This window comes from Bubalus kerabau, chromosome 16, assembly GCF_029407905.1.
Source record: "Bubalus kerabau isolate K-KA32 ecotype Philippines breed swamp buffalo chromosome 16, PCC_UOA_SB_1v2, whole genome shotgun sequence".
Lineage (NCBI taxonomy): Eukaryota > Metazoa > Chordata > Mammalia > Artiodactyla > Bovidae > Bubalus > Bubalus kerabau.
In genome coordinates this window covers 28,544,054-28,616,142 of record NC_073639.1, presented here as the reverse complement: position 1 = coordinate 28,616,142, position 72,089 = coordinate 28,544,054, and the positions used below count along the sequence as shown (strand labels likewise).

The window sequence follows — 72,089 nt, the reverse complement described above, 5'->3', positions numbered from 1 at the left end:
TACCAATCATATATTTAAATGAAAATATCTTTGTCTAATGTCATGCATCTAGTTTGCATAAATGAATTATGCATAAAACTAGAAAATATTGAATTTAGTGAAATTAATAATGTCCCCTTCAAAACATATGTCCTCTCTATAATTATTAATTTATTAAAGTTAATTATGCTAATTTCATCATATTCTAAAGTTTAAATTAAATTTTGTTCTTGTCTACTTCAAATACAAGACCACTAAAAGACTACCCAACAATTTAGTGTATTTATTTTATTTTGCTAATTAATAAAATAACAAAATAATGTTTCAAATGATGAACTTCCTACTCTTAGGTTATATAAAATATATATATTTATATATCTACATTATATCTATCTAAACAAGTTCTTAATTTAAAATGTGATTTGTTAGAATCCTTTAAATTCATTACTTATAATTTTTTCAACCTGAATTAATTCCATTAAAAGGATTATAAAATTTAAAACCTATACTCATATGTGGATTAAGAAGGAATTGCAGAAATATTGCAATCAGCAATGTTTTCCCTTTAAATTTCAGCAGTTTAAAAATAATCTTGGCATCTTACTATTTGTCTTCTGAATCATCAGATAAATTGGTTAAAATAGTTATTCATTAAGTAGAATGCAAATAATTCTCATATACATCATCCTATTTTCTCCTTTCACCTTATATCTGAGATAAGCAGAAAATTTTATTACCACTGTTTATGAGAGGAAGAACTAAATAAGATCAGATCAGATTAGTCGCTTAGTCATGTCCGACTCTTTGCGACCCCATGAATCGCAGCACACCAGGCCTCCCTGTCCATCGCCAACAACCAGAGTTCACTGGGACTCACGTCCATCGAGTCAGTGATGCCATCGAGCCATCTCATCCTCTGTTGTCTCCTTCTCCTCTTGCCCCCAATCCCTCCCAGCATCAGAGTCTTTTCCAATGAGTCAACTCTTCCCATGAGGTGGCCAAAGTACTGGAGTTTCAGCTTTAGCATCAGTCCTTCCAAAGAAATCCCAGGGCTGATCTCCTTCAGAATGGACTGGCTGGATCTCCTTGCAGTCCAAGGGACTCTCAAGAGTCTTCTCCAACACCACAGTTTAAAAGCATCAATTCTTCGGCGCTCAGCCTTCTTCACAGTCCAACTCTCACATCCATAGATGACCACAGGAAAAACCATAGCCTTGACTAGACGAACCTTTGTTGGCAAAGTAATGTCTCTGCTTTTGAATATGCTATCTAGGTTGGTCATAACTTTCCTTCCAAGGAGTAAGCGTCTTTTAATTTCATGGCTGCAGTCACCATCTGTAGTGATTTTGGAGCCCAGAAAAATAAAGTCTGACACTGTTTCTATTGTTTCCCCATCTATTTCCCATGAAGTGATGGGACTGGATGCCAAGATCTTTGTTTTCTGAATGTTGAGCTTTAAGCCAACTTTCTACACTCTCCTCTTTCACTTTCATCAAGAGGCTTATGAGTTCCTCTTCACTTTCTGCCATAAGGGTGGTGTCATCTGCATATCTGAGGTTATTGATATTTCTCCTGGCAATCTTGATTCCAGCTTGTGCTTCTTCCAGTCCAGCATTTTTCATAATGTACTGTGGATATAAGTTAAATGAGCAGGGTGACAATATGCAGCCTTGACGTACTCCTTTTCCTATTTGGAACCAGTCTGTTGTTCCCTGTCCAGTTCTAACTGTTGCTTCCTGACCTGCATACAGATTTCTCAAGAGACAGATCAGCTGGTGTGGTATTCCCATCTCTTTCAGAATTTTCCACAGTTTATTGTGATCCACACAGTCAAAGGCTTTGGCATAGTCAAAAAATAGATGTTTTTCTGGAACTCTCTTGCTTTTTCCATGATCCAGCAGATGTTGGCAATTTGATCTCTGGTTCCTCTGCCTTTTCTAAAACCAGCTTGCACATAAGAAGTTCACGGTTCACATATTGCTGAAGCCTGGCTTGGAGACTTTTGAGCATTATTTTACTAGCATGTGAGATGAGTACAATTGTGCGGTAGTTGAGCATTCTTTGGCATTGTCTTTCTTTGGGATTGGAATGAAAGCAGACCTTTTCCAGTCCTGTGGCCACTGCTGAGTTTTCCAAATTTGCTGGCATATTGAGTGCAGCACTTTCACAGCATCATCTTTCAGGATTTGAAAGAGCTCAACTGGAATTCCATCACCTCCACTAGCTTTGTTCGTAGTGATGCTTTCTAAGGCCCACTTGACTTCACATTCCAGGATGTCTGGCTCTAGGTCAGTGATCACACCATCATGATTATCTAGGTCATGAAGATCTTTTTTGTACAGTTCTTCTGTGTATTCTTGCCATCTCTTCTTAATATCTTCTGCTTCTGTAAGGTCCATACCATTTCTGTCCTTTATCGAGCCCATCTTTGCATGAAATGTTCCTTTGGTATCTCTGTTTTTCTTGAAGAGATCTCTAGTCTTTCCCATTCTTTTGTTTTCCTCTCTTTCTTTGCATTGATCGCTGAAGAAGGCTTTCTTATCTCTTCTTGCTATTCTTTAGAACGCTGCTTTCAGATGCTTATATCTTTCCTTTTCTCCTTTGCTTTTCGCTTCTCTTCTTTTCACAGCTATTTGTAAGGCCTCCCCAGACAGCCATTTTGCTTTTTTGCATTTTTTTCCATGGGGATGGTCTTGATCCCTGTCTCCTGTACAATGTCACGAACCTCATTCCATAGTTTATCAGGCAATCTATCTATCAGATATAGGCCCTTAAATCTATTTCTCACTTCCACTGTATAATCATAAGGGATTTGATTTAGGTCATACCTGAATGGTCTAGTAGTTTTCCCTACTTTCTTCAATTTCAGTCTGAATTTGGCAATAAGGAGCTCATGGTCTGAGCCACAGTCAGCTCCTGGTCTTGTTTTTGCTGACTGTATAGAGCTTCTCCATCTTTGGCTGCAAAGAATATAATCAATCTGATTTCGGTGTTGACCATCTGGTGATGTCCATGTATAAAGTCTTCTCTTGTGTTGTTGGAAGAGGGTGTTTGCTATGACCAGTGCATTTTCTTGGCAAAACTCTATTAGTCTTTGCCCTGCTTCATTCCGTATTCCAAGGCCAAATTTGCCTGTTACTCCAGGTGTTTCTTGACTTCCTATATTTGCATTCGAGTCCCCTATAATGAAAAGGACATCTTTTTCGGGTGTTAGTTCTAAAGAACTAACATGGTGAGATATAATTTGCCAGATTTAATATTCAAACCTATAGGTGACTAACACTAGTAACTAATTCCTTTCTTGTCTTTTAAGTGCTTGAAATACTATTAAAATAGTTGCTGAAATATCATAAAGTTGCTCACAGTTAACACCTGTTCTTACATACCATTTCACTACCTACCAAAGTTTATCATAATATGATCTTTTTTGAAACTTTTCACAATAATATTGAATATCCACAAAGAAGTCTTGTCTTGAATGAAAGAAAAGGACAAATTTGAAATTATTGAGAATGAATAGTTTTTGTGAGCTTTTCTTTGTTGCTTATTTTATTTTATTATTTAATGAGACAGCTTTCATAATTCAAAATATGTTGGATACCAAAAATGTGACAATGCCCACTTCTTACTAAGCATCTTTCAGTATCAGGCTCTATAGCACTTTTCAAAGTTAATCTTTTAAACATTTTTCTTCAAATTTTGTTTTGTATATTACTGTCCTCAGGATTTAGATAAAGAAAATGAGATTCAGGGTTTGAGTAGATTGCTAAGATCATATAGTCAGTGGTGGGACCAACTGAACCAGTGTTTGTTGATCATAATTTTTCTTGCTAAGGACTATGGCTAACACTTAACACTTGATACTTATTTTCTTTGCTTTAAAACTTTGCTATGAGCTTTTGTTTATTTGCATTTTTTAGTGGATCCATGATATATAAAAAAGTTACAAAGTATACAATTTTGTGTAAAATGAAATTTACATAAGGATTTAAAGCAGGATAGGCTTCCCTGATGGACTTCCCTGGTGGCTCAGATGGTAAAGCATCTGCCTACAGTGCGGGAGACCCAGGTTCAATCCCTGGGTTGGGAAGATGTCCTGGAGAAGGAAATGGAAACCCATTCTAGTATTCTTGCCTGGAAAGAATACTGTCCATTCTTCCCATGGACAGAGGAGCCTGGTAGATTACAGTTCATGGGATCACAAAGAGTCGGACACGACTGAGCAACTTATGACTATGAGGCTTCCCTGATGGCTCAGCTGATAAAGAATCTGGCTGCAATACAGGAGACCCGTTTTGATTCCTGGGTTGGGAAGATCCACTGGAGGAGGGCTACCTACTCCAGTATTTTTGTGCTTTGCTAGTTGCTCAGCTAGTAAATAATCCACCAGCTATGTGGGAGACCTGGGTTCGATCCTTGGGTTGGGAAGATCCCCTGGAGAAAGGAACAGCTACCCACTCCAATATTCTGGCTTGGAGAATTCCATGGACTGTATAGTCCATGGTGTCACAACGAATGGAACACTACTGAGCATCTTCCACTTTCACTTTTCAGATGATAATGCTGGTATGTCTTCTACCAGTTCCTTAGCTCTGTTATTCAGAGGCAAATATTATTCACTTAGCCTTTTGCTGAGTACTTTCAGAGAACACTTTGGGAAAGCAATCACACAACTGGTAATACACAATGCTCTGATAAAATGATCTTTATACCTTTCACTGAATAATATATTTTAGAAAGATGGAAGTACTTATTTCAGTTTCTTGAGTCAATGGTGGAACAATAGGTCACAATGTTTCTAGGTTTTGTCAAATGCTGAACTTTCACTACAACCCAATGTCAGTACACTGGATTTGCTGAGTGCTGGTGAGAGAACTTGTTTGATTCGATAATGTTTTTTCCTTTTCTGTTATTTATGTAAATTAAAAAATTTGGTTTTGTTTGTTAAACGCTTTGATGGAGAATTCAGTCTCAGTGGCTCCCAATAAACCTTTCTCTCCTGCTAATACGGTAGGGACTCATTCTCCGGGGCCCATGGTCCAAAAAAAAAAAAAAAAGACAGTGATTCTTCACGCTTGTTTGCATGTTTATCTCAGAATTTTTCAAAAAGAAAGTGATGGAAAATTCTAAGATTTAGGTAAATAATGTAAGAGAATCTCCTCCTTTTTGACTACAAGGAATATTCAAGCTGCTGTTCATCAGTCCTACCCAATTACTGATAATCTAGAAGTTGCCTTTTCTGCTATAACCCTAAGAATCAGGACCCCACATTCCACTTATTTGTAGTAGAAAGACCAGGTTAACAAGTGTCCTCATTTGAAGACAGTGTCCACAGAGACTGGTAGGTATTGAACTGAGCAATGTCTTAAAGCAGGGATGGATAACTGTAATTGGGAGACCCACTAACAATGCCAATAAAAGGGCATGCCAATATCATTCCATTAGCTGGCTCCCACTTGTTTTTCTGCTGCAATTTGGGAGGCTGTGCAGGCAGCTGGGTAACTGCCTTGTGGTAATTTTTTTTTTTTTTCTATACAGTCTTTGCTGGTCAGGTTTCCCCATCCTGTGTTCCACACATGTCATCTCAAGTTCCAATGACTCAGCTTCATACACAGCCTTGGAAAATTGCTGCCTCTTTATTCTTGCTCTTTCCAATGTATTGCATAATTTAAAAGCTATACATTACTTCCTTCATTATTTAACACCTGGGTCTCAACATCCTTTTATTCTCTCAAAAAACCTCTTGGGAAAAGATGTTTTGGTTTCCACTGTCTCCTCCTGCCACACTGAAACTACTCTTTGAGTTGCATGCTTTTAATCAACCTAATTCCCTGGGGTACTTGATTTAATAAAGGGCAAATAAAGGGTATAATGAAAGAAAAACTTCCTTACACCCTTTAGGTTTTGTAACTGGGCCTGAGCATTAAAATGACAAAAGACAGATTAATAGAAGAAAATCATACAGATTTTATTTGATAATTTCACATGCACACAGGAATCTTGAGAAGAAAAATGGACCTAAAGAAGCAGTGAGAACTGACAGTTTGTAAGCTTTTTAAACAGAGAAATGTATATTTTTGGGAAAAGTTACAAGACAAAAGAATTTAGGCTGGAATAATAAGTTGTGGGAAAGAGAGTAGAAAATGTAAGTGAGGAAGTAGTGGATGATCAGGGTTATTTTCATGGGGTTATCCATACAGATCCATTTCAGAATCAGCTTAGTCTCCAGTGATAAGAATGGCATTCTCTTGGTACAAAAAGGACACTTTTCTCACAGAAAATTTGGTGATTTATGTTGAGATAGAAATGGGAAGCCAGGGAAGCCAGAGAACCCTTTTGTACCTGCTGTTTCTCAAGTACCGTTAGCTCAAAATAACCAACATGTCAAAACTGCATATTTGGAGTCTGCATGCTCTAATACCCTTCATGGTACTAGAAAAAAACTTTAGTGCTTATCTGTAAATTCTCTTCAATGGAAAGAAGTTTGGGGTGGATTGATCGTGTGATAATTAGATTATTTCCTATATTCTTTATACCCATTTTACAAGACTATTCCTGCCTTTCTTTATCTCATAATTAGACATATTTTTTTGTACAACCTTAAGGAAACTAGCTAACTGGAAAAAATTCAAAACTCAAGTCTTATTCTAGAACATCTTTCCTTGGCATTAAAGAGAATGTACTTGCTCAAATAAAGTTTCTCTGTACAACAATAAGAATAGTAACAATCATTAATTCAATAATTGAACTCCTACCATATCTAATTCACAAAACTAACATTAACACATTAAGAAAATTATATATATATATATATATATATACACACACACACACACACACACACACACCCCCTCATGTATGTATGTATTAATGAGATAGGTATTATTAAATACAAAAACCGGGAGATGGTGAAGCACAGGGAAGCCTGAAGTGCTGCAGTCTGTTGGGTCACAATGAGTCAAACATGACTTAGTGCCAGGATAACATAACTAACAAGTAGTATAATTAGCCTTTAAGCTCAGATATTTTTTCAAACTCTTTACACTTTTTTTCTTATTATTCCTCATCTGCTCATAACAACTTAACTTGTACTGTAAGCAACACAAAGTATGGAAAGGTTAACTATATTCAAAATTTGAGAAGAAAATATTCCATAACTGAACTCCATAACCATAACTGAATCTTGGAGTGAAATGGGGATTTTCTATTGAAAAACTCTTCTTTCAACATATTAAATGTATATATCTTTTCTTTCTCGCCTGTTCAATGAGAAAGTCTATATTTTAAACATAGTTGTTACCCATAAGTCCAGATTACCCTCTTAATTTTAAGATCATGTTTTATAGGATTTTGAACAGGTTGGAATTAACTAGAATGTCTTAGTATTTGCCAAAATCTTTTCCAAAGTTATTTTTCTGGAGAAGGCATAACACACAAGAGTTACAGGCCAGTTCACAGACTCTTTTTATTTTTAAAATCATCTAATCTCCATATGGAGATATTGCAAAACATAAATTTACATGAGGTCTTTAGATAATTCAAGTAGTAGAATGCGAGAGTTGGCAGTGAGGTGAATATTTTTTTTTTATATAACACTTCTCAAGTAATAATTCTCCCCAAAACTAATTTTAATTTTAAATCAGATGAACTTGAATGATTATGTGAGCATATTGAGGTAAAGTCCAACATGGGCTTATTTTCTAAGATAGAAGAAGGTCATTTCAAGTACCTTATTTCTAGGATAGCTATAAACTATTTGATTTTTATCCATAAAGAGTTTCCTTTGAAATTTAGTCTTAAATAATTGTGTACTGACTAAAAAAAGTCATGAAGACAACTCATTTTCTGATTCTTTATGGGCTACAACATAAGATGACAATTCTATTCCATTTTGCATTATTTCTTCTAACTCTGGAAGTCAAACATGAACCAAATAATAACGATACTACAGAGCTATTACTATGGTTACTAGTAACAATAATAATGAATTACCAATTAGTTTAATCCAAGTAAACATTGGATCAGAAATACAGTTAACCAAGATATATTATAAAGTTGAACTTTGGCTTTTGTAAAGATATATTTTGAGTACTGGAAAGTTTTTTAAAAAACCCTAAAATTTTTTATAATTAAAATATTAGAATATTTTTAAAATATTGAAAAATATTTAACATTGTATTAAACATACTTTCTACCTAATATCACTAAAGTTCTACTGTTTTATGACATTTATCATGTCAGATATCAGCCTGCATTTAGATACCCTTATAGATAGATGATTTTTAGATTTAATTAACATTTATTTATTTTTATATTGGAGAATAATTGCTTTACAACGTTGTGCTAGTTTGTTCTATGCAACAACATGAATCAGCTATATGTATACCTATATCTCCTCCCTCTTGAGCCTTGCTCATACCCACCCCTACGGCCCTCCTCTAGATTACCACAGAGCACCAAGCTGAGCTCCCTGTGCTATAGAGGAGCTTCCCACTAGCTTAGACAAACTTTTAATTCCTTTATTTAATGGTGTTAAAGATGTGAACTCCAAGTGTGAAGATTGTTTATATAGGGAACCAGTAACTTAAATTGTCAACAATTCATCAAAGTAATACTATATGGAACAAGGTAGTAAAGCAATTAATGTGCAATTTGAATCTTCTAGGAAAAAGAAAAGCCACTTTAAGGAAGAAGAGTGTCTACCTTGAGACTTCTTCCATATGTCCAGATTTGAAAGATATCAGAAAAATAATTTAAAGTTTGGAAATAATTCAAGAAGACAGATGGAACATCTTTTAAATGTTATATAGTGATGACTTTTCATCTAAGGATTGTTTGAGGAAATGTACTTAACTCACTATTTTTCATTGATTAAAGTATGCAGACCAATTAGTTATTAATAGGTGGCAACATACATTTTGTGTAGTAACGGTGCACATAATTTCTTTTCATTGGAACAGATAATCCCAAAATTCAAGACCCTATTAGATAGTCAAAACACAGCTAGCCTTGAAATCCCAATTTATAAAATACTCTGTTAATCAGTCATAAAATCTTACTGCTTTCTTCATTAAACCACATAACAACTATGAATTTACCCTTTTATATTATGCTTCAATAAGGGACATGCATATACAACAGAATAGATGCAAAGCAAATTGTGATATAAGATCAGAGAGTATCAAAGCTCTAGGAATAATAGAATTATGTCTATAGGCCAACATGAGTGATGTTTTTGAAAAATACTTTGTAAAACAAAAAGATTTTTGGAAGAATAAAATGTATTTAGATAAAAGTGGCTAAGGAATGAATAAATCAGTGGTTTATTCAGTATAAATCATTGGCTCATGGAGTAAAGTAGCTTACTGAAAAAGAGGCTAACTCAACTCCTAATATTACTTGACTTTGTCCTGACTCTAAAAAGAATGGTATCTCAATTATATCAGATCCATTACTCCCTTTAAAACTTGGCAAAATACTTTATTGATAGAAACATTGAATAAAAAGTACAGACAGTTTCCATATCCCTCACACACACACACACACATACACAATTTCCCTTATTATTATTGGCTTATGTGAGTGTGAGACAATGGCTATAAGTGATAAATTAATATTGACACATTAATATTAACCATGGCTTGCATTAGAGTTCATGCTTTGTGTTATACAGTTCTACGGGTCTAGCCATATGCATAATGTTATGTATCCACATTATAGTATCATACAAAATAGTTTCACTGCCCTAAAAATCCTCTGTGCTCTAACGACTTATCTCTGAAAATTTGGCAACTACTGACCTTTTTACTATATAGTTTACCTTTTCCAGAATGTCATGTGGGTGGAATCATACAGCATGTAGTCTTTTCAGATCTTCTCTCATTTATTAATATACATTTAAGTTCCCTCCCTGCATTTTTACAGCTGGATAGATCATCTTTTAAAATTACTGAATCATATTCCACTGTATGTTGTACCATGGTATGTTTACTTATTCATCCATTAAAGGACATCTTGGTTACTTCCAATTTGGGGCAATTATTGATAAAGCTGCTATAAATATTTGTGTGAGGATTTTTATATGGACATATGTTTTCAACTCATTTTAGTAAACATCAAAGGGTGTGATTGCTGGATCATATGGTAAGATTAGGTTCAGCTTCATGGCTTGTAAAATAACAGTTTGTATTCCTACTAGCAATGAACGAGAGTTATCATTGCTGTAGATCCTTGCCATCATTCAGTGTTATTACATTCAGTTCAGTTCAGTTCAGTTGCTCAGTTGTGTCTGACTCTTTGCAACCCCATGTGGACTGTAGCACAACAGGCTTCTCTACTCTCTTTTTACAACAAATATTTCACAAGGTTTCCATTAATATCCTGAAAAAAGTCATGAATGAAATAACTCAGAATGCACATAACTTACAACAAAGAAAGTAAGTGTTCTTTCACATAAAAAAAATAAAAGTAATTCATTATACAGTAATTTATATTTTAATATAAAAGTTCTTGGACTTGAGTAAGCCTGATAGCATATTGTAATACTCAGAAACTTGGACAGACAGATACTATTGATAATTTCAGAGCTATAAACACAGACTAATCCTACAAGATTTTAGTGACTGACTCAAATATCACAAATGGTGATATTTAAATGATCAGGATGATGACTTTTTCTGAGATATGAACAAATATTGGTAAAATTCCAAAGAAACAAAGTCTTTCCTCTCTTTATAGAGTTTCTTCCTGAAACTGTTAAAGCATATTTAAAAATAAATATACAAATTTTATATATGTTAATATTTAAATATATTTAGTTTCAAGGCTTGAATAATTAATTATAAACAGGCCTTTAAGCTACAAAACTATTTCCTGGAATATTTGAATGCCACAATATGTGAGTCTCACCCATACAGGAGGCAGGAAGGCCAGCATCCTCACCCCAGCCTATAAATTTCAATAACACAGCCCGTTTCAGTATAGCAAATAAAATTTCCCCTTAAAGTGATGAAACATTCCATATTGGGCTTCAGTATTTCAATAAGAAGCACTGATCTATATTATGTTTGGCAGGCCAAACATTTAGTTACAAAATAAACATAAATTGACAAAACAATGTGTTCTAAATCTGATCATTGAGATTCCAGTGGAAATACAATTACATTTGGGTTCAATTATCTTCCAGTTCACAATTTTATGTACGTCCTAAAGAGGAATCTTTCATCATTTGACCAGGTTGAGGAGCTCAGATTTCCTTATTATATTTATTATCATTATCCTTCTTTCAATTTTTTTTTCCATTTTTTTACTCTGGATGTCTTCTCCATACTTTTATTAACAACACCCCAATCTCAGCCCTGGGATTTCTTTAGAGGGAATGATGCTGAAGCTGAAACTCTTTTGGCCACCTCATGCGAAGAGTTGACTCATTGGAAAAGACTCTGATGCTGGGAGGGATTGGGGGCAAAAGGAGAAGGGGACGACAGAGGATGAGATGGCTGGATGGCATCACTGACTCGATGGACATGAGTCTGAATGAACTCTGGGAGTTGGTGATGGACAGGGAGGCCTGGCGTGCTGTGATTCATGGCGTCGCAAAGAATTGGACATGACTGAATGACTGAACTGAACTGAACTGAATCTCTACTAAATATTATTTCTGGTATTTTAGAAGATAACCTTTTCTATGTATTTCTTGAAACCTTTTAAATTTTATATTTTGGTCTTCAGACAATGACTCAGCGGTAACGAATCTTGCCTGCAATGCAGGAGACCACCTGCAATGCAGGAGACTCATGTTTGATTCCTGGGTTGGGAAGATTCCTTGGAGAAGGAAATGGCAACCCAATCCATTATTCTTGCCTGGAGAATCCCATGGACAGAGGAGCCTGGCAGGTAGCCCATGGGGTTGCAAAAAGAGTCAGACACAACTTAGCAACTAAACCACCTTCAAGCAATACTATTAGTAATAGAAAAAGTATCACATGGTTTTGAGAAAGAAAATAATATGACCCAAGCAAAATTTCAGGAACTTTTATCATTTTGAATTTTGTAGAGTCAGTTAGAACATGTATATAGTACACCTTAAAATAAATAGGGAAGAAGCTATTAGAGATTCCTAGTTGGGAGTTTAAAAAAATTTCACTTAATACACACAGTCATAAAAGAAGAGGAAGAAATGGGAAAATGCAGCAAATAAGTTTTAGAAAGCTAGGAATTACAGAATTTATTTATAAGGCATGAGGGTACAGTAGATCACTAGTGATTATGATGTACCTTGACTGATTTTTGAAGAAATGACAGGAGTAAGAGGCATAGGGAAATCAAGAGTAGGAGCAAGTTTAGAGGATAACAAACTTAGTTATTTAATCTTTAGGTTGTCAATGAGACTGGGGGTTTACATTATCCAAGTAACATTCTGAGAATAAGAACTAATGAGATTATAGTGTCCACTCTAAATATCCTTCAATCCACTGGTTTGCATTTTCACATAACCACACCCTGCCATCACTTAGAATGCATGACTAGAGTTCTGAGGAGATATGAGAATTGTATTTATGAAACATTTATAATTGAACTCATGGAATGTGTAATGTTTCCAAAGGGGAGAAGAAAATAAAGAGAAGAGAATTACATTTGAAACTTGGCAAAAGCCTCAATTCAAGACAGGAAGAGAATGAGAACTTATCTTTATCATTCTTTGAGTCACTTTTAATTGAGCATAAATTTGCACCAACACATCTTCTAGATGTAAGATGTTGTTGTTTATTGCTGAGTCATATCTGACTCTTTTGGACCCCATGGCCTGTAGCCCACCACAACCCTCTGTCCATGGATTTCCCAGGTTTAAGAATACTGGAGTGGGCTTCCATTTCCTTCTCCAAGGAATCTTTCAAACCCAGAGTTGGAACCGGTGTCTTCTGTGTGGGAAGGGGGATTCTTTACCACTGAGTCACAAGGGAAGCCCTTGATGCAGGATATTGTTGGGCAATTTGAGATGTAAACAGAGGATCTGAAAAGGGCTCAAAGTCTAATTTGGGGTAGAATAGGTACAGAAGACAATATTCTAAGGTGTTGGATAGCCAAATAGAATCTTAAAATGGATGGTAGATGTTGAGTAGAGAAAAAAGGAACAAAAAAGGCTGAGGTGAAGAAATACAACAGATTCAAAAATGCTAATATTTTCATTTGAATGGACCATATATTTTTTTTTTTAATTTTATTTTATTTTTAAACTTAACATAACTGTATTAGATTTGCCAAATATCAAAATGAATCCGCCACAGGTACACATGTGTTGGACCATATTTAAAAAAGAAAATTAGTGGATTGTCAGACACAGGTATATTGCAAGTTTAAAGTGCTTATCTTAATTAAAACACTGCCTGTGTATTTGCTTAAAATAGTAGCTAGAGTTGGTTGTTGGTTGTATAGGTTTTTATGGAATAGTATACCACAAGAAGTCAATGGCACAATAGCTCAGTTTTCCTAATTGCATCTGTATCTTATTTATATTACTCTTGAAAATAATGCAGTGGTTATGCAAAGAGTCGGACACGACTGAGTGACTAAACTGAACTGCACTGAAATGTTAATATTTGGAAATTTTCTTAAAGCATACATATGAAAACATTCCATGCATACATTTTAAAATGCTTTCTGGTGTGACATTCTAAAGAGGAAAACATAGACATTTAAAACAAAGATCCATTACAAGCCGGCAGATATTCCAGTTGAAAACTAAAAAAGACAGGAGTGTAGTTATTGAACACAACAGGTTTTTGTTTTTGAATGTTACAGTGCTTTTTGGTAAAATAGCATTAAAATCTTATGAACTAATTGCAATTTCCATGTAAATTTACTCCCATAAGTACAATCCTATTTAATCCTTGACACTAATGACATCAACCTACATAAAAATATCCCATGACTATCTAACTCCAGGTGGCAATGACATTTTATGAACTAGTTCTAACATATTAACCTTAAAGAAAATGCATTTAGTTCAATAAATCTGTATAAATATTTCACTATTTTGTTGGTTAATTCATTTCTACAGCAGTATATCACTTTTAAGATTAAATAGAACTTAAAAGAAAAACTAAACTATCATTCTCTTTGAGACTCTTGTCATACACGTATCGAGTAATTTATTTTCATGGCATATCCTTGAATGCAGGTTTAAAACAATTATTGACTCTCATCTCCTGGGAAGATGCATAGAGGGGTTTCTGTCTCCTGAGACAGGTGTCCTTGCCCTGTTTGAGAATCTTGGAGGCTGTACTGAGGATCCAGTGGTGACATATACTGTTTGTTTTATTTTCTTTAAAATTATTACATTTTGCCTTGCATATGAGTTCTATTGAAATTGGCAAAATAATGTGAGTAAAAAATTACCTAAAATTTAAAAAATTGTTGAGAGATGTACATTCAACTACTAACATTTTTGCTTATGAAAAATGTTGACATACATTTGAATTCTTGATCTAAAAGTCAGAGTAGGTATTGAGAGGATAACAGGTAAGAAGGCCAGAGGTCTGCAAGCAGCAGGAGAAAATAAACTGCAAGTGGTAGATGTTTATTTCTTTCACTACACAAAGTTAAAAGAGGCTTCTTTTAATTCTGTGTTGAGGACACCTTGTTCTGCCTTGAGCTAATCAATGCATTTTCCTTATGGAAATGTTTTTCTTAAGCTAAGTTAATCAAACTATGTATTTGCTTTGGAATTTGCCTTTCTTCAGAATGGTTCTGCTTAAGACTAGCTTTTTTCTTTTCTCAAACCCTGGGGTGATAATGACTCAACAAACCAGTATTCCTGTCATTGTTATATGGCCTGGGGTGGTGGGGAGATGAAACGCCTCATGCCATCCTATCTTAAAAATGCATATTGTGGGAGAGGGGCCTGGTGAAATTCCCTGAGCCTTGAGATGTCTCTCTTACCTAATTAGTAGATTTCTAAGAGACATAAAACATCTTGCTAAAAACTAGCAAGGGGGCACTCTTTCTGTCCCCTTCTGATGTCTATGCCATAAGCTTTCCCTATTTCTACTATACTTGAATAAAACTTTGCTACACAAAAAGCCCCAAGTAGTCAAGCCTCGTCTCTGACCCCAGATCAAAACCCTTTCCTCGGGAGATAATGAATCCCGGCATAACACATGGCTCACAGCAGCAAACTTTCAGTATATAAGGGAGGAAAATTTTATTTTTCCTTTTGAGGGCCTGGAAATTAAGCTGATAAAAGACAGATTACCGAAAGAAAAACAAGCAAAATCTTATTAACGTGTGCACTGAGGATAGAAATGGGGAAATCCAGTGATGAGCAACTCAGAGTGGTGGTTAGAACTTGGGTTTTAACAGCATTTTAATAACAACAACAACAACAACAACAACAAATACACTTTGTACAGAAGTCAGAGGACAGAAGAGAAAGACTTTCTTAAGACAGCAAAAACAAGACCAGGGGCTGACTGTGGCTCAGATCATGAACTCCTTATTGCCAAATTCAGACTGGAATTGAAGAAAGTAGGGAAAACCACTAGACCATTCAGGTATGACCTAAATCTAATCCCTTATGATTATACAGTGGAAGTGAGAAATAGATTTAAGGGCCTACATCTGATAGATAGAGTGCCTGATGAACTATGGAATACAGTTTGTGACATTGTACAGGAGACAGGGATCAAGACCATCCCCATGGAAAAGAAATGCAAAAAAGCAAAATGGCTGTCTGGGGAGGCCTTACAAATAGCTGTGAAAAGAAGAGAAGCGAAAAGCAAAGGAGAAAAGGAAAGATATAAGCATCTGAATGCAGAGTTCCAAGAATAGCAAGAAGAGATAAGAAAGCCTTCCTCAGCAGTCAATGCAAAGAAATAGAGGAAAACAACAGAATGGGAAAGACGAGATCTTTTCCAGAAAATTAGAGATACCAAGGGAATATTTCATGCAAAGATGGGCTCGATAAAGGACAGAAATGGTATGGACCTAACAGAAGCAGAAGATATTAAGAAGAGATGGCAAGAATACACAGAAGAACTGTACAAAAAACATCTTCACGAACCAGATAATCATGATGGTGTGATCACTCACTTAGAGCCAGACATCCTGGAATGTGAAGTCAAGTGGGCTTTAGAAAGCATCACTACGAACAAAGCTAGTGGAGATGATGGAATTCCAGTTGAGCTATTTCAAATCCTGAAAGATGATGCTGTGAAAGGGCTGCACTCAATATGCCAGCAAATTTGGAAAACTCAACAGTGGCCACAGGACTGGAAAAGGTCAGTTTTCATTCCAATCCCAAAGAAAGGCAATGCCAAAGAATGCTCAAACTACCACACAATTGCACTCATCTCACATGCTAGTAAGATCAGATCAGATCAGTCACTCAGTCGAGTCCGACTCTTTGTGACCCCATGAATCGCAGCACACCAGGCCTCCCTGTCCCTCACAAACTTCCGGAGTTCACTCAGACTCACGTCAATCGAGTCAGTGATGCCATCCAGCCATCTCATCCTCTGTCGTCCCCTTCTCCTCCTGCCCCCAATTCCTCCCAGCATCAGAGTCTTTTCCAATGAGTCAACTCTTCACATGAGGTGGCCAAAGTACTGGAATTTCAGCTTTAGCATCATTCCTTCCAAAGAAATCCCAGGGCTGATCTCCTTCAGAATGGACTGGTTGGATCTCCTTGCAGTCCAAGGGACTCTCACGAGTCTTCTCCAACACCACAGTTCAAAAGCATCAATTCTTTGGTGCTCAGCCTTCTTCACAGTCCAATTCTCACATCCATACATGACCACAGGAAAAACCATAGCCTTGACTAGACGAACCCTTGTTGGCAAAGTAATGTCTCTGCTTTTCAATATGCTATCTAGGTTGGTCATAACTTTCCTTCCAAGGAGTAAGCGTCTTTTAATTTCATGGCTGCAGTCACCATCTGTAGTGATTTTGGAGCCCAGAAAAATAAAGTCTGACACTGTTTCCACTGTTTCCCCATCTATTTCCCATGAAGTGGTGGGACCAGATGCCATGATCTTCCTTTTCTGAATGTTGAGCTTGAAGCCAACTTTTTCATTCTCCTCTTTCACTTTCATCAAGAGGCTTTTGAGTTCCTCTTCACTTTCTGCCATAAGGATGGTGTCATCTGCATATCTGAGGTTATTGATATTTCTCCCGGCAATCTTGATTCCAGCTTGTGTTTCTTCCAGTCCAGCGTTTCTCATGATGTACTCTGGATATAAGTTAAATAAGCAGGGTGACAATATACAGCCTTGACGTACTCCTTTTCCTATTTGGAACCAGTCTGTTGTTCCATGTCCAGTTCTAACTGTTGCTTCCTGACATACTAATAAAATAATGCTCAAAATTCTCCAAACCAGGCTTCAGCAATATGTGAACCATGAACTTCCTGATGTTCAAGCTGGTTTCAGAAAAGGCAGAGGAACCAGAGATCAAGTTGCCAACATCGGCTGGATCATCAAAAAAGCAAGAGAGTTCCAGAAACACATCTATTTCTGCTTTATTGACTATGCCAAAGCCTTTGACTGTGTGGATCACAATAAACTGTGGAAAATTCTGAAAGAGATGGGAATACCAGACCACCTGACCTGCCTCTTGAGAAATTTGTATGCAGGTCAAGAAGCAACAGTTAGAACTGGACACGGAACAACAGACTGGCTCCAAATAGGAAAAGGAGTATGTCAAGGCTGTATATTGTCACCCTGTTTATTTAACTTATATCCAGCATACATCATGAGAAACGCTGGGCTGGAGGAAGCACAAGCTGGAATCAAGATTGCCGGGAGAAATATCAATAACCTCAGATATGCAGATGACACCACCCTTATGGCAGAAAGTGAAGAGGAACTCAAAAGCCTCTTGATGAAAGTGAAAGAGGAGAGTGAAAAAGTTGGCTTAAAGCTCAGCATTCAGAAAATGAATATCATGGCATCCAGTCTCACCACTTCATGGGAAATAGATGGGAAACAGTGTCAGACTTTATTTTTGGGGGCACCAGAATCACTGCAGATGGTGACTGCAGCCATTAAATTAAAAGATGCTTACTCCTTGGAAGGAAAGTTATGACCAATATTTTGAATATATCATATTCAAAAGCAGAGACATTACTTTGCCAACAAAGGTTCGTCTAGTCAAGGCTATGGTTTTTCCTGTGGTCATGTATGGATGTGAGAGTTGGACTGTGAAGAAGGCTGAGCACCAAAGAATTGATGCTTTTGAACTGTGGTGTTGGAGAAGACTCTTGAGAGTCCCTTGGACTGCAAGGAGATCCAACCAATCCATTCTGAAGGAGATCAGCCCTGGGATCTTTGGAAGGAATGATGCTAAAGCTGAAACTCTAGTACTTTGGCCACCTCATGCGAAGAGTTGACTCATTGTAAAAGACTCTGATGCTGGGAGGGATTGGGGGCAGGAGGAGAAGGGGATGACAGAGGATGAGATGGCCGGATGGCATCACTGACTCGATGGACATGAGTCTGAGTGAACTCCGGGAGTTGGTGATGGACAGGGAGGCCTGGCATGCTGCTATTCATGGGGTCGCAAAGAGTCGGACACGACTGAGCGACTGAACTGAACTAAAATATAATGGAAAATTAGCGAAAGATAAAGGCTAGGTAGGTAAGGTTTGTTAGGTAAATTTCGTCAGTTCCCCTCTCTGGGCTGATAAAGACATAGAGCTATCTCCAATAATTAAGTTCTGTCTTTCCTAAAAAGAAATGGTTCATCTTTACAAAATTTTGACTTGATTTTAGTTAGGTAAATAGAGGTAAAGCAAAGAGATTTTCTTGTATCTGCTTCTTCTCAATTGTTTTTAGTTCAAAATAATATGTCAGAGAGGCATATTTGGGGGTGGTAGATTTTTATATCTTTCAGAAGTTTTTTTCAATGTCATTGGTAAGAAAAGTGATATCCTTGTTTACAAAGATAGAGGAAATATTATAAAGCTAGTAAGTGAAAAAATGGTTTAAATTAGTTTTATGATATTTGGTACTTTGGCTATAAGATATACATGGCTACGATGCAAGCTATTTGTGACATTACTAATACATGTTTCAAAGTATCGTGTTCAGTAGTTCAGGGAAGTTAAAAAATTAACTTTCTTTTTTCTTAAAGAATATATAAGGAAATTATTTTTCTGTACACTTCGCATTTTTTTTCACAAATTGTATACAAAATATAACAACATTTCACAATATGTATACAAACGTGAGACCATCACCACCTTCAAGATAGTGAAAGCAGAATAGCTATGCATTCCATCAATTAAGAAAAAAAAAAAATCACTGCTATAAAAATGTCCCAGAATAGAATTACTATAATGATTATTTATTCCAGGAATACATGCAAGCATATAACCTTATATATTCACAATCTTAAATACCTTTTCTACTGTTATTAACTATTTCTGATATCAATTTTATTAATATATATTTTTTAATTTTAACTTTTTCCCATGATACAGAGACAATCTTAGAACTTGAATTTTCCTGTATACTTGATTAGTAAGATGAGACTGCTTTCACAATAAATTCTGGGCAAATCTCTGCAAAAAATAGCATTGCCAGCTACTTTAGTTATGGCAAAAAGTAGTAATACTTTCAACCCTTTAAACATTTTGGAAAACTAATTTTGAAACATGAACAAAAAGGCTAGGGCACAACTTTTAAAAGAATCACAAGTGGGTGCAAGATGGCAGACAAGTCAACTTCGACTAGACCTTGATCCTCAGTATGCACTCACTGTAACACACCAGCATGCTAAGTGACACTCCCCGAGGCAACATGACAGTTCCAAGGTGGGTCATCAAAGACCAAAGTGAGCAATGGCCCAATTCCTGGAAATCTCGGCCCCTTCTCCAGAATACTTGGAATGATCCTCCTACTCATTAGCTTATGAAATTCAGTTCTGTTCAGCTCAGTCACTCAGTCGTGTCTGACTCTTCGCGACCCATGGACTGCAGGATGCCAGGTTTCCCTGCTCATCACCAACTCCCAGAACTTGCTCAAACTCATCTCCATTGAGCTAGTGATGCCATCCAACCAACTCATTCTCTGTCATCCCCTTCTCCTTCTGCCTTCAATCTTTCCCAGCATCAGGGTCTTTTCTAAGGAGTGAGTCAGTTCTTCATATCAGGTGGCCACAGTATTGGAACTTCAGCTTCAGCATCAGTCCTTCCAATGAATATTCAGGATTGATTTTTGTTGCAGGAAGGGGGACACCTTCCAGGGCCTGAACTGAAGTGGGCTCTTGTCTAACACTCAGAAATGACTTGTCCGAGGAGATACATGTGCTGACAAAGCAAGAGATTTTGTCAGGGAAGGGCACCCAGGTAGAGAGCAGTAGGGTAAGGGAACCCAGGAGAATTGCTCTGACACGTGGCTTGCAATCTTGGGTTTTACGGTGATGGGATTAGTTTCCAGGTTGTCTTTGGCCAATCATTCTGACTCAGAGTCCTTCCTGGTGGTGCATGCATTGCTCAGCTAAGATGGTGTTAGCGAGAGGGATTCTGGTAGGTAGACAGACATGTGGTGTCTCCTTTTGATCTTTCCAAAACTATTCTGGTAGCTGGTGGCTTATTAGTTCCGTTTTCCTTACCAGGACCTCCTGTCATAAAACAACTTAAGCAAAAGGTTACTAGGGAGCTGGCCAGGGTGGGCTGTTTCAGTTTGTGTGCTCCCCCTAACAACTCCTCCTGAGAGACTTCATACTCAAGATACTCTTTGGGAATTGGGGCAGAGGTCTCTTTCTTCTGTAACTTCTTCCTGCTGTGCATGGGCATAGTCCTGCCTAACAGAGAAGAAATCTCTCTCTACCTGATCTAATTCAAGGTATTCTTTGCCTGAAACCAGCATTCACCCTTGTAATAACAGCAATTCAGCTTGAAACTGTTGGCTCCTCTCAGAAATGAAATAGACAGGGGCCAAAAAGGATGCCTAATATAATGGTCATCACTGCTCCCCAGAAACAGAAGACAACATTTGGGGAGAGGGCTGTAGGTTTGTGTGACTCTTTCTGATTGGTTGGTGGTGAGGCAACAGAGCGGTGCTCCAGAAATCTTGTGCTCAGCCTGAAGTTACCATCGTCCAACTGGGTGGGGGCCCCAGTTCTGCAGAACTCAAAGACATTATTATGTGTATTGTTTTGAGTAGGAGCTAGGACCCTGTCTCAAGGCTGTACCACCATTTGATTCTTCCTCCTCTGTTTCTGTATCCCCTCCTTTCCCTGATTAACAACTGCTTGAATCTGCTCTTCAGGATGCAGGGAAGGTTAAGGAGGCTGAATAAATGTTTTTATCCTATGAACAAGACATAGAGAACACAGAAGGGATCTGTACTGCAGAGTCCCTCGGAATCCTGCTCAGCTTTAATTCAAGGAACTGGGCAACCATGACTCTGATAACTTCCTGTCAAAATGGGGCATAGGACTGCCTCGGTTTGGAGAATAGACACTGAACTGGAAGTATTCTTGTGTTCCAAGTCCTAGATCTGAGTCTTATATAATTAAAATCTCAATACCTCGGTCTGCCATTTTAGTGTAACAGATTCAATTAGAAATAGTTGGAGTGACAAATAGAATTTTAATAGACAAATTAAAACTCACTTTTTTTTTTTTTTCTGGGAGAATGGTCCTGAAACCCAGTCTGGACGTGGCACTTAGTGGAGATTTGTAGCCAGGTAGCCAGTTGCCTACAAGTCTCCAGCTAGTTTTATAAAAAGTAAGGTTGCAGTTACTAGATGCCAGCATACATTGTTTTGAGAATGTCTGGTGGCATCCAAGCCTGACATGACTCAGAAAACTCATGTGTTTGGCAATACAAGGTCTAGTCTGAAATCACACCTATAGTATCGCCTAGTTATTTCCCTGGATGTCTGAATCATAGCTACTCTATTTTGACTTTTAATTGTAAAAATATTTTCTAATAGTCAAAGCCAATGTCACCATTAATGATGTCAGTGTTTCTCTAGGTATGAGAAGATGAAAGAGTTGGGACTCATAAAATCTTCTCCTGAAGATCTAACTCTCTGAAGGCTTGTACTGCCAGTTTTTCCCAGAGCATAGAGTGCCTCATTCCTGATTTTCACCCTGAACTCCTTTCAGAGGAGTTGAAGGTCAGCAGCTGCAGTGGGTGTGCTTTAATCTTTGTAGACGTAGATGACAAGTGTCAGGTTCCAGTTGGCAGAGCCCCTTCTTGGTCATAAACTTGACCATGATTTTGAGGCGGGTATTTCATGAGCATTTCATCCCATGGTGCTGAGAATGTCTATTCTCAGGTTCGGGCAAATATTTTGTTGACAGGCCACTCAATGTGCTGTTACTGGACTAGCCATAAAACAGTATCCAAAATTCTCTGGACCACCTGTCTTATTACCCTGTTGGTCCAGGAAAACATTCCCTCTTGTTGCTTATTCCTATAACTAAGAGTTACACTGTTACCATCATCGATTTCATATTGGAACTCTATTATTAGAGGCCTCAGGCACACATATGGCAGTGTAAGAAACAGCAATTTTGTATAACAGGTGAAATACAAATAACATAGCCAGCAGTATTAGTAAAGTCATAAGTAAGACTTGAGCTAAGAGCTTCCATTAGCTGTAGCCCAGTATATCCCAGGTCATCTGACTTAGTCTACTCTGTACGAATCTTTATTTTCCAGGGAAATTATATATTGGCACTCTCTATAAGGCACAAAGCCCAGTTTTCTAGTGTTACAAGGCTGATTATCCTTAGTATGATTTAACTGTTTCCGACATAGAGCAGACCTTAAACCTAAATTACCATAGCCTGCTGTTATCTACGTAAATCCATCCCATAATTGTGGGAAATTTTTTCCTTTGCTGAAACTTTGCTTGTTGCTCTGATTGAGCTTGACTAATAGAAGAAAACTCAAATTTATGGCCAAAGTCAGAGTCAGTTCAGTTCAGTTCAGCCTCTCAGTTGTGTAAGACTCTTTGCAACCCCATGAATCGCAGCACGCCAGGCCTCCCTGTCCATCACCAACTCCTGGAGTTCACTCAAACTCATGTCACTCGAGTTGGTGATGCCATCCAGCCATCTCATCCTCTGTCCTCCCCTTCTCCTCCTGCCCTCAATCCATCCCAGCATCAGAGTCTTTTCCAATGAGTCAACTCTTCACATGAGGTGGCCAAAGTATTGGAGTTTCAGCCTCAGCGTTAGTCCTTCCAATGAACACCCAGGACTGATCTCCTTCAGAATGGACTAGTTGGATCTCCTTGCAGTCCAAGGGACTCGCAAGAGTCTTCTCCAACACCACAGTTCAAAAGCATCAATTCTTTGGTGCTCAGCTTTCTTCACAGTCCAACTCTCACATCCATACATGACCACTGGAAAAACCATAGCCTTGACTAGACAGACCTTTGTTGGCAAAGTAATGTCTCTGCTTTTCAATATGCTATCCAGGTTGGTCATAACTTTCCTTCCAAGGAGTAAATGTCTTTTAATTTCATGGCTGCAATCACCATCTACAGTGATTTTTGAGCCCCCCCCAAAATAAAGTCTGACATTGTTTCCACTGTTGCCACATTTATTTCTCATGAAGTCATGGGACTGGATTCTATGATCTTAGTTTTCTGAATGTCGAGCTTTAAGCCAACTTTTTCACTCTCATCTTTCACTTTCATCAAGAGGCTTTTTAGTTCCTCTTCACTTTCTGCCATAAAAGTGGTATCATCTGCATATCTGAGTTTATTGCTATTTCTCCAGCAATCTTGATTTCAGCTTGTGCTTTCCAGCCCAGTGTTTCTCATGATGTACTCTGCATATAAGTTAAATAAGCAGGGTGACAATATACAGCCTTTTCCTTTTTGGAACCAGTCTGTTGTTTCATGTCCAGTTCTAACTGTTATTTCCTGACCTGCATATAGGTTTCTCAAGAGGCAGGTCAGGTGGTCTGGTATTCCCATCTCTTTCAGAATTTTCCAGTTTATTGTGATCCACATAGTCAAAGGCTTTGACATAGTCAATAAAGCAGAAATAGAGTCAGAGTAGGTATTATTAATTGGCCAGGTCAGGGGGTTCCATCTAATAATATCAATAGTGACCTGAATATAACTATAATTTTTTTAAAGTAAATTTTCTCTGGGCCAACCAGTTAAATCCTGGGAGTAGAGAAATTCACTAAGGTAACCCAGAACTAGACACAAGTAATTGGCCACAAACCCAACAATTAGATTGATTTCTAAAACTAGCATAGGATCAGGCCTGTGATACGAAAGCATTTGATTTATATGCAAGGGTCTAAGAAGTCAAGAAAACATAAATGGTCATACAAATCAGGTAGGTCCAGCATCTTGGGCCAGCTGTCTACCTCTGATGTCATCTTCTTGTCCTGGTGTAGTGTAGTTTCTCCTCTGTTCGAGTATGATTTTATGGTGAAATCAGGTTAGCTCTCCTCTCTATAGACCACTCCAGTATAGGGGCCTTTGGAAGTAGGAATAAATGTAAGAGTCAATTTCTCTTCAGTTTGTATATGAGTTAGTTAAAAGTAGCTGATAAAAAAGGTCCTTCCATCCAGGCTGGAGACAGTCCCTTAAATCATGCATTTTTTCAGACCTGGTTTCAGGTCATGAGACATTTGATCTTCTTCCAAAGACAGAGTACTGAATTAAGCTTCAGAAACAAACTTAGGGTGTTCTTTAAGAATTCAATTAAATTTTACATCAATATCACATAAGAGCAAAGAACTATCCAGGAAATGAGCCTTACTAGATGCAGATGTCCATTAACAACCTGGGATTTAACATTTATTGAAACATCCTTTTCTCCCTAAAATTACCCTCATTTTTATCAAACATAACCAAATTAAGGCTAGTTTGTTTGCAAAATAGGGCTGCTCTCAGTAATTTTGTCCTGATGATTTATATAACCATTACTGGTCATAGACTTTTTGCTCTGCTGAAACATTTATAGAGTCTCAGACTAAACTTTTAAAATAAAACAGGGCTAGGAAACACACAACAAAGGCTTATTATAGATTTTATCTAACAAATCTAGGTGAATTCTTCCCTTTTCAAGGTCTCAAAAATTCATTGAGATTTTTGTACCTGTTAGATAACCTTCCTAACTCATCTGATAAACTTACTGGAAACCTAAGAATTTCCAATCTCTGGAGGACCCAGAGAGAAAATATAAATTTTTTGTTTATAACATATAATTTTACCAGATTACTGTCATAATTCATTTGAAAGAAAGGTTTTCCCTACTCCCAGAAAACACAAGATTCAAACCCGTAATTTTTTAGATAGAAACCATAAAAGTTAGAAGCATATTTGCTGGTTCATTCAGTACTTTTGTTAACATTTGTGAAGTCATCAGGTTTTACATTAGAATACCAGGATATATCAGGGGTTTGGTTTCCCTTATAGCTCAGTTGGTAAAGAATCTGCCTACAATGCAGGAGACCCGGGTGTGATTCTCAGGTTGGGAAGATCCCCTGGAGAAGGAAATGGTAACCCACTCCAGTATTCTCGCTTTGAGAATCCCATGGATAGAGGAGTCTGACAGGTTATAGTCCATGGGGTCGCAAGAGTCAGACAGGACTTAGTGATTAAACCACCACCACCAGGACATATCAGAATGTTAAGAACTCCATATAATTTCTAGGATATCTATATTAGTAATATTTACCATACATTATAACATGAAAGGATTTATTACTCATTTGATAATATTTTTCATGTAATTTAACCAACCAAATAAACCTTAGTTTAATCTCTCTCTGTGAGATGTTTCAGGGGCCCTCTGAAGCACCCCAAATTTAGCTATAGGTCAAAGGAACTTCAAAAGGATTTGATTTAGGCAGTTTTGTCAAAAAAATTAATTAAAAGGGTTTAGAATATTTGGCGGAGAAGGCAATGGCAACCTACTCCAGTACTTTTGCCTGGAGAATCCCATGGACAGAGGAGCCTGGTAGGCTATAGTCCATGGGGTTGCTAAGAGTCGGACACGACCGAGCGACTTCACTTTCACTTTTCACTTTCATGCATTGGCGAAGGCAATGGCAACCCACTCCAGTGTTCTTGCCTGGAAAATCCCAGGGATGGAGGAGCCTAGTGGGCTGCCGCATAGAGTCGGACACGACTGACACGACTTAGCAGCAGCAGTAGCAGCAGAACATTTGGTCAGATTTAGTCAATGCTGATGGGTGTATCATTTAGCTTGCTGGTATGTCACAATGGATGTATATACCGAGGCTCAAGGTCTAGTGAAAATCTTGGACCTAGTTGGCTCTAACCAGTTTTCCTATGGCTATGTCATTCCCAACAAAATCCACTTATTAAACTAACTATAATCCAATTTTAGAAAATCCTGATCATGCATAACTCTTTTTAGTATTTTTTATACCTTCTTTTACTGAAAACACACTTTCTATTTTCCTTAAGCAACCAAGAACTGGCTTTTATATTAGCATTTTATAGATTGGTAAGCATAAATACCAGTAATAATTTCTAAAAGTTTTGCTTTCTTAGAACATTTTAGGATGGCACCAAATATTATTCATTTATAGTCCCAAGTCTCTTCAGTTTTTCTGTAAAAGGAAATTAGTGTTTAGTAGTCAGTGTTTCAAAATCATATTTTATTTGGAAATGATCTAGCTATTCAATAGACTTCCAACACTTAGTTTAGCACAACCCTTAGAAATTCAAGTTACCCCAATCTGGAGAGACTATTTTAGACAGACATTCCTAATGCATAATTATTCTTAATAGAGTTTATCTAAAAGCTTATATCTCTCATTTACATTTTTAATAAGTTTCTTCATTCAAGGTAATTTCCTTGTTGACAAACTTGTAACAGATATAATAATATTTAACATATTAAACCTAGGTACAATGAAAATATTCTATTTAATGTTAATTACTCTAAGACATGTCTATATTAGTTAGATCAACAAACAAACATTAGTATCAGGTACTGATATTAATACTGAATATTTAATACTTAATACTGAATATTTCTCAGTTCACATGAACCTGGAATTCATTGTTTAATTTAGAATTATTTGATTTGTAAGTGCTTACTTTTCCTCAAGCTAATTAAATAGAGCTCATTTACAAATTAATCTCAAAAATATTATCCAGAGACAAAGACATACTGAGACATATTCAGACAGACACAAAGCAAGATATAACTTCATTTTCTGAGCTTAGTCATGAATTAGATATTACAATATAAAATTTACTAGTTTATAAGAAACACTTGGAATAAATAAATTTTTTAAAGACTTTTTTCCCATTTTTCCTCAGTCCTCAGGAGTTAGAAATGGTCTAGATAAGTGTTCCTGAGAGCCATGGTCTCAAGGCACAGGAAAAGAAAATCAAGCTCTAACAAAATGGCAGCATGTCAAAACCAAATGGTGCCCAGACAAAGCAAAATGGCCATCACAAATCACAACACAGAACACAGACTATAAAACACACACATAGACCTGGCAGTCCTCATCAAACACTCCCTTAAATACAAGATTACAGTCTTTCAGAAAACCTCCTATAGAGATACATAACTTCAGATCCAAGCACTAACAGAGTAAATGAAAATATATCAGGTTTTCAAAGATTTCAAAGGGAGGAAAGGAAGCCAAGTTGAAAGAAGAGAGGGTAGGAGGCAGGAGAGGGGGAAAAATGGGTGGCCTTACACACGTCTCCTGCAACCTGCAGATACCCAGGCATTACGAGACTTTACCTGGCCCTCCAGAGAAGGGAGGACTGGAACTCAGTCCCACCAGAAACCAGACCAGACCAGATCAGAACCAAAATTTGAGTTCACTGCCAAGAGGAGTTGATCAGTCTCCAATCCTCAGCTCAGGCTGAGGCCCTTTGACCAGATTCCTGTGTCCAGGACCAGGGGACTAGAAAAAAGGGGTAGGATGGGAAGGGTTAAAGAGAGGAAAGAGAGAAGGATGGGGAGAGAGGTCAATAAAGTCTCTTGTTCCTAACCTGGCTGGGGCACTCTGGCCAGTTTTCCATGTCAGAAGGAGACCAGGGATAAAAGGTCCCATTTGCAGCCACTGGGTCTGGTCCATTGGTGGTTAAGCTGGTCCCCGAGTACCCCGAGTGGTCAGGATGTCAGTCACAGTGAAGAAGAGTATGTCAGAGTCTCCATTTGTTGCAAGAAGAGGGACACTTTCCAGGGCCCGAAACTAGGCTCTTGTTTAACACTCAGAAATGAATTGTCTGAGGAAATACACGTGCTGACAAAACTAGAGATTTTATTTGGAAAGGGTGCTCGGGTGGAGAGAAGTAGGGTAAGTGAACCCAGGAGAACTGCTCTGACTTGTGGCTTGCAATCTCAAGTTTTATGGTGATGGGATTAGTTTCCAAGTTGTCTTTGGCCAAACATTCTTACTCAGAGTCCTTCCTAGTGGTGCATGCATCACTCAGCCAAGATGGATGCTAGAGAGAGGGATTCTGGTAGGTAGACAGACACATAATGTCTCCTTTTGACCTTTCCCAAACTCTTATGGTTGGTGGTGGCTTAATAGTTCCATTTTCCTTACCAGGACCTCCTGTCATAAAACAACTCATGCAAATGGTTACTAGGGAGCCCGGCCAGGGTGGGCGGTTTCAGTCTTGTGCTTCCCCTAATAATTTCATTTAGGATTGACTGGTTTGATCTCCTTGCAGTCCAAGGGACTCTCAAGGGTCTTCTCCAACACCACAGTTCAAAAGCATCAATTCTTCAGTACTCAGTTTTCCTTATGGTCCAACTTTCATATCCATACATGACTACTGGAAAAACCATAGCTTTGACTAGACGGATCTTTGTAGGTAAAGTAATGTCTCTGCTTTTTCATATGCTATCTAGGTTGGTCATAACTTTTCTTCCAAGGAGCAAGCGTCTTTTAATTTCATAGCTGCAGTCACCATCTGCAGTGATTTTGGAACCCAAGAAAATAAAGTCTGTCACTGTTTCTGTTGTTTCTCCAACTATTTGCAATGAACTGATGGGACCAGATGCCATGATCTTAATTTTCTGAATGTTGAGTTTTAAGCCAGTTTTTTCATTCTCCTCTTTCACTTTCATCAATAGACTCTGTAGTTCTTCTTCACTTTCTGCCAAAAGGGTGGTGTTATCTGCCTGTCTGAGATTATTGATATTTCTCCTGCAATCCTGATTCAGCTTGTTTTTCATCCAGCCCAGCTTTTTGCATGAGGTACTCTGCATATAAGTTAAATAAGCAGGATGACAAGATATAGCCTTGACAGACTCCTTTCCCAATTTGGAAAAAGTCCGTTGTTCCATGTGTGGTTTTAACTGTTGCTTCTTGGCCTGCGTACAGATTTCTCAGGAGGCAGGTAAGGTGCTCTGGTATCCCCATCTATTCAAGTATTTTCCACAGTTTGTTGTGATCCACACAGTCAAAGACTTTAGTGTAGTCAATGATGCAGAAGTAGATGCTTTTCTGGAACTCTCTTGCTTTTTAGATGATTCAACGGATGTTGGCAATTTGATTTCTGCTTCCGCTGCCTTTTCTAAACCTAGCTTGAACATCTGAAAGTTCTTGGTTCATGTACTGTTGAAGCCTAGCTTGGAGAATTTTCAGCATTACTTTGCTAGCCTATGAGATGAGTGCAATTGTGCAGTAGTTTGAACATTTATTTGGCATTGCTTTTCTTTAGGGGTTGGAATGAAAACTGACCTTTTCCAGTCCTGTGGTCACTGTTGAGTTTCCCAAATTTGTTGGCATATTGAGTGCAGCACATTAAGGGTATCATCTTTTAGGAATTGAAATAGCTCGCTGAAACTCCATCACCTCCACTAGCTTTGTTCTTAGTGATGCTTCCTAAGGCCCACTGGACTTCACATACCAGGATGTCTGGCTCTAGGTGAGTGATCACACCATAGTGGTTATCTGGGTCTTTAAGATCTTTCCTGGATAGTTTTTCTGTGTATTCTTGCCACCTCCTCTTAATATCTTCATACAGTTTCTGTTCTTTATTGTGCTCATCTTTGCATGAAATGTTCCCTTATTATCTCTAGTTTTCTTGAAAAAATCTCTAGTCTTTCTAATTCTATTGTTTTCCTTTATTTCTTTGCATTGATCACCTAGGAAGGCTTTCTTATCTCTCTTTGTTGTCTTTGGAACTCTGCATTCAGATGAATATATATTTCCTTTAATATTTTGCCTTTCACTTCTCTTCTTTCTTCAGCTATTTGTAAGGCCTCCTCAGACAATCATTTTGCCTTTTTGCATTCCTATTTCTTGGGGATGATTTCGTTCACCGCCTCCTGTACAATGTTATAAACTTCTGTCCATAGTTCTTCGGGTCCTCTATCAGATCTAATCCCTTTAATCTGTTTGCCACTTCCACTGTATAATCATAAGGGATTTGATTTAGTTCGTGCTTGAGAGTCCCATGGACTGCAAGGAGATCCAACCAGTTCATTCTAAAGGAGATCAGTCCCGGGTGTTCTCTGGAAGGAATGACGCTAAAGCTGAAACTCCAGTACTTTGGCTACCTCATGTGAAGAGTTGACTCATTGGAAAAAACTCTGATGCTGGGAGGGATTGCGGGAAGGAGGAGAAGGGGACGACAGAGGATGAGATGGGTGGATGGCATCACCGACTCGATGGACGTGAGTTTGAGTGAACTCCGGTAGTTGGTGATGGACAGGGAGGCCTGGCATGCTGCAATTCATGGGGTCACAAAGTGTCAGACACGACTGAGCGACTGAACTGAATGGTTGTTTCCCAACTTTCTTTAAGTCTGAATTTTGCTATAATGAGTTCATGATCTGAGCCACAGTCATCTGGTCTTATTTTGGCTGACTGTATAGAACTTCTCCAACTTCAACTGCAAAGAATATAATCTGATTTTGGTATTAACCATCTGGTGATATCCATGTGGAGACTCTGGAATGTCATCTCTTGTGTTTTTGGAAGAGGGTTTTGCTATGACCAGTGCATACTCTTGGCAAAACTCTGTTCCCCTTCGCCCTGCTTCACTTTGTACTCCAAGGCCAAATTTGCCTGTTACTCAAGGTATCTATTGACTTCCTACTTTTGTATTCCAGTCCCCTATTATGAAACAGACATTTATTTTTTGGTGTTAGTTCTAGAAGGTCTTTTAGGTCTTCATAGAACCGTTCAATTTCCACTTCCGTGGCATTAGTGATTGGGGCATAGACTTGGATTACTACATTATTGAATGGTTTGCCTTGGAAATGAACAGGGATCATCCTCTTGTTTTTGAGATTGCACCCAAGTACTGCATTTCAGACTCTTTTGTTGACTAGGAGTGTATGAAATTATCCAGCCCTAACAGCTAATCACACCACATTTCAAGGTTGTACTCACTCTCTACAATGGCCTACACTGTCTGTGGAATGTTTTTCTCTGAGTAAATTCACTTCTCACTTACCACTTTGACTATCATTGAATTTTTTCTGTGATGAGACATCAAGAGCCTGCACTTCATTAGGTCCTGAAACCAGGTGAGATCTCATTTGGAAGACCATGGGTTTTGGTGAGGTTTGATCTTCTGGAGTCAGTGATGGACAGGGAAGCCTGGCATGCTGTAGCCCATGGGGTCACAAAGAGTCGGACATCACTGAGCGACTGAACGGAACTGAGTCCTCGCCCTGTGGATTCCAGTCTGAAACTAGGTTTTGGCTGAGTTTAAGTACTAGAATATGGATTCAACTCCCAATCTGAGGTAAATGGTTTCAATTTTACTGTATCATTCAGTTTTAAAATACTCATAGCTAACATTTAGAGCTACTATGTGCTGGGCTTTGAGGAAAGTACATACTAGGTTTTATATAATTTATTTTAAATATTATAATAATGTTATGAGAAAGCAATTACACTTCTTTAAATTTATTAGTTTTCTTTACTTTTGACTACTTAATTTTATTTAAATAGATTAGGCTCTTTTAAAATACTGGCTATATTTCTTGTGCTATAAAATATTTCCTTATAGCTTATTTATTTTATACATAGTAATTTGTACCTCTTAATCCTTGACCCTTATCTTGCCCTTCCCCACTTCCCTCTTCCCACTTGTAACCACTAGTTTGGTCTCTATATATGAGTCTGTTTCTGTTTTGTTTTATTCATTTATTTTACTTTTTAGATTTCACATATAGATGATAAATACAGTATTTGTATTTATCTTTCTGACTTATTTCACTATTAAAGTTATTAATCTTATTGAGTGCACTTATTAATCAGATTGATTAATCAAGCTATCAAAATTAATGGATAGGTCTATAACCCACTTCCTCCATGCCTGTGAAACTTATTCTCTCCTTCTTAATACACTAATGACATACCTCAGAATTCCTTGTAAATTTATTAGCTTTAAAATAGCAAAGTCCCATGTGTATATACCTGTAAATCAAGCTGGGATTTATAGACTTATGGGGCAAGGCTGGCTGGAAAATGGTTTTAGTCACGTAAGCATTTTTCCTGTCTGAGTACTTAGGGAGTAAAAACGGAGACGTTAAACAGCTTAAAAAGCTCTTTGTGATCAATGTTTCCACACATATTACTCCACAAAACCAAGGGCAGTGTAATATGGAAAATAAGAGACATGTTTTGAGAGCAGTATTCCCTGAGTTTCTAATGCCTCAAAGAAAATAAAGGCTTCTGTGGTATCATTTCAATCAATGGCAAAGTTTGGTGGTAGGTAAGATCACATGGGTCTGCAGCGAATATCAGCCTTATATATTCATGTTAACACAACGGAACACTTTATTCTTTTATAGTGCTCATGAATAAAGAGAAATATAACCAACTATATGCTTAAACATGGATCAGAAGGTGTTAACTTATCTCAGCAATTTATATTCAATAATCGTTTACTTGTATATACACTAATGGTTAAATGCATGTGGGTTTATTTGCTGTTTATCAGAGAATTATGGATGGAGGTTCATGACATTGTACAGGAGGCAGGGATCAAGACCATCCTCCAAAAGAGAAATGCAAAAAGGCAAAATGTTTGTCTGAGGAGGCCTTACAAGTAGCTTTGAAAAGAAGAGAAGCAAAAGGCAAAGGAGAAAAGGAAATATATACCCATTTGAATGAAGAATCCCAAAGAATAACAAGGACATATAAGAAAGTCTTCCTTAGTGATCAATGCAAAGAAATAGATGAAAACAGATAGATGAAATAGATAGAACAGGAAAGACTAGAGATCTCTTCAAGAAAGTTAGATATACCAAAGGAATATTTCATGCAAAAATGGGCTCAATAAAGGACAGAAATGGTATGGACATAACAGAAGCAGAAGATATTAAGAAGAGGTGGCAAGAATACACAGAAGAACTATACAAAAAATGATCTTCATGACCCAGATAATCACGAAGGTGTGATCACTCACCTAGAGTCAGATATCCTGGAAAGTGAAGTCAAGTGGGCCGTAGGAAGCATCACTCTGAACAAAGCTAGTGGAGGTGATGGAATTCCAGTTGAGCTATTTCAAATCTTAAAAGATGATGCTGTGAAAGTGCTACACTCAATATGCCAGTAAATTTGGAAAGCTCAGCAGTGGCCACAGGACTGGAAAAGGTCCGTTTTCATTCCAATCCCAAAGAAAGGCAATGCCAAAGAATGCTCAAACTACAGCAAATTGCACTCATGTCACACGCTAGCAAAGTAATGCTGAAAACCCTCCAAGCCAGGCTTCAACAGTTAACTTCCAGATATTCAAGCTGGATTTAGAAAAGGCAGAGGAACCAGAGATCAAATTGCCAACATCTGCTGGATCATCAAAAAGCGAGAGAATTCCAGAAGATCATCTACTTCTGCTTTATTGACTATGCCAAAGCCTTTGACTCTGTGGATCACAGCAAAATTCTTGAAATTTCTTCAAGATATGAAAATTCTTCAAGAAATGGGAATACCAGACCACCTGACCTGCCTCCTGAGAAATCTGTATGCAGGTCAAGAAGCAACAGTTAGAACTGGACATGGAACAACAGATTGGTTCCAAATTGGGAAAGAAGTCCATCAAGGCTATATCTTGTCACCCTGCTTATTTAACTTATATGCAGAGTACATCCTGAGAAATGCTGGACTGGATGAAGCACAAGCTGGAATCAAGATTGTGGGGAGAAGTATCAATAATCTCAAATAGGAAGATGATACCACACTTATGGCAGAAAGTGAAGAAGAACTAAAGAGACTGTTGATGAAAGTGAAAGATGAGAGTGAAAAAGTTGGCTTAAAACTCAACATTCAGAAAACTAAGATCATGGCATCTGGTCCCATCACTTCATGGCAAATAGATGGGGAAACAATGGAAACAGTGATAGACTTTATTTTTTGGGCTCCAAAATCACTGCAGATGGTGACTGCAGCCATGAAACCAAAAGACATTTGCTCCTTGGAAGAAAACCTATGACCAACCTAGACAGCATACTAAAAAGCAGAGACATTAATTTGCCAACAAGGTCCATCTAGTCAAAGCTATAGTTTTTGCAGTGGTCATGTATGGATGTGAGAGTTGGACTATAAAGAAAGCTGAGCACTGAAGAATTGATGCTTTTGAACTGTGGTGTTGGAGAAGACTCTTGAGAGTCCCTTGGACTGCAAGTAGACCCAAATAGTCCATCCTAAAGGAAATCAGTCCTGAATAGTCATTGGAAGCACTGATGCTGAAGCTGAAGCTCCAATACTTTGGCCACCTCATGCAAAGATTTGACTCATTGGAAAAGACCCTGATGCTGGGAAAGACTGAAGGCAGGAGGAGAAGGGGATGACAGAGGATGAGATGGTTGGATGGCATCACCGACTCAATGGACGTGAATTTGAGTAAACTCCTGGAGTTGGTGATGGACAGGGAAGCCTGGCGTGCTGCAGTCCTTGGGGTCACAAAGAGTCAGACACGACTGAGCGACTGAACTGAACTGAACTGAACTGATCAGAGAAGTCAAATTCATCAATTTATATAGTTACCAAAAGAGCTGAATCTTGCCTCTTTTTTCACCTTTTTATCCCCAGAATTTAATACAGGTGTTTACTAAATCCACATTCAACAAATATTTATTAACTGAAATACTGCAAATTTTAAAAATTATTTATATTTGAAATTAGACAATTTAGTACAAAATCATGCTATGCATTGTTTACTTTTCAAAACTATTTCCAAAATAGCAAGAATAAAGTTAATATCATACATATTACTTATGAAAGCAGCTCTTTTGCCCTTTTCTTGTTTGCTCTTTTCTGTTCCCAATTTACCTTGAAATAATCTGATTATAGAAATGAGATCTCTAGGCAGTTTAGCCTAATTCCTTACTTATGCTGTTCTGAATGCACACTTTGCCTTGCCTAACCCACTGGCTGTTTTCCCAGATAAAAAGAAATAAGAATTAAGTAGTTAAAGAATGACTAGTTCATTACCCCCAAAAGCCCATGTAGCAATCCTGCAGACAGAACACACGAGCAAGATAACATCTGAAGACAGAGTCAGCCAGTCTGCAGGCAGTGGAGAATGATGCAGACCCCAACCTCCAGGCTTAATGATTCACTGAGATTCTTCCGCCAGCCCTTTTCCCTTTAAAAGCTGTCGTGATTGAGCAGAAACTTTGGAGTTGGTTTTAGGACATGAGTCCATCTTCTCCCCAGAGGTCCAGCATTTCTGATTACAGCGTCCTTCCTTTCTACTGACACTTGACTCTCAATTATTGGCTTTTGAGCAGTGGGCAGCCAAATGTGAGTTTGATAACGTTATATCTAGGATACAATGATCCCTCCATATAAGGGCTTTAAAAAATTATAGAAAAATACATACTAAAGGGTGAACATTTGATTATAAATATTAACTTTATTAAATATATTAGAATAAAAAAATCCTAAAGCGTCAAATTACATACTTGTAGTTTAATATTAAGTATGTTAAAAATGGTAAAATTTTAGTGATCTGAGTAAGAAGATATTGCAACTGAAACTGCTTCTTAGAATGAATGAAACACAGTGTTATTTTGTGAGAAAAATATTAGCACTAGCAAAATTTTAATAAGTAGGTAATGAATATTTATTAGAATTAATGATTAAGAAGAAAGAAAATAATAATTCACAATTTTCCATTTTAAATGTCACAATTTGTTTCTCACGTTTTTTCCCTTCTTAAATTCTCACTATGCGTCTTATTTCAACTCTGTGAACTTTAGAGACCATCACTCCTCTGTGAGAAAAACGTTGTCTAACAATTATAACTATTTATCTTCTTTTGCATAAACCTTTAAATGTTAATTTTGAATTTTAATTAAAACTCATACATGGCCTCAATGGAAGAACAAAACATCTATCTAAAATCATTTAAGTGAAAGTTGTTCTTTTATTTGTATCTTACTTGTCTCTTTGCTGCCATTCCCTATTCATTACAGAATAGCTGATACTGGCCACATTCCAATATGTGAATAGCAGGAAGAAAATTTCTTTTCCTAAATTTGTTTTTATCTTTCTTCTCTACAAATTTGTTCCCAACAAATGAAGTGCCACAGATAAATTTATAGTAGTTATGTTCTATCTGGCTAGGACATAATTTGTTGACATTTATTATTTTTCTCCTCACATGGGCAAGTATCTCTTCTAGATAGAGAGCAGTCATTGATTTTTCATGTTATCTCTACTAATGTAGATCTATTCTGGGCAACAGTTTTCTAACGGGCAGATTCTTTCAAATGTAATAAGAGAGGTCACTGTTTTTTGCCACATCCAATCACCTTTTTTACATTAGGAAACATTCATTCTTCCTTGAATCTGAAACTTGCTCTGTTCTTTTTTGTGCTACTCACATCAATCATTCAACCTAAATTCAGATGACTACTTCATGAAATGCATGTCTTTTAAACAGAATTGATCTTAACTTTTGATATTATATATGTGCCTGTAGGCTAAGTTGCTTCAGTCGTGTCTGACTCTTTGCAACACTATGGACTATAGCCCGCCAGGCTCCTCTGTCGATGGGATTCTCCAGGCAAGAATACTGGAGTGGGTTGCCGTGCCCTCCTCCAGGGGATTTTCCTGACCCAGGGATCCACCCATGTCTCTTATGTCTCTTGCATTGGGGTCTTACAGGCTTCCCAGATGGTGCTAGTGGTAAAGAACCTGCCTGCCAATGGAGGAGGACATGGCAATCCACTCCAGTATTCTTGCCTTGAGAATCACATGGATAGAGAAAACTGGCATCAATATATGTATGTATGTATGTGTAAAAAAAAATATATATATATATATATATCTCAAAGTTCTTTGCTCAAAGTAAAATTTAAGATGTGTTCACTCTAATTATCTAATGTGGAACAAGGAGGGCCTGGAGACAACCAAATATATTTGACATGTGTAAATTACAACTGGGAAATAGCCACACAAAGAAGTATTTCTACTCTACTTTTGCTTCATTTTGTAACTGTGTGGGGGTCTTTAGAACAATGAAAGAGTGACATAGACTTCAAATAACAAAAAAGATTTATACTGTAAGGCAAGTACAACAAGAAAATGTGCTCCCCCCTCCCAGTAGTGTTCACTCTGAGGGACCTGCAAGCATGCAAAGCCCTTCTACCACAATGCATAGGGTCTAATGGCCAGCCCAGACTTTTGGAGAGGGGAGAGATTCTGGGGAGAGATCATAAGGAAAAAAAAGGAATTCTTGATGACCTTGCGAGGTGATATTATAACCAATGGGTGACGAAAAACTTGATGAAAAATAAAATAATTATTTATAACAATTGCTGGACTCAGTTTGTATATATTTTTTGAAAGTGAATTATGAATTTTGATAATTAACTGTATCTTATGTGGGAGCCCACTAATTCAGCAGTAAGAAATAGCTCCTAAACCTGGCTATCCATCAGGATTATCTAAAAAGCTTTTCAAAATGTAGATTAAAATTTGGCCCCAAATTATGTTGAATCAAAACCAGATAGGGTCCAAGAATATGAATTGTTAAACAGTTCCACAGATTATTCTCATACAATAGCTTAACTGTAGTCCAAAATTTAGCCCAAAAGGTTATTAAAAAACAATGTCAATGTTGTTGACATTCTTGAAAAGTAAATACCCAAAATATATTATAAAATATCAATATAAATAAAAGAATTTTAGTAAACACAAACACAACTAAAACACACCAACTGATATTAACACTATAAAGGAAGGAAATAAGAAGAGGTTAAATATAGTTTCTATTTGAACTAATAAGATGCTAGTGCTTAGTCACTTAGTTGTATTCGAATCTTTCTGACCCGATGGACTATAGCCCGCCAAGCTCCTCTGCTCATGGAATTTTCCAGACGAGAATACTGGAGTGTGTGCCATTGCCAGCAGACATTCATTTTTAGTTCTTACAATAATTTGATAAATCCACATTTAAAAAAAGACATTTGATTTGCTAATGTAAACTTGCTGGTCTAGCATAAGACATGGGGCCAAACTGATTTGGGATCAGATTTTCTTTTTTTTTCCTCACAAAAATTTTTTCAGTACAAATATTCCTTGAACACACTTAGAAAAGCTGTACCTTGGTCTGATATCCAATAACTATTGTAATATATGCAGTCAGACTTCTAACCAAGTGCCTTTTCCCTACCTATTCTGCTTTCTTTTAGTTTTAGTTGAAGAATAGAATATTTCACGCCAAAATATGCCACGTTGGTATATTGATTATTTTGAAATATAAGCACTTGAAAAACAGCAAGAGCAGGATGAAGCTTTCTCTTGTTAAAGTGATTGAACAAGGCGACCATTAGTCTCTAATGACCTGGCAGCCTGTGGGAGCAAATGGAAACCTTAGCCAGAGTAAATTCCTATAAATGCCTCAAGGTTAAGAATGGTCCTGTACACACTGTGTTTAAAATGGATCACCAACAAGGACCTATTGTGTAGCACGTGGAACTCTGCTCAATGTTACGTGGCAGCCTGATGGGAGCAGTGTTGGGAGAGAATGGATACACATATATGCATGGCTGTGTTCCTTCTCTGTATACCCGAAACTATCACAACACTGTTAATTGGTTATACCCTAATACAAAATTAAAAAGTTCAAAAGAAAAAAAAAGTCGTACCTAAAAACAATCAATCATAGAGACAGCTAGGCATCCCCAAATAAGGCAACCACTTAAGCTATAGCCAATCAAATCATCTTTGTGCTTTTCTTCCACATCTTCTCTATAAAAGCCTTTTTTGAGCCCCTTATAGCATTCAGTTTGGTGATCCCCTAGAGTAGCAGATGTTTACTGAAATAAGGTCTTGGAAAATTTTACTGTGCCTCAGTTTATCCTTTAACATCAACCTCCCTTAATCTGCCTAAATACAGACAGCTCTTTTAAAAAGAACTCAACTGTCAAAGACCTCCTCTCCAGCAGTTTCATCAACCAGGGAAGGATTGACTTATCACAGGAAGAGATGAGAACTGGACCCACATCCAGACAGACTGTCACAATAATGCCTTCTATTCTTTTAAGGATCCATTCATTTTTCCTAAAGATAATTTACTCTCCTCTAAGAGGACTGCATCCCCTCTCTCCTTTCACTATTAAGATGGTACTTGATCACCAAGCTACATGTAACATTTCAGAGAGTTGCTCATTTTTCCCTGAGTATATCCCATGTATTTGTGAGATATACATGCTAATCTTCTGTGTCTTTCTCTTGTTAATTTATCTTACAGAGGTCTCAGTTAAGAATTCAGAAAGATAGAGGGGAATTTACTTTTCCTTCCCTGTATACCTGTATAGGATTTACAACGTGGTTTATAATGAGACTTCCCTGGTAGCTCAGAGGGTAAAGCATCTACCTGCAATGTGTGAGACCCAGGTTCAATTCCTAGGTTGAGAAGATCCCCTGGAGAAGGAAATGGCAACTCACTCCAGTATCCTTGCCTGGAGAATCCCAGGACAGAGGAGCCTGGTGGGCTACAGCCCACAGGGTCTCATAGAGTCGGACATGACTGAGCAACTTCACTTTTCACTTTTATAATGAGACTCGCTCATATCACATTACAAGAATTTCATTTTTCTGATTTTTTTGTACATTGCTCAATGGCTCTAGTACCACCCCCACTTAATATTATACACATTTGAAGGCAGTTTTTAAGTGTTAGACTATTTGGACCTCCTTTATATTGGATAAGATGTATAACATTCCATTCTCTATTGAAATGCTATCAACTGTTTTCTATCAACCTTCATCATTGTGTATCATTCACACATCTAAACAACTCATCTTTGTCTTATTTAATACAAAATATCTTATCAACAGAATCAGTAAAGGAAGTACTTTTGGTTTAAGAAAAAATTCACAATATTCATTTATATGTTTGAGCAGGATATAAATTTAAACACATTTTTCTCCAGCTATCTAATATTTTATACATTTCAAGTTTTAAAATGAACTAGTTTAATTTCCAATGTAACTTTTATGTCATGGTTTTATCTGATATATTTTGGCCACAAAGGACTTAGAAATCATTTTCAGAACATTTTTAGTGGTTCAACTGTTTCATTCCCCAAACTATTTATTTTCCTTATGTTGCATAATAATATTTTATTATGTTCTTTTGTGGCTTTTTATGACATATTCTGAAACAAAATCATTTTATTGTCATTCATTTTGCTGATATCAATATTGAACAATAAGAAGAATGTAATGACCTGTTTTAATAAGTCTATTTTAAACATTCATGTATCATAATCTCTATTATGATTTGATATTTGTAAGTGGAACTAGATGGTTTATGAAGAGTAAATAACTGAGTAGGATGATATTTGAAACCTCAGGGATAAAATAAATGAATGTGTATGAAACTAAGAAAGTGAACATGAAACACACGGGTGATCGCAGCTTATTAGTTGCTGAGAAATGACTGCAAGTCCATTAGATTCTTTAAGGCACTGGATTTCATGAGCAGTTAATGCTAATGGCTTTGTGCTATAAGAAATCTCTGGATACTTACAGTCATGGCAATAAAGTTTAGATAATAATAAGGCTACACTTGATAAATCTGACTGATGTCTGTGAAGAATATGGTGAAAGAATAATTGTAAGGTAATCATGGATAATTCTATATAAGAAGTTATAATTCCTGGTATGAACCACCAAATGTGTTTAGAGTGAATGGGCAGATGACAAATATTAATGATCATTATATAGCTTTGAAAGAGGTGGTCAGAAGGAATTGAATGACACAGGCTATGTAACATATGCATATGCAAGGCAGTCAAAATCAAGCTAAAAAATTCTTGAAATGCCAAATGTATTATTTTAAATATATGATGTATCATCAGTAAGGATTCCTACTTGTAGTAAAGTTCAAAAATTAGTAAAATAGCCCCAGAAAGTAATTTTGTCCTCCTTTTGCATCCTTCTCTTTCAAATAGAAAATGACACTAAGGGAATGTATGATAGAACTAAAATGAAGTTTTACTATCAAGTAAGTGTTAGAATATATAATTGTATATCATCCTTCCAACAGAGAAGGGAATATTATACAGCTACCTTCATGTGCAGAATATTTTGTTATTATCTCTCTTCATTGGAACCTCATCTCTTTATGAGAGGATCACAAAGGTTCTGAACCTGAGTTACATTAACAGAACATAGAGAGTATTCAAACTCATAAAACTCCTTACAGCAATGTGTGTGTTGTATGTATAAAGATAGATGACTTTATTTATTTGTTTATTTTTGAAGAAGAGGCCAGCTTTTATTACTAAAGATTCTAAATCCAGGGCCTAAAGGTGGACCTCAGAGGGTAACTGGGCTACAGAAATTCATTTCAAAGAGACTATGTGTGTGTGTATGTGTGTGTAGAGGAATTAATTTTTCTAAAGAAGAGACACATCTTTCATTAAAGCCCCAGAGTGGATTTATGACATGACCACACAAGTGGAGAAAAATTTAATTATTAAGTGAGCACTTCTAATTTTAATTGTATAGTCATGACCTCTAACTCCTAAAACATTTCATCACCCTCAATTAAAACTCTATACCTATTAAACAGTAACTTCCCATTGTCCTCTCCTTGCAGTCCATTGTAACCTCTACTACACTTTGTCTCTATAAATTTGGCTATCATAGGTACCTCATAAATGAAATCATTTAATGTTTATCTTCTATATATGACATTTCATAGAGCACATTTTTCAATACCAATCTACTATATATAGCATATGTCAAAATTTCATTTCTTTTTGTGACTGAAAAACATTTCATTTTATGTGCATACTCCATTTTATTTCTAACTTTTTGCTATTATGAATAATGCTCCTATGAACACTGGCTTACAAATGCCTATCTGAGTCCATGTTTTTAGCTATTTTGGCTATATATCTAGGAGCAGAATAGCTGCATCTTATGGTGATTCTTTTTAACTTTTTGAGAAACCATCAAACTGTTTACCACATCTGCTGCACTATTTTAATTCCTACCAGCAATGCACTAGGGTTTCAGTGACTCTACATCTTCACCAACACTGTTATCTTCCTTTTTTCCCTTATTATATGAGGCTTAGTATGAAGTAGTATCTCACTGCAGTTTTGATTTGCATTTCTCTAATGACAATATTAAGCATCTCTTCATGTACTTGGTGGCCATTTTTATATCTTTTTGGTGAAATGTCTATTAGAGTTCTTTAACCATTTTTTTCATTGTTAAGTTGTAGGAATTTATATATATATATATATGTAGATATTAATCCATTATCAGTAATATGACTGAAAATATTTCCTCCTATTAAGTGAGTTGTCTTTCATTTCCTTGATCATATACTTTGATGTCAAGACATTCTTAATTTTAATGAAATCTATCTTACTTATTGTTTTTTTTAGTGACTATGCTTTTGGTGCCATGTTCATGAAATTATCAACAAATTCAGTGTCATGAGGATATTCCATAATGTTTTCTTCTAAGAGTATTAACATTTTAACTCTTAAATTTACACCTTTTTTTGTATTTAAAGTTAATATTTACACATGATTTAAGGTGAAGATTTAATTTAATGTATGTGGATATCTAGTTATTGAAAGCAAAGTTTTGAAGTTTTCTACTATTATTGTAAAGCTCTTTCTCTCTTCCATTCTGTCAAACTTTCTATCATAAATTTTGAGGATCCATGACTAGAAGCATTAATATTCATGACTGTTATGTCTTTTTGCTGTATAGAATACTTATTAATGTATAATGTCTTTGTCTCATTACTTTCTTGAAATAAAATTTAATTTTTTTTCAGATATTAGCATGGCTAACCTGGTCACTACTTATCTTTTTCCAATCTTTCACCATTAGTCTTTTTTTTTAATGTTAGATTATTTTTTGTTCCTTGTAATATACCATTCATTTTTAAAACTCATATATTTTTCTGTTTACACATATATGCATTGTATTTAAAATCACCACAGTTTCTAATTCAGAAGACTGGAATTAAGAATAATATCATTTCTTAACATAGAAATGTTTACATGTTTAGATTTAAAATTCAAGTGATTCCAATTATAAAATACATTATTTGAAAAGTTTTATTCAAATTGAAGCCAGCTGTAGATGAATTATGAGACTCTTAGAAATAATTGTTAGAAGAGATTGAGAGTAACAATATACTAACAGGTTGAAAGCACTGAAAAATAATAGGTATTAATATATGATTTGTTTCTGTGCTTACATTTTACATCTTGAAAACGATTAAATCATCTTGAAAATGATTATTTTAACATTTCAGGACTAAATACTGTAACTACCTAGTTTCTCAAAAGTTTTGTGTTAAGATAGCATTTTGTTATATTGTCTATTAAAACTAAAAAATGGAGACAATTTTCCTTTGAGTGTGTTACTCAAACTCTATTCTATTAGTGACTTTTGGTTTGGCCTTACTTGTCATCACCGAGGATGCCTGTGAAAACTAGTTTTATTCATTTTTCTTTTCATCAGTGGCCGATTTACATCCATTATTGACTTTGAATTACTGAGAAACATGAAAAAATGGGAAATAAGCTAATGTGATTCAGATATTATGGTGAATATACCTCTTGTACTAGACATTTCAAACATACATACATGGGAAATACTGAACTGTTATTACACTACAACAAGGTATCATAATTTTCTCATTAACATTTTCTTCCTTTTTTATCACACTTATCACCAAATACATTATAGGAAATCTTCCTAAAGTTACATACACTGAAAAACAATCATAGGTCATTGGACTATTGCTCTTTCTGAAGGCTGCTAAAAAGGTCTTCCTTTAATGGCAAACAGCTTTTACTAACTTCCTGGGATTCCAGAAATGCTAATCAGCAGTTCTAGTCTGCAGCACATTTATTACACCCTGACATGCTGAAGACAGCCAGTTACAAATAGAACTGCCTCTTGAAAAATGCTGCTCCAGTGTTTTATAATAAAGTGCACCAATTACATGCATTCATTAGGACAAACTGCTTGTCTTTTCCCATATTAGAGCTTTTTAAAAAGCACAATGTATTTCATAGTTCACCCTGCTCTGTATTATTATTAATTGAACATAGCAGATTACAGAGCTTTAATCCAATAACTGTAAATACATAATGAATAATATTTCCTTGGAGACTGTCAGGTCTGAAAAAGCCTACTTGGTTTCATACCATAAGATAAATAAGACAGAAGTCTTATTATCTTCCAAATGTTGCCCAGATATTTGAGAGACACCATTGCAATAAATAACAACATTGCCTTACAATTTAAAGTTGTCATTTCATTAAAAAAATTTAGACACCTCTCCTAAAATAGACTCAAATTTATTAGGAATAAAGATTCATAATTTTACACATAATATTCTTAAAGTTATATTTATCTTATCTACTTTACTTCCACATATAAGCTAATATTCTTTTCAATAACGTTCTGAGGTTCTAAGTTTCCAAAATGAAAAACAGAATCAAATGTTGATTGTGGACAAGAATTGCTCTCAGGGTGCAGAGGTTATAAGATTATCATACAACACAGTGAATAGAATAGAGCAAGATTGATTGGGCTGCTTTTTCTGCTGGCAAGAACATTATTTCTCAGTTTCCTGCTTATACATAAACACATGCACTAAATGGCAATACTCAATTCCCTTCTACAATGGATACAATTTGCATGAGGACCCTGACCTGTATTATAACCATTTAGACATCTCTTTGAATGCAAAAGCACTAGAGACGAAAATATTTTTGGCCACTCACTTTTATCTATTCATAATTTATACTGTTTGTTTTCTTATTCATTACTGGAAAATGGAAACATTTAACTCCCATAACGTTTTTGGGTTGACTTCAAACTGAATGGAGAAAGAGTAGAGAAAGCATGATAGTTAATAGAAAGAGTAATCTTACATAATTTTATATATTCTACAGAACACACCATTTAGGTGTTCTAAGTGAAAGTCTGATTTTTTTAAGTACTATAATTATTTTAATTTATTTTGCAGAAAGATAACTTTCTGAGTTGCTATCATTTATTAAAGCAGTACTTTTCACAAATCCCAGTGGCACCATCCATTATTATAAAAATGTATTCACTGTCACAAGTCTGCTCTAACATTTTTATTATAAATAACAGTAAGAAATATATCTGGAATAAAAATGTAAAAATTATATAAATAATATCCCAGGTTGGTGTTAAAGACATTTTACTGTTGCCTATGTCATAGAAACCAGTATAAGAATGGATGCATTGATTAACTCATATCAGTGCCAAAATTAACAATTTTTATGGGCATACTGGCTATGTTGACTAGATAATAACAAATGCATATATAAAACAAGTAGAGATTTCACAAACTATGAAATGCAAAATATTAGTAGCTCAGTCATGTCCGACCCTTTGCTACCACATTGACTATAGCCCGCCAGGCTCCTCTGTCCATGGAATTCTTCAGGCAAGAATACAGGAGTGGGTAGCCATTCCCTTCTTCAGGGGATCTTCTGTACCCAGGGATTGAATCTACGTCTCCTGCATTGCAGGCAGATTCTTTACCATCTGAGCCACCAGGGAAGCCCCTCATGAATTATACTTACGTTTAATATTGGAAATACACCATTCTTCATTCTATCCACTTTCTCCTGAGTTTAACTTGTTTCATGTTGAAAGGTTAGGCACAAACCACTACATTAATTTCACAATCCACTGAGTCTAGATCTTCAATACAGCAAACACTGCATTAGACAATACCATCAGTAACATTTAGAAAAACCGCTTTTCCAAGGAGAAGTGTTCCTTTTGTTCTCTTATTTTCATCTACACACAAAATAGTTAAAAAAATAGTCCACTAGTATTTATTGGGTCTGATCTAAATACTATGTAAGTGATTTGCTATTGTTGTCAGTAAGATTAAAAATTTGTTTTTCTGCATCTGTTTTGCATTATGGTGTATACATTATTACAGTGTTTAGCTGTATGTATCAATGAAATATTCAAAATCATAATTTAGGCTCCAGAGTCTTTTTTTAAAAAGTGATTTGGCATTTTCTTAAGTGATTAAGCATATTTCTAAAAGCGAATTTTCAAGATCTTTTCACTCTTTAAATATATAAGATATTACATGTATTTTATATTTCTTTAGACAAGTCTACAAATGGAAAGATTGTTTCTGTTGTTGAGTCACTCACTCATGTCTGACTCTTTGCAATCCCATGGAAAGATAGAAGCAGAATTAACTGAGTAATGATTTTCTTAAAAATTGTTTTCTTGTGTGCTATCTATGCTCAGTTGGTAAGCCATGTCCGACTCTTTGACAGGCTATGGACTGCCAGGTTTCCCTGTCAATGGAATTTTCCAGGCAAGGATGACTTTCTTAATAATTGTTTTCTTACTACAGAATAAAATTTAATGTGATATCCTAAATTTAAAAGGCTAGAGATTTTATTTTTAACATCTCTGCTGAAGTTTATAGCATAAAATTATGCTGATTTTTAAAACTTTATTGATTTGGAAGATAAATATTTCCTTTTATTTATGGTGTCTAGTAGAATTAGCATATGCACCTAATTATGATGAAAAAATAATATAATAGTGACTGATGAGGCATTGCATATCTTTATATTTGAACATATTGGAGAGCAACATTGAAAGTAAAACTAAGACATAATTGCTGTCATTTTGAATAATGGTGCCCCAAACAGAGAGCCAAGCAGCATCTCAATGTCCTTTTATTTTCAGTTATCCTTAACTTTGCTGTTGAGTTCAATTTTATGTCATTCTTCCATGGTTTCTTGACAGAATTTGTTACCACTATTAATTAAACTTGCTTTGTCATTACTCTTCAGATGTATGGTTTATTTACCATCGATGTGCAAATATCCTACAAAAGACTGTACATGAAATGCTAAAAATGTAAAGCCACTAGAGGTACTGTAGATCAGGATAATTATTTTAGTCTTTAAGAGGTTTACAATGTATTTCATGTGTTGAAGTTAAAAGGAAATCATTTTCACCCAATACCCAGACAGAAGCCAGAAGATATGTTAACTAGCCCCCATTTACCTAAAGGAAGCCTTCACTTGACCACATCTAACAGAATGGCAGCCCAACAGTAGCCGTAAACAGAATCACTCCCATGAAGTAGGGAGGGTGGAGGGGGTTCTAAGTGAAAGCAGTTCTTAAATAAGAAGAAAACACATGACAGAAAATAAAAGAGCAAAACCTTCTGATAAAGATCAGACTCTTACACATTTTGCAAGGACAGAAGCAGAACTTGAATATTTCCTATTAACATCAAAGAAGGTTTTAATACTGGGAAGTGACAGTGCAGAACAGAGAAACCAGGAAATTCATTATAGCCTGAACAGGCTATGGATAAATAACAAAAAGAAATATGGAATGGTTAGAATAGAAACAATTCACTTAGCTGTAGTGATGCTGTAATGAAGAAAAATTGGAAATTTATATCATAAGAATTGTGTATCATGAATAATTTATCTTATACAAATTTGCTTAACTTGACTGACAGTAAATTGGAAATAATCCTCATGCGTTGGTGAGGGTTCAGTAATGTGCTGCAAATCCTGTTGACATCTTAATACTGTGAGGCCTCCTTAGTTAAAGCCTCCTTTTGCCACTGCAAACAGATGAATCTCAGAGCTGTTCTATCCTGTTTCACTGCTACAATTTCATTGCAGATTCTGAACCCAGAGAAAGCAGACTAGGTACAAGGCACTGCTGTCTGTAGAATTGTTACAGTCATATAAAAGATCTACATAGGTTAGGGGCAAATAAAAATAATACATATAAGTCATTTAAACCAATGATGCAGCTGCCTCAGTGACTGACATAAAGGGAAGTTGGTTTGAAAGAGTCTTTATTATTATAATTTTGAAAATATACCTTTCTTGAGCTTGTTTCTGTCTACATTTGGTGTGGGTTAATGCAATACTCAAAAAATACAAAGTAAGGATAACGATGACTAGAGAAATAGCTTTAATTTTGTTAAAAATGCCTTCTGTTCATATGAAGTTCTAAGTTTAGTGAAAATCCTTAGGATGGTTCACCTTGTTTATTCATAATAATATCCTTGTACATATAATGTCTTTGCTAATAATGTTCTTCACTATTACTATTTCTCAAAAATACAAATTAAAATAAAGTCAATTATGGTTTCACTCTTGTAATCACTATATGCACATTGCCCTGTGACTCCCTAGAGATTGAACTCGTATCAGTGTCTTGATGAATCATCTCAGCTATTTTAGAATCTCATCTGTAAGAATGGCCACATCCTGCTTTTGGCCACCCTTCACTGGAAAATATTTTCTAAATATCCCACTTTCTTCATTCATGCCTACATGCCTTAGCATGCATGTTGAATTTTCCTGAAAATGAGTCCATTTTCCTCATTTTCTTAAGTGCTATCCTTCCTTCCATCAAAATTCTATATGAAACTGTCATTTATTATTGTATATATAATTATGCTGCTGCTGCTGCTAAGTCACTTCAGTCGTGTCTGACTCTGCAACCCCATAGACGGCAGCCCACCAGGCTCCCCCCATCCCTGGGATTCTCCAGGCAAGAACACTGGAGTGGGTTACCATTTCCTTCTCCAATGCATGAAAGTGAAAAGCGAAAGTGAAGCTGCTCAGTCGTGCGGACTCTTAGCGACCCCATGGACTGCAGCCCACCAGGCTCCTCCGTCCATGGGATTTTCCAGGCAACAGTACTGGAGTGGGTTGCCATTGTCTTCTCCACATATAATTATAAATAATTATAATTCATATATAACTATAATTGATAATATCAATTATCAGTAACATTTGTTTTCAACCATTAAATTATTCAAGAATGTGTTTAATTCATTTTTATGTTTTTATGCATACCAAAACATTCAGTAGCATTTGGTTCATTCTAAATTATGGATTGACTAAATTCTCATCACCTGCTCTTCTGGAAATCTTTAACATTTTAATTGTTCAGAAATGCAAGATGTGTTCACGCCAGCAATGTTAATCCTGAACCTTCAAGCAAACCAATAACCAACCAAACAAACAAACAAACAAAAAAAAACAAAGACCTCTGAATGGTCTACACATTAAGAGTACAATTTGTTTTCCTGTGTTATTTGGAACTTTTCTTTCTTACCTTTCTTAGTTTGAAAATATATGCAGCTCCAAATACTTATTTCAAAGTCTTCTGGAAATAATGATAGCTCTGCATTTGAAAACACATGAATTTGCTTATCTCATCAGCAACTCAGCAGCTATATAAAGTTGATGCTGTTAGTATCCACTATATCAAATTTGAGTTAATTCTTTTAATTGATCATTTACTCAATTGCAAGGTAACCTCAGGTCTTAAAATTTTACTCAGATTCATTAAAGCTATTTAGTTCATTAAAAAGAGGCATATTGCCCCCTCAGTTCAGGTCAGTTCAGTCGCTCAGTCGTGTCCGACTCTTTGCGACCCCCTGAATTGCAGCACGCCGGGCCTCCCTGCCCATCACCAACTCCTGGAGTTCACTCAAACTCATGTCCATTAAGTCGATGATGCCATCCAGCCATCTCATCCTCTGTCATCCCCTTCTCCTCCTGCCCCCAAACCCTCCCAGCATCAGAGTCTTTTCCAATGAGTCAGCTCTTCGCATGAGGTGGCCAAGGTATTGGAGTTTCAGCTTTAGCATCAGTCCTTCCAATGAACACCCAGGACTGATTTCCTTTAGCATGGACTGACTGGATCTCCTTGCAGTCCAAGGGACTCTCAAGAGTCTTCTCCAACACCACAGTTCAAAAGCATCAATTCTTCAGTGCTCAGCTTTCTTCACAGTCCAACTCTCACATCCATACATGACCCATGGAAAAACCATAGCCTTGACTTGACGGACCTTTGTTGGCAAAGTAATGTCTCTGCTTTTCAATATGCTATCCAGGTTGGTCATAACTTTCCATCCAAGGAGTAAGCGTCTTTTAATTTCATGGCTGCAATCACCATCTGCCGTTATTGCTCCTTAAATTCGGTCAAATCCTTTCAACATGCATACCAATCAATTTGTAAACTCAGCACATTTTCAATAGGTAATTATGAGACTAGTCTCTTAACAATAGGAGAATAATAGGCCATCTAGAATATACTGTTTAAAAAATAATCAGTTCTGAAGAAAGCTATGCTTCTACTCCACAAGCATAATTTTTTCGACACTTTTTAAATTTGTTTTTTAATTGGAGTTAATTGCTTTACAATGTTGTGTTGGTGTCTGCTGTACAATACATATATGGGATCTAGAAAAAGTTACTGATGAACCTATTTTCAGGGAAGGAATGGAGATGAAGATGCAGAGAATAGACTTGTGGACATGAGCATATTTTTTTGCACAAACATGTTAAGCTTATATATACATATTATAAGATAGAGTTATAAGGTATATTTGTTTCACATATGGCACATTCAGACTTGGACATTTTTATAACCTAATACATTTATCGTCTGTTATAAAAGTGAACTATCACTTACTTATTTTGCTTTTTATTAACTTTCCCTTTCTGATATTTCTATATCCTACAATATTAAAAAATAGCAACCAAATAAAATTTCTTATTTTAAAATTACGTATACTACAGCATTTATAAATATAAAAATTAAAGCATAATGAATACACATATTTTAAGACTACATATGCAAATAATTAACACAGAGAATTTAATTCTACATATAGAATCCAGAATGCCTTGAGCATTTAATTTATGAATTATTTATTGGTAAATTACTTACTCATGTTAAAAGCGTTAGTCACTCAGTCATGTCTGGCTCTTTGTGACCCCATCGACTGTAGCCTGCCAGGCTCCATTATCCCTGGGATTTTCCAGGCAAGAATACTTGCCTGGAGTGTGTTGCCAGTTCCTTCTCCAGAGAATCTTCCCAACTCAGGGATCTTCCTGACCAAGGGATTGAACCTGGGTCTCCGGCATTACAGGCAGATGCTTTACCATCTGAGTTACCAAGGAAGGGCCTTTCTTGTTCGTGTTGAAGTGTCCATCTTTATAAATAGCCTCATATTTTGTCCTAGCATTTCTCAAATTTGATAATTTCTCTTTAAGACAAAAAAAATAATCCTTTCAACTCCAAATTCATCACAGTATACTTATATAACATGTAATATACATATATATTATATATCCAAGACACACTTTATCTATTGGTCATTTAATGGATGGTAGTGACTTTCATTTAGAGTGAAAATATAAGAGGAAGAGCAGGATAGGCCCAGCTGTAAAAATTATCAACTTTTTCTGTTTTATAAATACAGATTTTAACCTGCCTAAGGTACACATTGGAGAAGGAAATGGCAACCCACTCCAGTATTCTTGCCTGGAAAATTCCATGGATGGAGAAGCCTGGTAGGCTACAGTCCATGGGGTCACAAGAGTCAGACACGACTGAGTGACTTCACTTTTAAGGTACACATAAATGAATAATTCTCAAAAAAAAATTTATATATGTGTCAGCATCTTTGTTGCTCAAGAATTTGGTTTGGGGTTAGATTAGAGCACATTTAAAAGCTTCAGAGAATCAACCACTAAACAGCCTGAGACTGAAGACATGGGGAAGACAAGAAATAAATGACCAAAGTGAGATTCTTGAAAAGGAAGCAAAGACAGAAATCAGAAGCTGGTTAGAAGATATCAACCTGAGAAGCAAGAGAAGAATACTATACATTGTACTAAAGAATAGAGGAATGAATGTGTTGGTGTAAGTAAATTTCTTGGTTCAGAAGTATAGTTTGAGGTGATTACTATGTTGTTGCTTATCATTTCTTTTTGGAATGAAAAATGAAATTATTTTCTTAGAGTTTCAGGTAAATATAGATGATGTTTGAAATACTAACGAAAGGCAGGAAGGAAGGAGAGGAGGGAGAGAGAGTGTGGAAAGAAAGGAAATAAGGGAGGACACAGGGAGAGGAGGAGGGAGTATTCTTGCTGGGAAAATCCCATGGACAGAGGAGCCCGGCAGGCTACAGTCCACAGGGTCACAAAGAGTCGGTCAAGACTAAAATGACTGAGCATGGCATATGGCATGTTTCCATCAATGAATGTTTTATTATGTTTAATGTTTACTTCAATTGAAAGTTTCAGTTGTTAAGCATCAATGTCTCATAACTTCACTATAATTTTGTTAACAAAATATCCAATAGCAGTAAACTTTAACTTTCCACCTGGTATCATTTCTCAAATTTGAGAAATTTCCAGGCATGACATTTGTCCAGAGAGTGTCCAGACATGGTAATAGTGTCCCTGAGTACAGTCATTGAGAGTACTTGGCTCCTCTGTGTGTGTGTGTTTGTGTATTTAAAGTTTTCCTATCAATTATTTAATATAGGCTGCTGTCACTGTGAGGACATTAGGAGAGAAATCATTTCAAAGTTGGTATTTGGAAATTTTGTGAAATATAGTTGTCTAAAGTCATTTTTACTTCATCTAGCTCCCTTAAAACCCACAAAAAATGAGAGAAAAAAAACACCAATATTTAAAAGAAAACTGTTCCATGAAACAAAGAAACAACTAAAGAAACTAAAGCTATAGAGTATTCTTGTCAAATTTTGTGGTCGGTTCACTAAAGTAGCAAAAGATATATCAAAAAACCCCAAAATCAAATGTAATACAGAACAAAATACACACTTTTCTAGAAATCAAGTATTAGTCTTGAAAACTCCATCTAAAATTCCATTGATTAGAATAGAATGTCTTAGAAGTCTGATTAAATCATGAAATGAGACATTTCTCTAGAAGAGAGAATGGTGCAAGGGAAAATACTATGATTAAATGAAATTTCTGTTTTCAGTTTAGCAGCCTAGCCAGATGTGTATAATAGTGGAAGGCAAGCAGAGATACGGAGGTAACACAAAGTGTCCTGTGATTTTAATGGCTTTACTTTCTGCAGCGCCAATCTTTGAAACACCAATCAGGAAACACTAAGAAAATTACAGATTTCATGGGAAAGAAAATAGATTTCTCTGCTTTATTTCTCTGCAATAACACTTTTCAGTAAATTGACGACTATAGTTAAAAGTAAGTAATATCCTCCAAGATACAATTATAAAAATTTAAAGGTTTATAGCACAGAAGGATTATTCAAAGACATAATTCCAATTAATAACAACAAAATTAAGGACATATGGTATTACTAAACAAATCAAAATTGAAAACACACACTAAACAGCTCAATGATGAGGCAATTTCAAAAAATTTAAAAACAAGTTGATAACTTAAAACAAAAAAATGAAGAAGGAAAAAACTATGGATATTGCTATAACATTAAAAGTCAAAAACAATACAAGCAGGAACAGTTGAAATACCTATTGAAAGCCATACCAAATGTTGGGGAAAAGTCAAAAGATACAAATATAAATAAATATTAAATTGCAGAACTGGAAGACAAACAAGTTCCAATGTGCACAAAATAGGGGTCTCAAGAGAACAGAATATAATGCAAAAAATAAAAGAAAAAAAAGAAGAAAATATGAGAAACTATCTTAAAAATAATATGAACATTTCAATACAAAGGCCAGTCTTCTACCTAAGTTAATATGAGAAAAGCAATATTAAAATAAACTCATTAATTACTCAAGTTTTATATAGGAGATAAAAAAATCAGATTACCTACAAAGAGGAAGAAGTGTTATTAATCTGATCTCATATTTTTCCATTGTAGAAGTAAATAGTTTCATAATTTAGAAGAGCAACATTTATAATGTTATGAAGGAAATAAATAAGGCCTCAAGACTTACCTGAATTCAAATTTTGCTTCAATATAAAGAGCATGTAAAATTAAAAGGATTCAATAATAAAATACTTATCTAGGGTTTCTGCATGTATCCATATTTGAAATTGTCTCCAAATTGCCTTTAATTTTGAGAAATATATTTGAAAATAAAGTTTATGTTCTTAGAATATAATCAGAAATCACACATTGCTTTCTCAGTATTTAGAAATATGTATATAAGCTAAATCTCAAGAATTCTATTTCTGGGTATAAATCATAGAGAAACTCTTATGAAAGTGAATAATTATACCTGTTGAAGAATATTTATTGTATAATTTCTGAAAGAGGATAATATTCAAATGCCTAAGTAATCAGTCATGTTTAAAAGATGAAACTATCTATAATGCATGTAAATTTCCAAAGCATATGAATGGGAAAAAAGTTGTAGCATAATAAAAATATTATAAAAATGCTAGCAAAATAAAAGCCAAATTAAAAAGTGAGATAATTTTTAACAATTCAGAGAAGATATCAAATTGCATTATTTTGCATAATCATAAAATCTTGCATATTCAGTACTTTAATATTATTTAAACCTCATTTTATCATGAAAAATGCATATACCACTTCAAGTCCTTCCATATATATGTGTGTGTGTATATATATATATATATATATATACACACATAAAGTAAATATACAGAACTTTCAATATCTAAGCTTAAAAATAAATGGCTCATAGTATATTACAGCTGTATTTCTCCAGATTTTTGTTACTATTAAAATAATCACTACTTTAGAAATTTATAATTTTTATTTTAGTTGTGTTGCTTCAGAATAAATCTGTCTGTAACAATTAAGATAATCTATTAGGAAAATAGTATGAAAGTGAAAGTGAAGTCGCTCAGTCGTGTTTGACTCTTTGCGACCCCATGGACTGTAGACTACCAGGCTCCTCCATCCATGGAATTTTCTAGGGAAGAGTACTGGAGTGGGTTGCCATTTCCTTCGTCAGGGGATCTTCCCAACTCAGGGATTGAACCCGGGTCTCCTGCATTGCAGGCAGACGCTTTATGGTCTGAGCCACCAGGAAATCCCAGGAAAATAGTATATATAGGAACTGAATATACAATGATATATAAAAGGAGATATTTAAAGAAATTCTATTAGTTAGATGTTAATGGAAAAAGGGTTTTACTCACAATTGGCATTTGATGTTAATATAACAATATTCAAGCATAAAAATTAATGTCCCCTGAATTTTATTAATCATAGCAAATCACAAGAATTATGTAATTTCTTTTAAGTAAAAGATTAGGTCTATACTTTCTTTTATAACTGCTCTCTTTTGTACTGGTTCTTTCTTGTTAGCTGATTGGAATCAGTATCAGTACCATTGGTATTCACATATAAATACAACAAAACACTGACATGTTTAAATACTAAGTAGTTTTTAAAGACCAGTACAGTTCACTCAGTCATGTCTAACTCTTTGCGATTCCATGGACTGCAGCACGCCAGGCTTCCCTGCCCATCACCAACTCCTGGAGCTTGCTCAAACTTATGTCCATTGAGTCGATGATACCATCCAACCATCTCATCCACTGTCGTCCCTTCCCCTCCTGCCCTCAATCTTTCCCAGCATCAGGATCTTTTCCAATGAGTCAGTTATTCCCACCAGGTGGCCAAAGTATTGGAGTTTCAGCTTCAGCATCAGTCCTTCCAATGAATATTCAGAACTAATTTCCTTTAGGATTGACTAATTGATATCCTTGCAGTCCAAGAACTCTCAAGAGTCTTCTCCAACACTAACGTTCAAAAGCATCAATTCTTCGGTCTTCAGGTTTCTTTATAGTTCAACTCTCACATCCACACATGACTACTGGAAAAACCATAGCTTTGATTAGACGACCTTTGTGAGCAAAGTAATGGCTCCACTTTTTAATATGCTGTCTAGGTTGGTCATAACTTTTCTCCCAAGGAACAAACGTCTTTTGATTTCATGGCTGCAGTTACCATCTGCAGTGATTTTGGAGCCCCCCAAAATAAAATTTGTCACTGTTTCCATTGTTTCCCCATCTATTTGAAATGGAGGGATGGAACTGGATGCCATGATCATAGTTTTCTGAATATTGAGCTTTAAGCCAGCTTTTTCACCCTCCTCTTTCACTTTCATCACAAGGTTCTTTAGTTCCTTTTCACTTTCTGCCATAAGGATGGTGTCACCTGCATTTCTGAGGTTATTGATATTTCTCCCAGCAATCTTGATTCCAGCTTGTGATTCATCCAGCCCAGCATTTCTCATGAAATACTCAGTATATAAGTTAAATAAGCAGGATGACAATATACAGCCTTGACATAGTCCTTTCCCTATTTGGAACCAGTCCATTGTTTCATGTCCAGTTCTAACTGTTGCTTCTTGACCTGCATACAGATTTCTCAGCAGGCAGATCAGGTGGTCTGGTATTCCCATCTCTTTAAGAATTTTGCAGTTTGTTGTGATCAACACAGTCAAAGGCTTTGGCATAATCAATAAAGCAGAAGTAGATTTTTTTTTTTTTTTTTGGAACTCTCTTGCTTTTTTGATGACCCAGCAGATATTGGCAACTTGATCTCTGCTTCCTCTGCTTTTCTAAATCCATCTTGAACATCTGGAAGATCATGGTTCATGCACTGTTGAAGACCTGCTTGGAGAATTTTGAGAACTACTTTGCTGTGTATGAGATGATAGCAATCGTGTGATAGTTTGAACATTCTTTGACATTGTCCTTCTTTGGGATTGGAATGAAAACTGACCTTTTGCAGGCCTGTGGCCACTGCTGAGTTTCAAATGTATGGGCATATTGAGTGCAACATTTTAACAGCATCATCTTTAGGGATTTGAAATAGCTCAACTGGAATTCCATCACCTCCACTAGCTTTGTTTGCAGTTATGCTTCCTAAAGCCGACTGGACTTCACATTCCAGGATGTCTGATCTCTAGGTGAGTGATCACATCATCATGGTTATCTAGGTCATGAAGATCTTTTTTGTACAGTTCTTCTGTGTATCGCCACCTCTTCTTAATTATCTTCTGCTTCTGTTAGGTCCATACAATTTCTGTCCTTTATTGTGCCCATCTTTGCTCATTTTTGAAGATGGTTTTGAATAAAGAAGCAATACATGACAATTAAAAGCTGATTTAATGACATTTAAGGCCTGCATTATAAAAGCCATGTCATATATTACTATGTTCTAGTGACATAAATATAATATTGCCACAATTTTGGAAACTAAAATTTATTTTATGGTTAATAGAAGGAAACTCATCATTGATGATAAAAGTTCAACAAAACAAAATTTTTTACTTGTCACTCTTCAGGAAAATTACTAATTGTTTTTACCTTACACATGGTCTGATTTGCTCAAATCTATAAACATATTCTATAACACAAATATAAATGCATATGTAAGAAATAGCAACTTAATTTTAAAAGTGTTGATTCTGAATATGTTAATAAAATGTCTTTATTAATAGATAAATACATTGCTGTGTAATAAAACATTAATGTGTACACTATGAAGTGTGGACACCAAAGTTAATCCTAACATTAGATAATTGAAATTTGCTTCTCAAATTATCAGAACTATCCAAATTTTTTTATTTCAAAGACTCACTAAAAAAACCTATTATTAGAAAAACCAAAGTCTTATTGCTGTTTTACTCTATTTTTCTATGACTAATGGAAAATTTTTTCATAGATAAGCAGTTGAGTTTTACATTTGTGTTCACATAATCTACTTATCATAATTTTTGTAATAAATGTTGGTTTGAAACAAATAAAACATCATTATTAGTGTAAAAATCTAAACTACAATCTGTAACTAAATAAATATTGGGATATTTCTTTTACTACTGGATAAAGAGAATTCTACTTTCAGAAACTCTAAAGTACCAACTAAGAGTAATGGGGATAATGAATAATTCTGTCAGGACATGAAAATAGGCCACATCGACATATAAGCAATATATTTGAAATGTACTGTGATGGGCTGTCAAATCAGACTCTTCAGTCAGACATACAGCCTTTTCCTTGTCTCACTTTCTCCCTATCTTCTCATCTATCAAGCACAGTCCTTGGTCTCATTTTCTACCTAAAGACTTTGACAACTTTGAATTCCATTCCTCTTCTCTTCTCAGTTCATTATTTTATTTCTCAAATTTTTGGTACATGGTCACATGCAAGAGATAAACATTTACTAAATTTCCTTAGAAATAAATAATAATAAAGACAAGATAGGTTAGGAGACTTTCAGCTACAAATACCAAGAATACACTAAAAAACGGTTTTAAAATATGTAGATTGAAAAATAAATAAATAATAAAATATGTAGATTGCATTAACTCACAGAAAAAGAAGGCAGGGTAATTTGGAGGCTCTTTAGTTCAAAGATATTATCAAGGATCCAAATGTGTTTGTTATTTTTTCTACCTTTGTTGGCCTCTTGGCTGGAACTTCTCATTTATTCTAGACAGCTGCAAGAATTCAGGTGTCTTAAAACTTTTAAAGTCTTTTTTTCACAGTAAAATTTTTTTTCCCCTAGCACCTATAACCTGGAGGAAAACTATTGGTTCAGAGTAATCAGTAGTCATTTCTGGATTTTGGAAAACATCAACTAAAATGATTCTGAGGTAAAAACTATATAAAATACACTGGCAAATAAATTGTGTTGCTGACTTTTTTCCTTTGTTTTGCTTCCCATTCCAAAGTTGAGAGAAAAATTTCTAACAGGAAGAAGCAAATTTGAAAAATAAATACCTATTAACTGTTGAAGTATATTGGACCCACCTCATTCAAGAAGACTGATTTGTTTGCAATCTGAGATTTCTTTTCTGTGCCCTTTTATTTATTTACTTTATTTTTAATTGCAGGATAATTGGTTTACAATCTTGTGTCAGTTTCTGCCATACATCAGCATGATTCAGCTATAGGTAAGCACACATATATGCCTCCTCCCTCTTGAACTTCCCTCCCACCTCCCACCCCATCCCACCCCTCTAGGTTGTCACAGAGCTCCATGTTTGAGCTCCTTATGTCATACAGCAAATTCCCATTGGCTATCTATTTTATAGGCTTCCCTGGTGGCTCAGATGGTGAAGAATCTGCCTGCAATGCAGGAGACCTGGGTTCAATCTCTGGGTTGGGAAGATCCCCTGGAGAAGGGAATGGCTACCCACTCTAGTATTCTTGCCTGGAGAATTCCATGGACAGAGGAGCCTGTCAGGCTACAAGTCCATGGGGTTGCAAAAAGTTGGACAAGACTGAGCGACTAAAACTTTATCTATTTTACATATAGTAATGTATGTGTTTCAGTGTTACTCTTTCAATTCATCCCACCCTCTCCTTCCCCTACTGTGTCCACAAATCTGTTCTCTATGTCTGCATCTCCATTACAGGAGATGCAGTCTGAGATTTAAAGCTTCCAAGCTTCCTAATATCTAACCATCAACATCAATAACTAAATTGTCATTTGTTAATAACATGTTGATTACTACCAGGGTAAGCAGTCTAGAGTTGCCGGTCTTTCATTTGTCAAAACAAGGTTCCTTGATCCTTCCTTACTTTACTTTTAAATCTAATGAACACCAGCATTCATATGAAGACTTTTGGGAATACCAGTTACTAGCATTGCCCACATTTTCCCCAGATCTCTATCCATGGTTCGTATTAAACTTTCATTTCTTGATGATTGTTGATCTTCATTAATGATTAAACTGAATGATTAAACTCAATTCCATAAGCAATCTGATTGATCAATAGACAAGATTTCTGATTGGTCATTAATATTTTTAATGTATATTAAATACAATCAATTTTTAATCAGTGAAATTGAATGGATAGATATTTGTAAGAATGGTTCTGTTCAGTGCTTACTGATTACCCTTTAAGGAACTAGATCAAGATTATTTTAGCTCTGTTTTTTGTATGTTTTTGCTTTAGACCCAGATTCCTTAGATTCTAGAATGCTAGAAGAAGACAAAAAACTAAATTTTGATAAAATTTAGGTAAAATTCACCCTCATATTTGTTTTTTAAAATCGGATTCATTTTGATATTTGGCAAAACTAATACAATTATGTAAAGTTTAAAAATAAAATAAAATTAAAAATAAATAAAATAAATTAAAAAAAATTGGTGCATATAATATTCCAGGAATCATAGTTTAATGCAAAGAAAAAGAATAGAGAATGAGACTAGCAGCTGTTAAGTTTTGATTTTTATCATTGACATTAAACATGGAAATGATAGTACCCATCTTCTAGATAGATGGAACAGAAGATAATTGTCGGGGAGTACATGACAACATTCATAGGTCCCATGCTTATGGTTAGATGTCTGATTTACTCCATGACATCTCACTAACAAGGTGTTTATTGCTTCTCTCTTACTATTAGCTCACAGTCAATGATGCATCTTTATACAGAGATTTCATACCTCATTTTCTTTTTGGCTTATGTTTTGACAACCAGTACAGTGTTAATCAAAGGGAAAAATTGTAATTCATTTTAGTTTTAGAATTAATTTTTAAACATTACATGCTTTACTCTCATGCACTTAAGATTTACTTCCTTATTTACAGGTTTGAGTGTAGTGAAATTCCTTGATAATAAGAGCCAGGAATACAATTCACTCCAATTTCACTCCCATCCTTTCTATGAGTTACCATGAGCTTTGAGTACTCCACCAATAAATAAAATACAAGAAATTGTAAATGACTTCTATTCCAGTACTTTAGCTATTATTATATTAAAATCAATTCTGTACACAATGAGACACACTAAAAGAGTATATTATCCCCTGAAGTATATTTAGGGTATTATTTTGCATTTAATTATTTCATGTCATCCTTTGCTACTTCACTAAAGAATTCTGAACTCTTTGATGTCAGGCATCAGAGGATTTCAAAATTTTGGTATTTGCTTTAGCAGGATGCCCTCTAACACAAAATAGGCACTAATTTAATCTCATGAAATTCTCTTTTAAATAATGAAAATAATTATAAGAAGTATTTTTGATGGCAAGAGATAATAATCATGACAATTATACAGAGTGAAGTAAGCCAGAAAGAAAAACACCAATACAGTATACTAACGCATATATATGGAATTTAGAAAGATGATAACAATAACCCTGTGTACGAGACAGCAAAAGAGACACTGATGTATAGAACAGTCTTATGGACTCTGTGAGAGAGGGAGAGGGTGGGAAGATTTGGGAGAATGGCATTGAAACATGTAAAATATCATGTATGAAATGAGTTGCCAGTCCAGGTTCGATGCACGATACTGGATGCTTGGGGCTGGTGCACTGGGACGACCCAGAGGGATGGAATGGGGAGGGAGGAGGGAGGAGGGTTCAGGATGGGGAACACATGTATACCTGTGGCAGATTCATTTTGATATTTGGCAAAACTAATACAGTTATGTAAAGTTTAAAAATAAAATAAAATTAAAAAAAAATCATGACAATTGTCATTTAATTAAAATCATGTAATTCACACACAATTTGCAATATGTTTATAAAAGACCATCCTTACAAGAGGAAGAAATATCACCCAGTTCTTTAAGTGGCTATAAGTTATTACTTCCAATATGACTCTTCAATCTATACCTATCTGTTAAAATTTTAGGATAAATGGTTAGAAGATGTTAAATTTCAATATATTCTTAAAGAATATTGTATATTTTGTAAAAGTGACTGTAAAATAGATTAATCAGCTCTGGTTTGCAACTGAGACTTTGGATAATAAACCCTTGAATGATTTATAGGAATTATTCATGCAAAGTCTTCTTTTCAGCAAAGACTCAGTTGATTGGCCCAAACTAGCATTATTCTGAAAGAATTTTCAAATGAAATTAGATTGTCTATTCAGATACTGGCTGAACGGGTTTTTGTCCAAGCAGTCATTCAGCTTGGAAACTTGACAAAATTAATTGGATCAGTCTTCACATTGTATAAATTTCTCGAAACACAAAGAGCAGACATTCACTACATTAGAATTAAGCAAAAAAAAAAAAAAAAAGAGCAACTCCTGACATTGAGGCAATGGCTTGGCACTCACATCTAGGCTATATTATTTTCCCACTAGACATAAACAATCTCACAGAGTACCAGCCTCAGACAATGTTATTCTGAGACCATAATGCTGCTGCTAAGTCGCTTCAGTCGTGTCCGACTCTGTGTGACCCCACAGACGGCAGCCCACCAGGCTCCCCCGTCCCTGGGATTCTCCAGGCAAAATGAGACAAATAGAGGCTACTTCATAATTTTGTCTATGCACAGACAAAATCAATATTCTTGTAAAACCTCCAAAATATGAAGCACGTCCCCCACTTTCTGGGCAAAATAAATGAATACTCCTTAATTAATTACAGTGTAATTCTTATGTTAGTCTCCACTTTCTGTAGGTAAATTTTATTGAGATAGACAATCACAGAAATGCCTCTACTTCCTGAAAGCATTCAGTCTAGAGAGGACACTTGCTTCCTGACATCCTGTCTTAAATTACCCAGCCAAAGCCCCAAATTTTATAATAGATCCTTTTCTAACACCTTCTTAAGGCGACACCCCATTGTTCACCATTGTCTGTTTTCCCCCTTGTGACAGCGAGTGAAAGGTTGAATATGTTTAACTATAGATGTGTTTCTGAAGATCTTTGGCTTAAGTATATTAAATGAAGGTGATAATATTTATGGTAATTTGACAAAGAGAAAACAGCCATGGTCATCAGATATCTAAGTTATGCTTGCTTCCCTTTTTGAATTCTCTTACAACTGAAAACAAACAAATGCACACAGGCACAAAATCCTCTTTAACATTCAAACCCAGAGAAAAACAGCAGAAAATGATATCGATTTACCATTATTATTAGAAATAATACAGTTAGCAAGGAATAATGAGAGGAATCATGAATAGAGATATGTTTTTAAATTTTAACATTAAAATTAATTAATGGTGTTTTTTAGGTTTTTTTCTTCCAAGAACTTGGTGTGTGGGTGTGATAGGCTGAACAATGGTCCCCCAATATGTCCAGTTTCTAATCCCTGAAATCTGTGAATGTGTTACATATACTTTGCAAAGGATTTTGCAGACATAATTAAGGTTATGGATCTTAAAACAAGGAGATTATCCTGGATTATCTGAGTGATCTCAATTTAATCACATGAGCCTTTCAAAACAGAGTATTTTCTCTGGCTGGAGGCCAGGGGTATATTAGAAAGAGAAGGAGGAGTTACTGGAAGTACAGAGAGACCTAGCCCCCAGTTTCTGGACAGAGGCTATTGGAAAGCATGAGAAGGAAGGTGGCAACCTCTAGGAGCAAAGACTATACTTAAACTGACAACTGAATCGTAGTGGGGACTTCATTCTTACAACTGCAGGAGGAATTAAACTTGAATGATTTTAGAAGTGGATCCAGAGACTCATGAAAGAAATGCAACCTTGCTGACACCTTGATTTCAACTCTAACCAGAGGACACAGTAGTGTGAAGCTATATCTTGACTCTGACCTACAGAACTGTGAGATAAGAAATGGGTGTTGCATCCAACTGCTAAATTTGTAGTCATTTATTATGCAGCAATAGAAAACTAAAAATTCCTTTTGAAGCTAAGGTTAACCAAAAGAGTCTGCATTCTCTAGATCAACATCGATTTCTGCTTTATATGTCAATTTCTTTTTCTCTGGAACAGGGTTCCACAAACTCCCAGATCTAATTCTGAGCTGGAACTGATGTAACAATAGAGTACACAATGAATGCTATGTGCTTGAATCATCCAAAAACTATCCCTCTCCCCCAGTTTGTGGAAAAGCTGTCTTCCACAAAACCAGTTCCTGGTGCCAGAAAGGTTGGGGACTGCTGCTCTAGAATCTATGATTCACTTTTATAACTGAAAAAAAAAAATACAGTATATTTTTATTTAAAGAAGAGGAGATAAAGGAAGGCAGATACTACCCTGAGGAAGTATCTAGGAAATATGAAATTATAGTAAAGGAACAGAGAATGAAAGAAATTTATCCAAGTATAAATTAATCTAATGTATGAATACAGATACAAATTTTGTTACACTGAAGCAATTGGGTACAAAAGAGAAAAGTCTCTGAATTATTGGAATAAGTTGATGAACTGAAATCTAGAAAGCTTTCAGGCATTTGAACATGATGAAAGCAAGAAAGTAGGAATAAAATACTGAATCTTGGTATATGTGGTTAGAAGGTTATTAAATTGTTAAAGGAAGGAACTAATTTTGAAACAGGTAAGTCAAGATTCATGTAATTAAGTGTATTAGCAAACATGCTTACATTTATATACATGCATTTTATACAAGCATGTATATAAAATATACAAAAATCTGCATAATTTTCTATGGATTTATTTTTTATATTCATTTATTTTTATTTACTTATTTATTTGGTTGCACAAGATCTTAGTTGTGGCATGTGGGATCTAGTTCCCTGACTAGGGCTCAAGTCTAGGGCCCGTGCATTAGAAGCTTGGAATCTCAGCCACTGGACCACCAGGGAAGTCTTGGAGTTATGTTGATATTGTTAACTAGTTCACATTTTTCTAAATTACCAAGACAGAAAAATATGTTTTATATACTGGAAATATTTGAATCTATGGAGAACTAAGAAAGCATTAGGAAAAGACAACAGTTGTGTCCAATAAGCCACAGCTTCCTACTTATTAGGGAATCATACAATTACTCCATAAACAAAATGTTTCTAATTGGATTTGGCAAGATTTACCTCTGATCCTTTCCTTAAGAATGGCTTTTGGATTCAATGTGTTTTCTTGTACTTTATATACGACAAAATTTTTATAAAACTTTTTCATTACTTATATTAAAATTTGTTAGATTTCTAATAAAATCTATAGGATCATATTCCTTGATTCTATCTTCAAGTTATTTGAAAATTTCCGAAAGTGAGTTAATTTGGCTTATAGCATTTTGAAATTTAATTTATCTGCAGGTGTATGAAACACCTGACTAGAATGGTCTAATCAACAATAGATTTTATTTTTCACCTACAGTGTCTGAAAGTAGATGCTCCAAATCTAGTGTAATGACTCCACAATTTCTTAAATGTCTCTGTCACATACTGTTATTTAGTTATGGTTCCTTTAGCAGCTGCTCACATGATTCTGATATGCTCACAAACACACCTCAACATTTTCATCTTCTTTTTTTCCTGTGTGCTACACAAGAAGATGAGGAAGTGACAAATTAGGCATATTATAAAAGCGAAACTTTCCTAACCAGCTCCAGAAACCTTGTACTTTTGTCTAGTCAGTTGGAATTTATTCACTTTGTTGTTGTTCAGTTGATCAGGCATGGCTTGACTCTTTGTGACCCCAAGAACTACAGCACGCCAGGCTTCCCTGTCCTTCATGGTCTCCTAGATTTTGCTCAAATTCATGCCCACTGAGTTGGTGATGGCATCCAACCATCTCATATTCTGCCATCTCTGTCTCATTTTGCCTTCAATCTTTCCCAGCATCAGGCTCTTTTCTAACTAAGCAGTTCTTCATATCAGGTGGCCAATGCACTGGAGCTTCAGCATCAGTATTTCCAGTGAATATTCAGGACTGATTTCCTTTAGGATTGACTGGTTTGCTCTCCAGTCTAAGGGACTCACAAGTATTCTTCAACATCACAGTACAAAAGCATATATTATTTGGTGCTCAGCCTTCTTTATGGTCCAACTCTCACATTGGTACATGGCTACTGGAAAAACTATAGCTTTGACTGTATGGACTTTTGCCAGCAAAGCCATGTCTCTGCTTTTTAGTATGCTGTCTAGGTTTGTCATAGCTTTTCTTCCAAAGAGCAAGAGTCTTTTAACTTCATGGATGTAGTCATCATCCAAAGTGATTTTGGAGCCCAAGAAAATAAAATCTGTCACTTTCTAATTTGTCCCCTTCTATTTGCCATGAAGTGATGGGACCTGATGCCATGATCTTAGCTTTTTGAATGTTGAGTTTTAAGCCAGCTATTTCACTCTACTCTTTCACCTTCATCAAGAGGCTCTTTAGTTTCTCTTCACTTGGATAGCTCTTATTTCAAGAAAGTTAAGGAAATGCAACTGATAATCTGAGCATGCTTGCATGTATGCTAAGTCACTTCAGTTGTGTACAACTCTTGGTGACTGTATGAACTGTATCCCATCAAGCCCCTCTGTCCATAGGATTCTCCAGGCAAGAATACTAATATGGGTTTGCATGCCCTCCTCCAGGGGATCTTCCCGACCCCAGGATCGAACCTGCATCTCTTATATTTCCTGCTTTGGCAGTCGGGTTCTTTACCACTAGAGCCATCTGGGAAGATAGCCTAAGGCCACGTCCCTGGGGGCAACTCTGGCTCCTTTTGAGCTGCCTGCGGTCTGGCTCTGAGCCATCAAAAGCATTTGTTTGTTCTAGCCAATACCTGAGGAAAGACCCCTGTCCTCCTTTTCTCAAAATATTTACTAAAAGAAAAAACAAAAAAAACTTAAATCATTAAACCTTCCTCTGTCCTTTAGAGATGCATGTGTATCTCTTCAAATTCAGGAATATCTTTCTCAGTGATCCGAAAACAAGTTTTTGAAACATAATCATCAGGAAGTATAGGACCTTCAGTCTCCCAGGCTCTTCGGGAGGATAGAATTCTAATCTGATAATTGTCAACTAGCAGACACAGCTGGTGTAATGACATTTACACTAACCAGTTTGTATTTTTCTCTTCTCCAACTACCCAACTTGTTCTCCTCCCTGCTCTTTTATTCTCTTCAGTACTCTCTTGATCTCCTTTTAAAATGTCCTGTCCTCTCTACATAAATCAGAATGGAGCTCAGATTTTTCTGTAGTGTCTTAAGCATTGAGTAAAATCTGTGAAAACAGATATCCAGCTTTGTTTATCACTGACAGGATGAACTTAAAAGTGCATTGAGTTTAGAGTGCTATTAGGTGCTTTTTGTAATCAAGCCATGACAATCGAACAGCTTTAAGCAGTCTTCCTATTTGTTTTCAGAAGGCATTATTTTCAAATTTAAATACAAATCATTCTCATAATTATTCTCCATAGTTCAACACATTAAAATTATTTACATAGAAGAGTAATGAAGAGTTGGAAAGGTGTGCATTACTACTTTCTTAAACTGTGTAAATAGATTACTAGAGAATTTAACAGTAGAAACTTGAGGAGTTTTTATTCAAGATGGCAGAAAGTACAAAAGGACTAATTTAGTTCATGCAATTCTTTTAAACTTATGGTGAAAGAAGGGAAGTAGGATAGCTGAAATCATGGCCTAAATTATTAGCAAAGAGGGTGACTTTACTAGAGGACGGTTAAATACTCAAGAGATCCTGGGAGGATTGGACAGGATGGTGTGATATGGGCTGATTATAGGAACAGGAGAAACAGAATCTCCCATCTCAACTCCTGTTTTATTCAGTGCACAAAATACTGGAATTTAGTTACCTAAACCCAGGATAAAAACAAACAAACAAGCTTACAAATAAATAAGTATTTATGATAAAATAATAAAAATAAAATCATAAAAGACAGGTTATTTTTTAATAATGTAAAACAATGGGGGAACTGAGGACTCTAATATTAGCTTTGGTACTTTCTCCTGGTTGTTTTTAGTGTATTCTCAACTTAAAAGTACATTTCTTTCTCATGTATTCTAATAACGACATTTGTTTCACAATTCTGCACATGTACATAGACCTCCTACTCATATTTTAAAAGTTATTTTCTGTTCTTCTATATAGATGACAATATAAGAATTATACAATCTGTATAAAACATAAAACACAGAGACTCTGAAAAAAATATAGAAAAATAAACCCTGGAGGAGAGATAGTCAATGATGATAAGAGAATGAAATAAAACATACAAAAATAGGAGTAAAAAATGATATCCAATAACATAATAAAAAGAATACACAGAATGCAAACAAAGTGGTTAGACAATAAAATAAGATATAAAAAGAACTTTTTAAAAATTAGTATAAGTTCATGTTGAGGTTTGACAGAAAACAGCAAAATTCTGCAAAGCAATTATCCTTCAATAAAAAATAAATTAAAAAAATAAGTATAAGTTGAGGAGTGGATATCTGAGCTAGAAAATTTGTCAATAGAATTCTTGAATACTGAAAAAAAGAACAAAGACAAACAACCACAACAAAAATCCCAGCGTATCCAAGACCTGTGAGACAGCTATAAGAGAGGAAATATATATGTAATGGGAACAGCAAAAAAGAAAGAGGGAAGTACAAAGGAATAATAATGGCTAAGATTTCCTCAGATTAATTTCAGACACTGAGCCACAGATCCAGGAAGTTCAAAGAACATGAAACAGGATAAGGGTGCCCCCAAAACTACTCCTAGGCATATCATTTTTAAACTATAGAAAATAAAAAATAAACTCCTGAAACAAACCAGGGGAAATTAAAAAACCTTGCCTGGAGCAGATGAATAATAAGATTAGCATTCAGTTTCTCCTCAGAAGCCAAGCAAGAAAGAAGAGAGTGAACGAAATATTTTAAGTTTGTTGAAAGAAAAATAACAACCAACCTAGAATTCTGTATTGATGAAATTATCTTTCAAAAGTGAAGGGAAAATAAAGCTGTTAAGGAATTTGTTGATAGTAAACTTGAAAGAAACCTTTAAAAAGTTCTTTAAAGAATGGAAATAATATAGGTCAGAAACAGATCTCTATGAAAGAAGGAAGAACATTAAAGAAATATTAAGTAAAGGTAAAATAAAAATTTTCTTTTTATTATTAATCTAACAGATAGTAACTTGTTCAAAATAATAATACAGTATATTAGATTATGAATGCTAATATATCATACATATACTGTCTGGTTCCAACTATATGACATTCTGAAAAAAATAAAAACTGCAGAAATAGTAAAAAGAATAGTAATTTCCAGGAGTTGTGGAATGGGGAGGGATAAGTAGGCAAAACAGGATTTTTGCATGCTCAGTCACTCAGTCATGCCTGACTCTTTGTGACCCTATGGACTGTAGCCCTCCAGGCTCCTCTACCTACGGGATTTTTCAGGCAAGAATATTGCAGTGTGTTATCATTTTCTTCTCGAGGGTATCTCTCCAACCCAGGGATAGTACCCACATCTCCTCTGTCACCTGCATTTGTATGTGGATTCTTCACCACTGAGCTACCAGGAAAGACCTAGAGGATTTTTGGGACAGTGAAGATTCTCTGTATGAAATCTGAAAAATGGATACATGTCATTAAACATTTGTTCCAACCTATAGAATGTACAACACCAAGAATAACAGCAGTGTAACCTATGGACTTAGCATGATTGTAATATGTCAATGTAGGTTTATCACTTGTGACGAATGTAGCATCTGATAGGGATGTTGTTGATGGGGGAGGCTACGCATGTATAGGAGCAGAGGGCATATGGGGAATCTCTCATGTTCCCTCAATTTTCTTGTGAATCTAAAACTGTGACCCCAAAAGTCTTACTTGAAATAAAATAAGAAAAGAAGCATAGATTGGAAAAATAAATTATCCTAAGATCAAATATATAAAACTACATTTTTCATAATATTTTGTTCACTATTTTGAGGATAGGTACCTATCACTTTTCTTTTATAAACCGTGCTATGGCATTCCTTTCACAATTTCCATTTTCAGTTTCTTTAAGGTGAGGTGAGAACTTAGAGACACTTGCAAAGACATCTAAATGCAGTCTTAGTATTTTTTTTTTATTTCTGATCTTTTACAGTTGTCTCACCCACACCTTTTCAGCAGGAAATATTTTTAGTGCCTCTGCTTTGTCAAATCTTTTAAAAACATTCTTACTTTTCATAAATGCAACACTCTCTCCATTCACATTCAGTATGTTTTAAAAATAAAAGGGACAACAAATAGTCAAAAGATGCTATCTAATATTATCTAATGTTTAAACTTGTTTGTATTATTAGAGTTTTATCTATGTGCATGTTTTAGTAAAATTTAAAATGAATAGAATATTTTTTTAAAATAGAAGAAAACGCCTTATGTTGTGCCTTTATCTTATGTTACCTGGGAAACATTCACCTCTCTTCTATTTATTCACTGTGATGGTGACTTTGTTCTGGTTCTTTATTTCCTTGGTATTATTTATCTGATATTTCTTAGTACTTCATTCAATTTCTGAAGAACAGAGATTACCTACACAGCTTATATTTTAAGATAATTGTTTAACACAGTTCAGCAAGCAGTGAAGATTTTCAAGAGCCTAAACAAAAATGTATTTTATAATGAAAAATACAATCTTAGATTAAGCTCCAGTGAATTCCATTTCACTTAATTTTAAATTTAGGAGATTTAGTATGTTTCACACAGATCTATTACTTACTAGAGGAATTATACTCATTTTTAAAATGACTTTTTTGTCCACTAAGAAATTAGCCCTGTAAAATCAATGCTTAATTGTTTTGCACTGAGTTTAATCCTGATGCCTCCCACAGGAGCAGCCCCCCACATTCCCTCTCTTTCTTCCTCTTCCGGCCGCAGCGAGTTTTCACCAACACCCTAATGGCAGCAAAGCTTGTAGTCATTTCTTCACAGACTGAGATGGTGGCACTTTAGGATCAGAGTAGGTGTGAGATTTCTGAGATTTACCTCCTACTCTTCTGATATTTCCTTCTTCTGTGTCTGCGCCACAAGGCACAGCTCTTAGTGTTCTTTCTAAACTTCTCTTCGAACACTTAGTGAGGTTTGTGGGGGAGAATCTGTGAGAAAATGCAGACACTACAGTTTCTGCAGCCCCTGTGGGTCTCACATGTTCTACCAGCCTGCAATTGGTCTTCTCCAAAGTGTCGACTCGTTCAGTCGCTCAGTTGTGTCTGACTCTTCATGACCCCATAGACTGCAGCACTCTAGGCTTCCCTGTCCTTCACTATGAGAGAGTCAACTCCTACGTAGGTTGATAAGCAGTCTGAGGTCCCCGAGGAAGAGAGGGGATTCTGGGGCTCTTGAGGAGGAGATAGGAGTCTGGAGTTCTCAAGGAGAAGAAAAGGACAAATGATTTATTTTTTTTTTTTCCTGCATTGCTTTGTCTTAGCAAAATAACAATGTAGATTGCTCAAAGACATGTTTCTCCTTAACAAGAACTTTCTGACTAATCTTGCTATCTTAAGACATATATTGTGGGTTTGGGTCTGGTGAAGTGAAAGTGAAGTCGCTCAGTCGTGTCTGACTCTTTGCGACCCCGTGGACTTGTAGCCCAGCAGGCTCCTCCATTCATGGGATTCTCCAGGCAAGAATACTGGAGTGGGTTGCCATTTTCTTCTCCAGGGGATCTTCCGGACCCAAGGATCAAACCCAGGTCTCCAACATTGCAGGCAGACGCTTTAACCTCTGAGCCACCAGGGAAGACCTTTCTACTGTTAGTTCTAATCCTGTTAATTTATGATGTATGTTGTGGGAGTGGGTCTGGTAAAGGTATATAAGGCCTTGATAAGACTAGCCACTGGGGGCACTCTCTGTCCCCCTTCTGATGTCTGTGTCAGAAGCTTTCATTGTCCCTTTTTAGACTTTAATAAAACTCTGCTACACAAAATCTCTTGAGTGATCAAAGCTGATCCCCGATCCCAAAGCTAAATCTTCTTCTTCAGAGATCAAGAAGCTGATTCCTTTCACTGTAAGCTATCAACTATCTTTGAGAGTTTTCTCAGACTCATGTCCATTGAGTTGGTGATGCCATCCAACCATTGCATCCTCTGTTTCCCCCTTCTCCTCCTGCCCTCAATCTTTCCAAGCATCAGGGTCTTCTCCAATGAGTCAGCTCTTTGCATCAGTTGACCAAAGTATTGGAGCTTCAGCATCAGTCCTTCCAATGAATATTCAGGGTTGATTTCCTTTAGGACTAGCTAGTTTGATCTC

General features: G+C 35.9%; 1 long non-coding RNA gene across 1 annotated transcript; it reads right to left on the bottom strand.

The window, feature by feature from the left end:
* Nucleotides 1-24,275: 24,275 nt before the first annotated feature.
* LOC129629953 (uncharacterized) lies at nt 24,276-59,016 on the bottom strand. Its single transcript, XR_008703430.1, has 3 exons — nt 58,960-59,016; nt 49,550-49,618; nt 24,276-24,435 (listed from the first exon to the last, which is right to left on the bottom strand). It is a non-coding gene; the product is annotated as an uncharacterized LOC129629953 (long non-coding RNA).
* Between the last annotated feature and the right edge of the window lie 13,073 nt (nt 59,017-72,089).